This window comes from Neomonachus schauinslandi, chromosome 3 (genome assembly GCF_002201575.2).
Source record: "Neomonachus schauinslandi chromosome 3, ASM220157v2, whole genome shotgun sequence".
NCBI classification, from domain to species: Eukaryota; Metazoa; Chordata; class Mammalia; order Carnivora; family Phocidae; genus Neomonachus; species Neomonachus schauinslandi.
Genome location: NC_058405.1, coordinates 51,127,527 through 51,199,259, shown reverse-complemented (window position 1 = coordinate 51,199,259; position 71,733 = coordinate 51,127,527). Strand labels below are relative to the sequence as shown.

The window sequence follows — 71,733 nt, the reverse complement described above, 5'->3', positions numbered from 1 at the left end:
TTATAGTTATGCAAATCCTCAGAGTTGGGAGAGAATAGTGCAAGCCAGAATAGATGGGTAAAGGCTGAGCGTAACTAAGGTAGCACTTAGAAATGACAGAATCAAGGACTCTTACTAGAAGGAATCTTACCAGCTAACTTACCAGTCAGACACAGAGGCTCAGATAAGTTGACTCGCTCAGACTAGTAAATAAATTGAGAGTAGAGCCCAGATTGGACTTGACATGTGACCCTGCTTTTGGAGATGGTGCTGTGTGATATGATGGTTCCCAAACCTGACGGAGCGCTAGGATATCTTGTGAGCTTTTTAAAAAAGATAGGCTTTCAAGAGAGTCTGCTTCATGAGGGATGAAGAGAGGCCCAGGAAGGTGTTTTCGCAGTGCGTCCCCGCTTGCAGACCAGCTCCCTGGTGAGCATGAGGAGCACTGAGCTGGGAGCTGTCACCCAGTTCTTTCTCTCTCCTGCTGTGGGAAAGCTAACCTGGACATTCTTGGTCTTCTCATATGTCTCTTTCTGTCTTTTTATTTATTTTAGAGAGAGAGCACAAGCGGGGGGGGGGCGGTGTGGTGGGGGAGAGGAAGATGGACAAGCAGACTCTGCGCTCAGCATGGAACCCCATGTGGGGCTCGATCCCAGGATTCTGAGATCATGACCAGAGTGGAAATCAAGAGCCAGATGCTCAACCAACTAAGGCACCCAGGCGCCCCTCATCTGTCTCTTGAAGGGGTAGCACTGGTTGAGATTCTGGGCACCCCCATTGCTCATAATCACTCTGTTATACCAGTTCAGCTCAGGCTGGGGCTGAAGTTGGGCTAGGGTCTGGCCGGGAGGTGAGGGGAAGGCTAACAGGAATCGTGGCAGGAAGGCAGGGCCATGAGATGAACCTGGCTGGGGAGTCCGTTCCTGAGGGAAGGAGAGAGAGGCCTGGTCACATGGCTAGAAAAGGGTTCCAGAATGGAGGGCTCCATGGGGGGACATCACTTTATAGAGGAGCACTTGCCTAAACTGTATTCTGTGGATCATGAGCCCTTTGAGATGCCCTAAAAGAGATCTCTGGGTACATAAGTTTGGGAGATGCTACATACCGCATCATGGAGAATTCATAATGCACACTGAGAGCTCTGAGGAATCTGATTAACTTCACTTAGACTGGAATGTTCCAAATTTATTTGATCACAGGGCACTTCAAAAAAAAACCCTATTAACTAATGTTCCACGGAACACATTTTGGGAAACACTGTTATAGCAAATGCAGTCATTAGGAGTTCTGTGCTCAGTTTGAGAGAACTTTTAGAGGAACTTGGGGAAGTGATCATTAGAAAGAGCACTTAACAAGAGCAGGAAATGAACTGGAATTTCTCAGCCTAGAGGAGAGAAGCCTTACGCAATGCATTTTTAGTTATATGAATTGGTATAATGAGGGCTATGATTGATTGTTCTTCATATTCGCTGAGCATCAAGCCAGAAGGAATGGGCTTAAGAGTTAGGCCTAGAGATTTAAGAGGAAGAAAGCGGAAATCTTTCTGAGAAGGGATAGAAACTAGAATAGTTTATCTAGGGAAATAACGCAATTTCCAGAGTCTCATTCATTTCAAGGAATAAAATCAGAAAGTGAGCCTAGATAACAAGTCAAGTCCATTGCATTTTCTTCTCTGTCTTTGGATATTCAGGGATCTATGCACTTACACAGGAGCCACAGAGCAGCCTCACAGTCTGAACAAAGATCCAGCAGCATGCAGAACCATAGATTTGGAAAGAACCCAACCTCTGGTCCAACTTCCTACTAAAGCAGGAGTGTTTTCGGCAAGCCCCTGCCCCCTGGCCATCAGGAACACACTAGGAACACCTCCAGTGCCAGAGAAATTACTTTTCCGGGCGGCTCATTTCATTTATGGATGGAGCCTTACCACGAGCCAAAATATGTTTCATCTCATCTTACACATTTCAGACCTGGTTATTTGTGTTGGAGCTCCACAGAGTATCCTTGTTACTTTTCCCCTATGAGATGGCCATTCAGATGTCCAAAGACAAATACCCTATCTGCACTAATGCTTCCCCGAGACAAATAGTCCAACCCCTTCAGCTATTTCTCCTATCGTACATCTCTAGAAACTTCACCACTCATCCAGTGAATAAGGGTTGATCATTATGAACTGTAGCTGGGTTATGTCCTCTTTAGATGTGGACAGAGTCTTGCTGCAGAGAGGCTGTGCGTGCAGGGCATGCCGCTAAGATGGAGTGTTCGGACCAGTCCAGCATGTCTGGAGGGCCGGGCGGGCAGATCCATTTGGTCTCTTTACATGTGGGATCAAGGGGCCACAGAGAGAAACCCACGCTAATGTAAAAAAAGGGTGGTGAGCACCAGTTTGGCAAGGTAATGGACTCTCAGGACTGGGCATCGCGGCAGAGCTGTATGGGGTAAAGAGGGTCGGACCTCTAGTTTCTCCAAGTCACTGAGGGCGAGCGCTGAAGCTGCTTTGTGAACCTATTAATGGGGTGAAATGTGGAAATGCAGGAGATGTCCCCGCAGCATCCTGTGTCACATCTTCCCAGCAGTTAGGCCATTGCTAGTGGGAGCAGGAGAGGAGGTTTGGAGGGGCATTGTATCGAGGGGAGTATATGTGAGGTGTTCCTGTGGGGGTGGGTGGGAGTGACTCACAGAAACACTCTTCCTAACCCTGCCTGGGACCATCCTGTCCTGGACCTCAGCAGCCTGAAAATACAAGCCGGATCTTATTCATTTGTTCACTTCTTTCCTGTTTCCATAAAAAACTGCTCTTCTCCATTTGTGTTGTTTAGCAATCGTGTCACACAGTTAATGAAAATACTTTTTTTTTCTTCACACCAACCACTATCAAGTTCTTCCTCATATTGCAGTGAATTCTTCGAGTCTAAATGCAGGATTTTACATTTGTCCCTGCTACATTTAATTTTATTTATATGACTTTATTGATGTTTTTAAAATGGTTTCTTCTGAAGTGCTGAATACTCCTGCTATCTTGGAGTCATCTTCACTTTGGATAAACAAGCCTTCCATTTCTTCCTCAAAGCCTTGGCCTGTGCCCACCAGAAAAGGATCAGGGGGAGAGAGTTCGGTGGCATGCTACTAAAGGCTTCTCTGGAGTGAGACACCAGCCCTTTAATCAACTCTTTGGATTAAAATGTCCAGAATGAAAATAAAATGCATTCACCGAGTAGGGCGATTGTCCCATCTATATTTCTCCATCTTGTTCCCAGAGAAGGAATGACTACTGAAATCAAGATACATTATGCAGTAGTTTGATTTCTTCCCCTGTTTGTCTGATATTCATGGGAAATTGATGGGAGACTGAAAGTATATTTTAGCAGACAAACATTGCTGTCTCTGGGCGATAGAGGTCTTTCCCACCTACTCATGGGCATGTTCACTGTGCAACAAGCAACGACTGCCTTTCACAGCATGGAGTTCACACTCTTGAAACAGCTTACACGTCCCTAACCAGTTTGCTTCCCTTTCCAGCCTGGTCTTTCTTTGTTTTCCCCTCCTGTTCTAGTTCTCTTAATAGGCCACACTCCCTAAACTTCCGGCTATTGAACCCTCCTCCCACTTCCTGGACACTGGACACTTTTCTCCTTCAACTTCATTTGACTAGCTCCCGCACATCCTTCAGCTTAGACCTATCTTCCTCCAGGACGCTAACCTCCATGTCTCCAGGCTGGGTTAGGTAATCTCTCCGTGCACTCCCTCCCATCCCAGGCTTATCCCTGCAGTAGCACCTGCCATTCAGGTGTCCTTGCCTGTGGACTTCTTCCACTTGGCTGTTAACTCCTTCAGAGCAGGGACTGTGTCTGGTGCATAGCAGGCTCTCAATGCATCAATTAGAAACTACAGGCTGCGAGTTCATAGGCATAGGGCACGAAGACATGTTAGAGTATTCTGAAAGAGCTCGAGGTCCTTTGTTGATATTTGGAATCTGGCCTTGAGCCAGTCATTGTCTTTTGGGGTTTCAGTTTCTTTATCTGCGAAATGAAGATGATCTCTAAGATTCTAGGCTAATGCAAAGAGCATTCAACTGGAAACATGTAGTCCTGACCTTGATCTGCAGAGAGATTGGGAAAGACATTTAACCCATTCACTTCTCTGAGTCTCAGTTTCCTTATCGGATAAAGAGGCTGAACTCTGTGCAGTCATGAGGGTGGGTTTGGAGACGGACAGGTGGCTGCTGAGCAAGTCACATTGTGCCTCCATTTCCTCATTCACAAATCCTCATTACTTGGCAGCATCCTAGGTGAGGACTAATAGAGGTAACCCCAGTAACTAAGGAAGAGGATAACAATATATTGAATACCAGCTCTGTGTTAAGTGCATTTGTCATAGCACTTGATCCTGCCAACAACCTATATGGTAGGATTTACAAATCTCCATTTTAAAGAAGGAGGAAATGGTTCAAGGTCACACTGTTTGTAACTGGCAGGACTGGCTTCTGAAGGCAACCCATGCCTGTTCCATTTCACCCTGTGGCTCGGTTCCTCCTTTGTTCAGTGCTCAGCACTGGGCTCTCTCCACCTTTCCAGGTCCAAGCCTGGCAGTAGGACCTGCTCCAGCCCCAGGAAGGAGTCCATGCTAACAGGAGCCTCTCTGTCCTGCAGATGGGAGCGAGGTCTGGCCGGAGCCTGCTGGCGCGGATGGCAGGGCTGGCTTGAAGCCCCGCTCACGATCCCTCTCCGGAGCGGAGGCGGGGGAGGCAGGGAGCGGGCACAGAGGCGTCCAGGCAGCGTGCATGGTTTATAAAAAGCCATCAGGAGCACTGTCCTGGGACTGCAGTCATTTATCCGCACTTTTTCCTTGTAAAATGTTACTGACTGTTTTACACCAAGGGCAGTTTATCCTGAATGGGATGTACAGGCATTCAATTCACCTCTACTTTTTGCCAACTCTGCTTTTTTACCCCCCTTGCTTCTGAAGTTATATATGGTTCCGAGAGAGGAAGCCATTTTCTATCTGAAGGGAAAAAAAGAGCTGACGGCTTTAAAGAGAAACCTTCCATCATAGGAGAGAACATTTGGTTGGAGAGATAATGCCTTTGTTTTTAAAAATGGAATCCTGCTTCGGCAGTATTACATTCTTCTGAAATTGACCCCATTTCCGGTCAGATGCTAAGAGCATTACAGAGGCGATCTGTATCGGTGTTCCCCGTGAGGGGAAAATGGAAGCGAGATATGATCAGGCCCATTTTTCAAATGGGAAAATGGAAGCTGCAAGAGGTTAAATTACTTGTTTAAGAGCGCGGTGGAAGGCTGCTGGGGCAAATTGGGGTTAATAATGGAGAACAAAAGAAGGAGAGCACCTCTGAACCAGATGCACCACTCCCCTTCCACCGCTTTGTCTACTTCTCCCCAGTTTGTGAGACGGGTGTTGCTTTGTGCTCCATTTGCAGATGAGGAGAACGAGCTTCTGTGACATCAGCGACTGGCTGAAAGTCACACACTTCGTTATGGCAAAGCGGGTCTCCAGCCTGAGCCTTTTGAGTCCAGGCCCTCCAGCTTGACGCCGTTAGTACCCTCCACTTGCCCGCCCCGCTTTTGCGGAGAATCTAAATATAATGGATTGCTGCTGCAGAGTGCCGGGATATTTTAATTTATAGAAAAGAATAATGGGGTTCAGGTGAATGCCCTCTTCTGTATATTCTCTTCGGAACGAGGCTTAGCTTTATTGTCCTTTCACTTCCTGTTAGTTCTAGCTAAAGTGATTCCATAATGACATATAAACCCAAACATGAGTAATTGATGGCAGCCTCAGGAGCTTGAGCAGAATAAAACCAGACCAACTAGAATCTCCAGGGTGAAGAATTAACATTTATTGGTTTAGTGAAATGAATTTATGTCCCAATAAAGCCGGTTACGGACTAGACAGTGATTTAATGAGGTGCCTTCTGTAGAAAGAGCAAATATGAACTTCTGGGTTTGGGTTAGGGTGTGACTGAAATGCCATGTACTAAACCGGTTTTTCAGATGTGTTCAGAAAAATCTATGAAATTTCCTTAATCCATGAAATTTGTGTTTAACCCATTCTGCTTCTATAGAGTTGAAAGTGGAAGGGAAATTCAATCAGCCTCTCCAAAACCATGAATAGTATGTTTGTTCATGGCTACCGCCAGATCAGGACTCTGAGCACTCCTGGAAGCTTGAAGAATGAAGATTAGGACAAATGATGTCAGAAAAGAAAAATGCTGAATCTGGATATGCACGACACCCTTTAAGGCTAGAGGTTGTTGCTCTGGGTATGTAGGAGGATGGGAGGAGAAGGGATGGAGAGAATAAAGGTCCATGGTGCCTTCTCGGGGGTGGGGCCGTGGGCAGAGAAGGACATCTTTGGTAACTGTCCCTTGGCCATTGGACAGTCCATATCTGCCATTATAAGCCGAGACCATCCCTGCTTCCCACTGCTCTCTGCTTCTTCATTGATATTTGATAATAAAATTTGCAGGCCCAAACCCTGAGTCATCTTGACTCTTTTTCTCTTATATCCCATATCTTATCCCATAGGAATTTCCCTATCAGGAAATACTATAGGCTCTACTTTCAAAATAGCTCTAGAATCTGGCCACTTTTCCCCATCTCCACTGCTACCTTCCTAGTTCAGCCACCTCCCCTCTCTGCCTGGGTAACTTCAGTGGCATTCTAATTAATTGGTCTTCCTGCTTCTATTCCTGATTTCTCCCTCCCAACCTCCACACACGCATTTACAATCTGGGCTTAATAGAGAGGGGGATGCTTTTAGAATAAAAGATGGTGCCTCCTCTCTGCTCCAACCTGCCGGTGGCTCTCCATCTCACACAGAATGAAGTAAAAGTCATTATAATGACTCACAAAGCCTTCCACAGCCAGGCGCCCCCACTTTCTGACCCCTGTCCCCTACTACCGCATTCCTGGAGCTTTCTGCTGCAGCCTTGTTAGCCTCCTTGCTTTTTCTCTTCTTCTGCCTCAGTGCTTCTGCTTGCATGGCTCTTCTCCCAGATGTCCACATGGCTGGCTCCTTGACTGATTTTACTGTTTTGCTCACTCTCACCTGCACAACTAAAGTCCACTCTGCCTCGTTTAACGCTGTCACCCCTCCAAGTCCCTCAGGTGCTCCTGATCCTCCATATCCATCTCTGCTTTTCCCAGAGCACCTGTAACTTTTTGATATGTTGTCTAATTCACTTATTTATTATGTCTTTGTTTATTTCTGACTCCCTCGTTTGAATGTAAGCTCTGCAAGGGTTGTAATCTTCCTGTACTACTAACTGCTACAGCCCAAAAGTCTAGGACAGTGCCTGGCACATTGGAAGTGCTCCATGAATGCTTGTTCAATGAATGAATGAATGAGTGAATGAATGAATAGGAAGTCTGCTGAAAGCCAACTTAAAATAGATTGACTACTGAGGTGAGAAGCACGACCGACTCAATTTTGTTTTCACAGTTGGATATTTTTGCAGCCTGATTTTCTTATGTTTGTTTTTAACTCTGGAAAATAAGATATACTGAATTGGATTCAAGCCATATTTTCTATGTCTGTGAAGTTTTGAGATCTTGGGCAAAAGAATTTCAGTTAGATGAAGAGGATTTTTATTTGAATAATTCCTGTTAAATTCTTTCTTATTGGAACATATTAGAAATTTTGAAATTTGAAATTAAGTGGAATAGCATTAGGAAAAGTGTACCCTCTTGTAATGTCACCATTGACACTGACAAAATATTTGAGCGCCCACTGGGTGCAGAGCAGTGGAAAAAAAACCCATTAAATGTGTGGCACACACATCTGTGCCGCTGTGAGGCCAGATGTTCTAGTTGTGGGAGTTTTATGTTTCCAGTACTTCTAAACAGGAATGTCAGATTTCATGCGTTTAAATTAACTTTATGAGGAGTGGCTGTTAAGTGTAAAATGTGGTCAATAGTGAAGAAAGCAGAAAGCCGATTCGTTCAAGCGGAAATACCCTGTAGCATTTGGCATGATTTTTTTCCTTATTGTTACTTTATCAGGCAAAACGTAGACTATAGTTGTCATCCTAATTCACATTTGTGTAGCACTGTGCAGCTTACAAAGCATTTGCTTATAATAGATCATCTCAAGTGTATAGTCTCTGGGAAAAGATTTGCCAAAGCCATTGTCTCTGCCATTGTAGTCGGTATGTAGAGTTTGGTTCTGTAGCCCAGGAGGCAATCCGTTCAATGTTGTGTGGGTGAGGAGGAACCCAGGACCTGGGGGGCGGGAGGCTGGTGGGGGGGTGGGGAGGATGAGTGGTAGGGGGTTGGGGGGTGGGCCGCCAGGCAGCCACACCCATGGTGCTGCAGCCAGAGCCCAGACTTTGCCGCCATGCTGCCTGCTTTCAAATCCAGGTTTGCCTCTTCCTTGCTGTGACTCTTAGTGTCTCATTTTCCTCATCTGTAAAATGGAGTCAGTGATGGTAGCTCCTTATAGGACGCCTATGAGAATGGAATGAATTTCTAAGTGGAGAGTGCTTAGAGCAATTCCTGGCACCTGGGAAACCTCCCTCACGTGTCCGCTGTTTGTACTGGGGCACAGTGAAAGGACCTGCTTGTCTCTCATCTCTCCTTCAGTTTTTTGGTCAGACTGTTGGAAAATTTCTCCTTTGGATACATAAGTTTAACATCGTCAAGGAAGAGAACCTTAGGAGAATCAGATGAAAGCTGTGGATTTTCTCCAGAACAACAGGCATATTCACATGTGTGTACAGTTTCGCTTATAATTTCAGGAAGTTTATAAATTCCTGAAGTCCAGATCAAGAATCTCCCGGTGAGAGTATTGTGTTTCCAGAGGCTGAGCTTTGCTTCTTCCTGGTTGAACCATCGCGTATGCCAACGACACCTGTGACCACCTGTCACATCTAGAACCTGGATCACTGGGAGGGCAGACTCAGGGGATTCTGCTGTGTCCCCTGAGGGGTTTGTGAGGAGTGACTTGAAGTAGACAGAGGGGACACAGACAGTGGAACAGATGTCTATAGAGACCAGCTTTCTTCACATAATCACTCCCCTGGGACACTCCCTCTCACCGCCTTCCAGCTGCCTGGCTCTGCTCCGAAGCCAGGGTGAGCCTGACACTCTCCCCTTCGGCCTCCTCCCACGCTCAGTCACTTCTCCCTGGGGGCATCCAGTGGCTGAGAAGCGCAGAGGGAGAGAGTCATCCCAGTGAAAGTGAAGAGGGTCTGAGCAGATCCTAGCAGGGAGAGTGATCTGACAAAGGGAGTTACACCACGGAGGCAGAGCTGTGTAATTGGATGTCAATATATGTATTTCAAAACACAGTCTCCAGGTATCCCAACTTCCCAGGGAGATGAAAAAGAATCTTTCAGTATGAAAGCTTGTTACATCTCAAAGCACACTGGTGCTTCCCAAGGACAGAGCAAGAAAGTAGAGTCACAAGAGCTGCTGTGACGTGGCATGTCATTGACACCTTCTCCCATCACAGTTGGAGGGGCCTTCAGATTTATGTTGTGTGTCCCTTCTTCTGCAGCTTCCAAGGACAGGTAAGGGTTTGATGGTCAGCATTTGGCTTGTGGAGGTAGCAGCCCCGTACTTTGGGCCCAGATCCACTCCTCGGAGGAAAATGCTGATTCTCCATGTTTTCTCTGCTGCTGGCAGAGGATAATAAAAGCCTTTTTTTTTTTTTTTTTTTCCTCTTGGGGACTTGGTGAAGATTAATTAGATGCTGCCTATGAAGTGTTTTAAGCTCTGGCAGAAGAAGGTGCTAAGCATTATTTCTAAAGCTAGCTTCTTTAACCCATTCTGTGTAATAGGGATCTTCATCCATGAATCGGAATCTGGGTGGATGCCACCCATTGTCCAGAGTAAAATGGCTAGTAGGGGGTGGTGGTCACGGGGGTCTGATGGTGGAAACAGAGGTCAATTTCATTCACTTCCTTCAAACAGAAGACCTCATCGTGACCTGAGGGCTCTAGTTGAACACACCTGAAAGAGACAGTAGGTACAGCCAGGGCCAGAGCAGGCAGGACCCTTCTGAGACTTCTTGTCTTAGGGATTGGTGAGAAAGTGGGGGGACATCATGACCGAGAATGGGGCAGCCAGAAGCCCCAAAATGGGAGTTTCTGTCTGGCTTCCTGAAAGTCAGAGAGCAGACTGGAACACCCGGGCTGGGAAAAGTCAACTCTTCTTCACTGTCCAAGCTTAGAAGTTGGCTTAGGGTAGAGCAGTTATACCCACGCTATCCCAGTGTGTGGTGAGGCCCAGTGTGAGAAGGATCCTCTCAGGTGGTCTTCCACACTTGCAGAGGAAAGCACAATCAGACACGTGTTCTGAACAGAGGACAAGGTCTTGAATCAAGAAAATTTCTTTCATTTATTCATTTAATACATATTTATTCGGCATCTATGATGGGTCATAGTTCTATATAGCAAAAGTACAGCTGACCAGGATGGTCAAAGTCTTTATTCTCAAGGAGGTTGCATTCTAGCAGAAGAGAAAGCCAATAAATAAGTCAACAAACTCCCTAACTTGTCTATATCTTAACGTAAGCTCTACAAGGGCAGGTTGTTGGTTTTTAAAATCTGTTTCGTTCATTGCTGTGTTGCCAGCACTTAGAGTAGGCCCTGATAGCTAGATATTGGGTGCTCAATAAGTATTTGCTGAATAAATGAATGAGAAAGATCGTTTCAGACATTGGGAAGTACAATGAAGGAAATGAATCCGAGTGTAGGTGGGAGATGAAGATGGAGAAGTAATCAAGAGTTGGACTATGTAAGGTTTTGTAGGCTTTGGTAAAAGTTTGGGTAAGAACAGAGGTTTAAAGCATAGGAAATATGCAATTTACTTTTCATTAAAAAAAACAAAACAAAAACAACACTTAAGTGCCATATAACAATGGGGGGAGGAAAGGTGGCCGGGTCGTGATTATGAGTGTAAGAGATGGGGCAAGGTCTAGGGAGAATCGCCAGCAAGGAGGAGGGGTCTTTGTATGGCAGTCTTGCTAAGTCCTGTTGAATTTGTATTGCATGGCCATTTTTGCCTTCTGGGTTTTCCCCTCCCCCCACCACCTTCAGGAAACTTTCAGTGCTTTCACTTCCTATTGGTTTTGATAAATTTTGCTGAGACACTGTATCCTTCTTCATCTGTTCCTGGGCAATATTTTATGTTGCTCTTAGTGCCAGATAATTCAGAAGAGCTTAGGTCTTCTTCCAGGTAAGACACTAATTCTTCTTCCAGGTAAGACACCAGGCTAGACCCCTCCACCCTGCTCCCATGTCATCCACCAGTTACTGAGATAATCCAGGGGACTACTGGCAAGAACAGATAATGGTTCTTTTACTTGGTTAACTGTAAGCCCCCAGGGACCCTTCCGGGCCCTACCAGGTGGCTTCACATATCCTGGTAGGAGGGAGATATTCTCCAGGAAATGATTGCCAACCAGGTAGTCACCTCAACACTGCTGTTACACATTTGTGAGAGCTATGGAGGGCTGTAGACACTTCTCCCAGCATATGCACATCCACCAAAATTGTGTGCTATTTTATTTTTATTTATTTATTTATTTATTTATTTATTTATTTATTTATTTATTTAAATAGTTCCATCTCTAGAACCTCAAGGGGTGCATGGAGACCAGCATTTCCAAATACTGGAATACTGGAAATCAATCTCTGAAGGAAGCTAGACCCTATAGGCCACCACTGTCTTGGAGGCAGTCACTGGTCATTGCCACCGATATAACCAATCCAAGCCCCACAAAGCAGGCTGACACAGACCGCAAAAAACCATGATTGAAAATGGAGTCACTTACTTCTTCCCTGAGCTTCAGAGTCTTCAACCACAAAATGGGGATAATAATACCTTAACTCATAAGCTTATTATGGGCATCAAAGTAATTTTAAATTGTTGCATATCACACAAGAATCAAAAATCCAACTGCCCCTCGGGGTGGGGATGGGGGCCAGGCAAGTAACATGTACCTGTTAATGGGGGCCAGGTGTAAGATAATAGGGAACAGTGAGGCCTGTGGCACATTTGAGACATGCATTTTGTAAAATTCACGTTTTATGAAACAATGCGGAGCCGATCGTGGATATTACAGAACATCTGTGGGCTGAATTTGGCTTTGGGCCGCAAGGTTTAGATTCCTGAAAAATGTTAAGTAGGGCACTCTATTAGCTGTCATGTGGGGAGTCGATGGGACAATCAAGGCCTGTTTTTTATATGCCTAGAGAAGAAGGCTGACAATTTAGTGTGGTTTGGAGGGGCTTCTCCTTTGAAGAGCTCCCTCTTTGGCCTTCTGGGACCTGAAATCCTAACCATTAGTGTATGGGGAGGGGGGTGAAGGGGTGAAGGGGGAAACAGTGATGATTAATTAGGGGATTAATGGTTCTCATTAAGATATAAATATGTTATCTATAATGGAAAACCTATTGATTCTCTTTTGGCCATTTACACTTAAGCATTTTAAGACAGTAATCAAAAATCTCTGTGAACTGTAATTATACCCTTTAGCTTTAATATTGCAATTTGACTACATACTATGTATCAGGTACCTTAAGAGGGGTTGGGATTACATCCATGAATACAATCTGACCCTGTCTTCAGAGCATTTGACTGTAAGGGCCAAGGTGCTGCCTTTTTGGCATCACTGGATACCTGGTCCCCCACGTTGCCCTGAACATAGAGGCAGCTTAACAAATGGATGGGAGCTAGGCATCACCACAACCCTCTGTGATGTTTGACAGATGCAGGAAGTGAGCTGTAGTGGGGACTGTGGGTGAGTTTATCAGATTACCTCTAGAAGGGAGAGGAGACTGGGGAGAAGGACATAGACCGAGGGGTCAGGGGCTGGGGGTTGATGAGCAAAGAGAGGATCCTGCTGGGATGGTGGGGTCCCTGGGGGAGGAAGATGTCTGTAAGCAGGGGGAGTCTGGTAAGAGCAGGAATTGGGGCAACCAGCTGGAGCAGAGTGGATGGCAGGACGGTTCTGGGGACCCAGGGGGGCTGGTGGTGGCCGGCTGAGAAGGCTGTGCTAAGTGAGCCCCCAGGCCGGGCTGCTAGCAGTCTTCTAGCCTGGGAGGGCTTCCCAGGTGATGCTACCAGGCAAGCAGAGAGTCACAGAGGCTGGACGTGCAGGCGGCACTGGGCTCTGATGCTGTAGTTGTACCTCCTTGGGTACGAGTGACAGACTTTCTCCTGAGCCCAGTGTTCTGAGAATTTCCTGGCACCTGGTGAAAAGGGTTATCTCACAATCCTCCCAGAATTAAGTGATATTTTTAATAACTGCCGGCTTTTATGTTGGTAATTCGCCCCTCATAACAGAGCTGTTAACTGCAGCTCTTATCAATGGCTGTTAGGGCAAGATGGTTTGAAGTGAAAGCAACGATTTCGCGTGTAACTTGGACTCTCTCCCAGGTTTGGCAACTTGAGTTAGTTCAAGGTCAGAACATCCTGTTAGAGCCTGGAGGTGAAGATTTGAGCTTGACTCATAGATTTGTGGGTAACATTAGCGGTTTTTCCTGGTTCCCATCATCCCACTTGCAACATTTCAGCCTTGTCTCCTGCCATTCCCGCATTTGGTACAAGGAGCCAGAGTGTTTGCTGTTAGTGCACATGCCTGATGTTTTCAAACCTGGAACTATCAAATGATTCCACCTCTCTAGCCTCTGAAAGCCTTGATTTGCTCATTAAAAATGGGGGCAGTCATTTCTAACTCATAAGTTGCTGTGAGGAAGTGTGATGTGGTTGAAAGAGCATGGCGGGCGCCTGGGTGGCTCAGATGGTTAAGCGTCTGCCTTCGGCTCAGGTCATGATCCCAGGGTCCTGGGATCGAGTCCCACATCGGGCTCCCTGCTCAGTGGGGAGCCTGCTTCTCCCTCTCCTACTCCCCCTGCTTGTGTTCCCTCTGTGTCTCTCTCTGTCAAATAAATAAAATCTTAAAAAAAAAAAAAAAAAAAGAAAGAGCATGGCTTTTGGAGTCAGATGGACAGAAGTTTTAATTTCTTCTCTCCCATTTACCACCTTACTATGTGGTCTTCATTATTACTAAGTTTTTAGGAGTCTCAGTTTCCTAAGTTGGTAAAATGTATATAATCACAGTAAAATTCATTTGGCACACAGAAGGCAATCTTAATTGATAGCGCCCTCCCTTTCTTCCTCATCCTTATGGCTCATCCTTAAAGTCTTAATTCCCTTGTGGATGTGTCCTAGAGGCTTCTTAGGGAGTCTTACTCTCTCACTTCCTTGGGCTCTCAGGATGCTCCTGCACCATTTCTACCTTTCTCAGCCTACTATTACCCTTTGCTGCAAAATGACCATTCCTCTCTCCTTCATTCTGCTCCCTCAAGAGGTTGGCCTCAATTAGGTGTTGGGAGGAAAGCAATCTAATTAAATTGATTCATATCAATGTGCTAATGAATGGTCCACCTTTAAGCTTTACAGGAATATTTGCATTTTGTAATGGAATTCCTAATCAATGGCAGAATCACCCTGGTAGAATTTCTGGCTAGAGGACAAAGGAAGGTGAAGAATTTCAGGCACTGGAGAGAAGACAATGGTGTTAAGGTTTGGAGAGTAGAACAGTGTTCGAGTTGGTCAATGATGTGGCCTCATTGCCTGCAGTGCCTTAACCTAAAGCTACTGTTGGCAGCACGTGAGCCAAGAACACAGCTATTTGGGAGCTAAATCTAGAGAGAGAGATGCTATCTATCTGCACCCAAGTGCAGTTCCTCCAAAGATCTGAAGGATTAAGATCTGGCCTGCTGTTAAAGTTATTGTTTAGAATTTGGATGGCCCATTTTATTTTCAGAGTTCTTTTTATTCATTAATTAGTTATTCATTTATTTAATGCAGTTTTTAATTGTGTGCTTATTCCATCTTGCAAGGTGGAATTATTCAGAGGAACATTTAAAAGAAATTAACAGTATGACAGGGCTTATAATTGTGCTTTAATCTTAAATTAATATCCCTCCTGTTTTCATGTTACCAGGACAATTATCCCGAACGGTACCAGAAGCAGGAAATTATGTATTGCCCTATATATGGCATTCCCTCCCAGAGAGCACACCATTTATCATGGCTTTTTAATCTCCTCCGTGTGCAATAGAAGATAAAACATCTCAACAATATTTCAGTGTTTGGAGAAGATTAAAGCCCTGCGAACATTCCTGTTTGTTTCACCCAGTTCCTCTGCTGCATCTAACTGGGTCAGAGTTGAGGTGGGTTTGGATATCCCTCTAGGAATGTGGCTGTTTGTTTGGAGTTTCTGGGGACTCCCAGAACAAGTCTTATAAGTAACCCTAGCTGGAAAACCTGGAAACGTGTTGGTTTCTCTTAATATTTCTTTCTCCCAGCACTTCCTTTTTTTCAGCACTAGCTAGAATGTGCCTGGTGACATTCACTGAGTTGAGAGAGGACAAAGCCAGCAGTTAGATGCTTGGACTGACTGTAGCTTCCTTTTCCTTTATGGAAGAGCCTCTGACTATAGGTTGTAGCCCCAAAATGAAAGTGCTGCCCCCACATTGTCTGCTCTCTGGGGAGGCCTGAGAAAGATGCTTTGAGATTCTGGAAAACAGCCGATTGGAAACTGCCTCAGTCAAGGTTCTCCAGAGAAAAAGGAACAACAGGGTAAACCAATATAAATAGGAACTTTAAAAACCAATATTTATATAAATTGGCTCATGTGATTGTGGGGGCTGTCTAAGCCAAAATCTGTAGAGCAGGCTGGAAATTCAAGAGCCGATGTTGCAGTCTTGAGTCTGAAGTTTGGTAGAATTTCTGTGTTGCATTCTATAGGCAGAATTCCTTCTTTTTGGGGGAAAGTGCTCTTAAGCCCTTCTTCAACTGATTGGATGAGGCCCATTCGCATTATGGAGCATAATCTGCTTTCCCGAAAGTCAACCCTTTGCGAATGTTAATCACGTCTAAAAAATACCTTCCCAGTAACACCCAGGTTAGTGTTTGACCAAGCAGCAGGTCAACATAGCCCAGCCAAGTTGACACATAAATTTGATCCTCACAGAGACTGGTGTCCTGCTGATTGCAGAGTCCATGGTGCCTTCTTCGTGTGACAAGCAATGAACAGCAAAGCTGCCTCTCACCCTGACCATGCCTGCAGAGCTTGCCCAGTTGGGAGTTTCCTCCATCAACCAGATTCCCTCCTTTGGAGAAAAGCTAAGTGTGGCCCTTGGAGGATGGCCACGGTTTTGTTCTGTGCTCCTCAACCTCTCCTTGGCATCACTTCCCTCTTCCTGTCCCAGGGCTCCTGACCTCCCACTCAGGAGCGCAGGGCCCTCTTCCTCCATAGCATTTTTAAAAAGCAAACTATCTCATATCTATATGATACACATACAGAAAAATGCACAAGTCCTAAGACTCCACCTTAGATGAATTTTCACCAATTCTGCCTCCTCATGTAAGCAGCCCCGGACCAAGAAACAGTATTCCCACCCCTCAGAAGCCTTTCTTGTGCTACAATCCTGCCACTACTCCCTGGCCCCAGGGGTTACCTCCATCCTGACCTCTAGCCCTACACGTTAGCTTTGCTTTTATTTTGAGTTTTATGTAACGGAACGATACGGTATGTCTTCCTTCACCATAGTGGAGTTTTGTGTAGAGAAATACCATGATGGCAAGCACTCTGAGTGGCTCAGTCCCCTCCTTCCATCTATCCTTGCAACCGGCAAACATGGCGCATTGCGCCGGAGACTGTGGACATGCACGGTTGCCCAATTGACATCACAGAACAGCAACCTGGAGGCTCTTTGGAGAAACCGGGAAGGGGCCCTGCCTCAGCAACCTCAGAACTCGTTCTAGCCCCTCGTCTGTCCCCTCAGAAGGCCCTATCTAAGTGAGGGTAGCACTCCTGACTTGTCCTGAGGAGACATGGCATGGGGGTGCTCTCTAGAATTCTCCCTTCATGGCAGAGCCCCAGGCTGGGACATTCTCTCACTCCTAGCCCACCTGTTCTAACCTCTTAGCACCCTCCTGGTTCTCTGTGGTTTTTTGATAGACTAGTTGCTGATAAGCACCCTGGCTGATAACAGTTTACTGCATTACCTCTCTGATAAGGTGTTCGTATCTTCATAGTGCCATAAACCACAGAGCAGCTCTGCTCCAGCCCGGTGGCCCATAGGGTTCGTTTGCTTCTGTCCCCCTCAGTGGCTGCTTTCCTCCTCCAGACCCCTAAATAGGATGTTACCCAAGGTCAAGTCCTCACGCCCCCCTCTTTATTGCGTTGCTCTTGATCACAGACATTAGCTCCTTCCGTGCCTCCTCCGAGCACCCCTGACACTTCCCCAGGCCCCAGCCTGTGTTTCCACTGCCAACCAGACCACTTTCTGATGGGGAGCTTGCCCATGCCTCCTACTCTTGCTCCTAAGATGGCTTCTTTCCCTCCACCCCATCCCCTGCCACTTTCCACAACCCATAATCCTCTCCATTTGCCTGCAAGAAGCCCACGTGCCTGTACCTTTTTTCCAGCCCTCTCGCTGTCCTCCTTCTCTCCCTCTACCATCCATCTGGATTGTTGAAAATGCCACCCCTCCCACCTCATCACTGTCCATCCCCATATTCGCCACATCACGATCAGATGCATTTTTTAGTTAGCCCTCGATTGCTGTTCAGTGCCTTTGGGACAAAGCCTCACACTGGTTGGCCGGGCATCTATGCCCTCTGCGACTCGTCCCTGGGAATGCATCTTGGTAGAGATCCCATGGTTTCTGCAGCATCCTCAGCCACAGCACGCCCTTTCCTACTCCTGCTATTTTGCTGCCACTGCCTCTGTAGGACAGAACGCTCTAGCACTGGCCAGCTGTGAGGGGTCACAGAGATGAAGCCCCTCATCTCCCAGCACGTCCTGGTGTCTCCTGCACCTCACTCGACCAGTGACCTGGAGAGCCTCTCCAGATGTCCCTGCAGGGAGTGGTCTTTCCTTCCTGAACTTGGCTGCACTTAGGATCCATGTGGCTCTTACTTATGTCAGAATTAATTTTATATCTGAATGTTTAACCTCCCTGTGGTTGACAGAATAATGTTCCCTACTGCCCACCAAAGATGTCCACGTCCTAATCCCGGCAACTTGTGAATAAGTATGTTACATGCAAAGGGGGAGTAGGTTGCAGATGGAATTAAGGTTGCAGATCAGCTGACCTTGAGATAAGGAGATGATCCCGATTATCCACATGGACCCAGTGGAATCACAAGGGTCCTTAAAAGTAGAAGAGGGAGGCAAAGAAAAGCGTCTGAGTCAGAGGGATGTGAAGTGGGAAAGATGGAGGAAGTGGCCATGAGCCAAGGAATGCAGCGGCCTCTAGAAGCCAGAGAAGATAGGGACATGGAGTCCCTCTCAAGGACCCCAGCAGGGAACACAGTCCTGACAATGCCTTTGATTTTAGCCCAGTGCCATGTGCTCTAGAACTCTAGGACAGTCTGTGTTGTTTTAAACCACCCATTTTGTGACAGTTTTTTTACAGCTGCAATAGAAACCTTATATGCTCCCCAACTAGATTTTAAGTATGTAGAGGGCAGTGTATCCTTATACTTCTTTGTGTATCCCACAGGGTATGTGGCTTAGTGCCTTATATGCATTAGGTGCTCAGTAAATGTTTGCTCTATGGCCACAGGTTGTTTCCAGGAAAGTGGAGAGGGCAGAGCCTGCCTTGTGCCTTCCCACAGCCCCGCAGAGCCCCAGTGTGGCCTCTTGGGCTCTCATTCTGGCCCCTGGTCATCAGGTCTTTCTGTATCCCATTCCCGATCTCATGCAATCTTAGTTAATGGAAAATATTTTAAGATTGGATCCTTTCTGGAAATGTTTTCATTTACAAGGGTGGCCCTAGAGCTATGAACACATCACACCCAAAGGTTTTAAGCCACATAGTGGAACAACTAGATGATGATGTGATGATGCCGGTGGCCTTGAACCAGCTTCCTATTGGATCGTTAACTCCCCTTGCACAGTACTACTTTGGGGGATCAAGGAGCCAGGAGATGTGGACCCTAAACTCAGCTTCTCCACCAACTTCCTGGTGTCTTTAGAGGAATGTCTTAACCTCTCTGAGCCTGAGATAGGGATTAATAAGCTCTCCCCATTTCACAGGCTGTAACTAGAGGCCACCTGTGGAGATGGGGATGAGGCCTGACCCTTCCCAGAAATTCAGCAAGTGAGACAGCAAGTCCGGAGTGTGCCTATGTTTGTTTTAATATAAAAATAACATTAAAAGCGATACACCTAGAAGTTACACCACAGCCATCCTGCAGCTTTCCACACTTCTGGCACACTGAGGGTAAGAATATCCCAGTCTAGGATGCTTACCCTGTGTCCATCTTCAATGTTATTTTAACATTTGCACTTTTCCTTCTCACCAGATGGGACTTCTCTCTTTATCCTGATTCTGCTCAGAGCAGAGAACCAGAGCTGACTGCCCACCTCCCCTCCTGGACAATCACACTTCTCCCTTTTCCTCCCCTGGGGTGTTAGTTCTTGACTGTCTTTGCCTCACCTCCTGGTGCGATCTGTTCTGTTACCACATCTGCTGTGGCATTTTCCCTTTATTTTTTTAGTTTCATTTAAATTCAGTAAATTAACATCTAGTGTATTATTAGTTTTAGAGGTAGAGTTCAGTGATTCATCTGTTGCATACAACACCCAGTGCTTGTTACATCATGTGCCCTCCTTAATGCCCATCACCCAGTTATCCCAGCTCCCAACCAACCCCCCTCCAACAACCCTCAGTTTGTTGGCATTTCCCGTTCTGCTCAGACACTCCTGTGTCCTGCCTGGTGGGAGAGTGGAAGGATCTTGGGGGATCAGGGTTACAGTCAGGGTTCTGGTCTCAACTCTGTCACCAGCCCGCTGAGAACTCTAAGCAGCTCACCTCGCCTGTAGGGGCTATCCATTCCACAATGAAAAAGAGGGGCTTAAAGTAGATGGACCTAGAAAATGGGGTGACCAAGAACCCCCGCTCAGAATTCTTTAAAGACTGCCATCACCCTCAGGAGGAAGCCCAACCTCCTCACTATGGCTCACAATGCCTTTTGTGATCTGTTCCCTCTTTATCTTGAGGGCTTCATTCTTTTTTTTTTTTTTTTTAATTTTTAATTTATTTATTTGAGTGAGAGAGAATGAGAGATAGCACGTGAGATAAGAGGGTCAGAGGGAGAAGCAGACTCCCTGCCGAGCAGGGAGCCCGATGTGGGACTCGATCCCAGGACTCCAGGATCATGACCTGAGCCGAAGGCAGTCGCTTAACCAACTGAGCCACCCAGGCGCCCTTGAGGGCTTCATTCTTAGTTGCCTAAGACTCCGAAGTTCTGACAGTAATGAATGACTTGAAGTCCTCAGACATGCCATATTCTCTCTTAGTGCCAGGACTTTGCAATTGCTGCTCCTCTGTCTTTACCACATTTTCTGTGCCCCGTCCTACCACTCCCTCCCTTTGATTCTTACTTACTTTTGAGAGGCTCAGCTAAGACTTTCACTTACTGAAGTAGTCTTTCCAGCCCTGCCCTCTCAGATCTGATTAGGTGCTACTTTCTTGCAAGCTGCTAACACGCTGCCTCTATCTCTCCTTTGGCATGATTCTGATAGCCAACTCTTTTGTCTGAGTCCTGTCTACTCCTGACAGTCTTCTGGAAGTCTTCTTAAATCTTCTTGAAGGCAAGACATGATTTGTTCACAAGGGAATCCCCAGTGTCTAGAGCTGTATTGGCCAATTTGGTAGCCGTTAGCCACAGATGGCTACTGAGTACTTGAAATGTGGCTACTCTGAATTGAGATGAGCTAGAAGTATAAAATACACACTGGATTTAAAGACTCAGCCGCCCCCCCTCCAAAAAAGAAGAATGTGGAATAATTTTACATTCTCATTCATAATTGTTTATATGGATTACTTGTTAGACTGATAAGACTTAGGATATACTGGGTTAAATAAAATGTATTATTGATATTAATTTCTTATTGATATTAATTTCATCTGTTTTTTAATTTTTTTTTAGAGATTTATTTATTTGAGAGAGAGAGAGTGCGTGTAAGTGGGGTGAGGGGCAGAAGGAGAGGGAGAGAAATCCTCAAGCAGACTCCCTGCTGAACGTGGAGCCCGATGTGGGGCTGGATCTCAGGATCCTGATACGACCTGAGTCAAAATCAAGAGTCAGATGCTTAACTGACTGAGCCATCCAGGCACTCCCTTTTTATTCTAATGTGGCTACTAGAATATTGAAAATCACATATGAGGCTTACCTTTGTGGCTAGCATCATATCTGTATTGGGCTGTGCTGGTCTGCAATGTATTGCCTGGTGCATCTGTCGGGTGAATGAGTTGGTAGATCTATAGAAGAGCATAGATTCCCCCCTCAGCCTCAGCTCATGTTGCTCTAAGTGCTGGCTTTGCTCCAAGTGTGACCCCCTCCTCCTCTCATGCTCAGTGCTCTGAGCTGGGCAGCCTGGCTCTAAGTGGTCTGTGGGCCTGGGTCCCCAACGGATGGAGCAAACTGGGGTGGAACACCCTGCCTTAGCCTGTGGACCCATTCCTACAGGCACATTGTGCACCTTCTGCATATCTCCAGGCATAAAATACTAACTTGACATCCCAAATTGGGAACAGCACAGATGCTCATTTTGAACAATTGCAACACCCTTCAATTGTATCAGGGGTGTGCATTCTCAATAGCAGAGGGTGAGGACACTTCTCTTACTGGAAATTTCTTGTTTTATAGTATCTCAATACCGTAATGAAGTAGGATGTATTTATTGGTTATTTTGGGAACTTTCCAAGGCTCTGCAACCTTGAAGAACAAAGAACCTTTTATTAAAGTATAACTGTAATTTCCTTTTTGCCTATACTCTGGTTTTTTCCTCATCCTGTACTTTGTGAGCTGATTGTAAAACTAGGTTGGAAAGGTGAGTTTAGTGGACCATGCTTATCACCGTCAGGAGTCTTTGAACTTTGATTTTTTGAGGATTTAGCGATTGCTTGGAACAGGTGTAATGAGAACACAGTCTTTTGAGGTGCTAAGGCTCAAACTGGGCACAGAAATTCTTGAGTCTGGCTGACATTTTGAAAGCCATATTCTTAGAACATAACACGTTTAGGTTTCTACATTCATAGCCAGCATTTACAAAGTGTTTTTATAGTTTTCAAACTATGCTTGCACCTACAGTATCTCATTTGGTCCTTGTATTTATTTGGTACCCTTGTAAACAAATCTCTTTGATAGAGTTGTCTATACTTACTGTCTCCAATTTCTTTCTTCTCACGCTCTATAAACCTCCTCACAGGCTTTCAGGCTCAACTCTCTGTTGAAACCGCTTTCACAAAAGGTCACCCTGACCCACATGTTGCTAAATCCCATTGTCAATTTTCACGCTTCTCATTTTACTTGGCCGTTTTGAGTCATTTGACATAGGTGATCACTCTTTCCTTGAAATTCTTTCTTCATTTGATTTTAAGATGTCACACTTGCCTGGCTTCCTTCTGACCTCACAGGCAGCTCCTTCTCCATCTCCCTGGCTGTTACCTTCACAGCTTCCTGACTTTTAACTTTAGAACCTTCTAGAGCTCAGATCTGTAGTGATCTATAATCACTCCACTGATGATTCACTGAGTCTCATGGTTTTAAGTATCACTGCTATTGATAACAATTTCTAAATATTTATCATGGATCTGAGCCTCTCCTCTTAATTCCCAGACTCATATATCCAGTTATCTATACAACATCACAACTTGGAGGTCTAAAAAAATCTCCAACTTTGCATTCCCAAACGTCCCTGAACTTCCACCCTAAATGTGCTCCTTCTAGTTAATGCCCACTTCATCCTTCCATTTACTAGGACCAGAGACCTCAGAGTCAGCCTTGACTCCTGTCTTTCTTTTTTAGGCCACAGCGGGTATTTTCATCTCTAACACCATGTCTCACTGCCTCCACTGCTATGACTCTGGTCCGAACCACGTCATCTCCTGTGTGGATTCTCTCAGAAGCCTCCACAACTTTCTCAGCACAGTCTGTTCTCAACACTGTAGTCAGTGATCCTGTTAAAATAAACATCCGACCATGGTGCTCCTATACTCAAATGGCTCCCGCTTATCCAGAGTAGAAGCCAACGTCCTTCTAAGGGTCTTGAGGCCCAGTGCAGTGTGGCATTCCCTCTGACACGACCAACTCACTTCCACTTCATTCCCTGCCAGCCATATAGCCTCCTTGCTGTGGCATTCAGTGACATGCCTGCCCTGGGGTTTTGCATTTGCTTTTCCCTGGAATTCTTTCCCTTCAGATAGCCTCATGTCTTTCTCCCTTACACCTTTACACAAATGTCTTCTTCCCACAAAGGCCTTCCCTGACCAATCTACTTAAACATGCAACCCCTGCCCTGAACTTTTCCTATTTCTCTTTCCTATGTATTTTTCTCTGTAGTACTTAACACCATCAGACATCATACATATTTTACTTATTTATATTGTTTATTGTCTGTCTGATATTAAACTGTTCGATCCATGAAAGTGAGGACTTTATTTTTGTTACTATAACACTGGGCGCCTAGAACAGTGCCTGACACATAGGACATGATCGCTAAAGATTTGTAAATAAATGAATAGTCCTATTAAATAAACATTATTATTATTATTCTTTCCTCCATTCATACAATTGGGAACTCAGTAACACCAAACATTCACATGCACACATAGATACCTACTCATACAAAACAAAACTCAACTAAGAACAGGTAGGGCATAATCAATGTGCTTGATCCAGGGAATGGTGGAGGACTCTGGTTCAAGATTATGCAGAGACTACTTGTATTTGGTAATAGTTGGTCTAATCACAAGAGGGTTGTAATGAAGCAATACACTAAAAAGATTCAGGTCAATGTTTTAGAAATGTTACTTATTTAAAAAATAATCTTGAAAACTTTCCATTAAATATTAATTTTCCCGGGCGCCTGGGTGGCTCAGTTGGTTAAGCGACTGCCTTCGGCTCAGGTCATGATCCTGGAGTCCCGGGATCGAGTCCCGCATCGGGCTCCCTGCTCGGCAGGGAGTCTGCTTCTCCCTCTGCCCCTCCCCCCTCTCATGTGCTCTCTCTCATTCTCTCTCTCAAATAAATAAATAAAAAATCTTTAAAAAAAAAATTAATTTTCCCAATGACATCAAAGTCACCATCATCCTTAGTAGCAAGCTTTCATATAAGGAATGTTGAAACTGTAAAATGTCATTATGTAGCAATTGGAGTGAAAAATTCTTTCTTTTTTTTTTTTTAAGATTTTATTCATTTATCTGAGAGAGACAGAGAGAGCACAAGCAGGGGTTGGGGCAGAGGGAAAGGGACAAGGAGACTCTCCACTGAGTGGGGAGCCCGACATGGGACTCAATCCCACGACCCTGAGATCATGACCTGAGCCGAAGTCAGACACTTAACCAACTGAGCCACCCAGTTTTTACTTCTTAAAAGTACGATGAAATCAGAGAAGGCTCTGTACCGCTCATCACAGTATTGCTAGGTCTCTCAGGTTCGAGCAGGGAGTTGCCAGTTGCTGCTTGATAGGCACAGGTTGGCAGCTCCGAGAGTATCTTTTCCATCTTGCTGCTGCCAAGTCCATTTTTAGATGATAGAGATTAGAAAATAATGTTTCAGGTATTGATTGTCTTGGGACTTAACCCTCCTGTAGAAAGACTTAACCTCCCCCAGAACTGATTAGATGCCCCTTTTCATAGTCACGGCCAGCTTCATGGACACGCATCCTGTGCAATCCCACAGGGCCCCACACTTAGGAAGGGTTCACGCTTGCTTTGATGCTTTGCTATGACTTAAAATTCTTTATCATTTTTGAACAAGAGGCCCACATTTTCATTTTTCCCTGTGCCCCACATGGGCCAACTTACTGATAAGTCATGGCTGGGCTGGGTAGGGTGTGTCAAGTGAGGCCCAGGATGGACAAGCCAACAGCCAACTTCAATTATGTTTAAATGATCATGGATGAGGTTGAGTTATTTGATAGTTCTTTGATCATATTTGCATAAATTTCCTGCACATGTTTGGCTATTGCTTCATTTTATGATTCATTAAATTTTGTTCTATTTAAATAGCAGTTTCAAAATTTGTCTCATTGTGTTCTGATTGTTTTCCAAAACTCATAAATCTAAGTTTAGTAATATGGCATGTAATCCGTGGTAATACATTTTAACATTATGCTGTTCTGATCAAACGGGGGAAATGGAATATCCAAATTGCCACATTCTTGGGTTTTGTTTTGTTTTGTTTTTTTGAGCAAATTTTCTTGGCCTCTGAAAAGCTGGTTTTTCAGATGTGAAATCTTTGGAATAGTAATTGTATATCTAAAAGGACTATAAAAGCTAGCTAGGTCATGCACATAGAGGAAAGAGACCAGGTGAATGATATGGACCATGGCCGGCTAGGGAGTAGGTGTGTGGTTTAAAGGGGCACTGCCTCCCAGCTCCAGCTCCCTGAGATGGGGGATGTAGGCCTGCCACTACTGTATCTTTCTTTTGCCCCCAAAGGAACTCTAAACATAGAAGTTTATGTGAAATATCTTGGTCTTTAATCTCTTGAGCTCAAATAAAACCCATGTGACTGCTGTCGTAGAGGTAATCCTTAACATGATTCCTTTACTTTGTCTCAAATAGCTCTGAAATATCTTTCCTTTCTTTCATATGATAAACTTTTTAAGATAAAGAAAAAATTATCTATAATTTCATTTTGAGACTCCTCAGAGAGAATCTTTGTAACATATAACACTCATGAAAAAATGTTAAATTTGAAATCCAATGACAGTAACCCACCTCCTGTCAGTGGGAAGAGCCAGTTGGTACAACTTCTGACGTGTCAGTAACCTCCAGAAGCTTCTCCATCAGAGTTAACAGTGCTGGATGCTCTGCAACACTGTGCAATAGAAGTATAATGTAGGCCACCCATGTAATTAAAATTTTTCTAGAAGCCACATTAAAAAATTAGAAAGACAGGTGAAATTAATTTTTATAAAATGTTTTATTTAACTCAATATATCTAAAATATTACCACTTCAACATGTGATCCATATAAAAATTACTAATGAGATATTTTACATTCTTTTCTTCCATACTAAGTCTTTGAAATCCGGTATGTATTTTATACTTATGACACATCTCGGTTCAGACTAGCCACATTTTAATGGCTTGACAGACACCTGCGGCCAGTGGCTACCATGTTGGACAGCTCAGGTTTGACATGTCCTGCTGTGCTTAAGTGTCCAAAGTCACTCAGCTAGGAAGTTGGCAGATCCAATAGTTTTGCTCAGTATTTTGGACTCTTTGTCCTTCTCACTACATTGACTTGTCTCTAAGTGCAGAATTCCTAGCTTGGACTTGGCATTTATAGTGTTTGAAAAGATTCAGGCCAGGGAAGTAACGGAAACAAACACACAAACAAAAATTAAAAGATATGACTAAATCTGAAAATGCTGTAGTGGTTGCCATGGTCACATACAGAATTTTCAGGTGACAGCTTTTCTCGAATGCAGAAAGAGTTTGACTCTTTCTCACAGTGACATATGTATGAAGCTAGACAGGTACAACTAACTATAGACCTAGTGGAGAAGCCTGATGTCCTGCCTCACATCCATAACTTGGATGTGAGGCAAGCTTCTGCAATGGGACAGATAAGCAAGAGAAGGAAGCATCTTCACCTCTGGTTGGGAAAACCAACTCACCTGGCCTTTGAGGGATGGTTGGTTGGTGAATTACAATATCCAATAGCAAACTCAGGTGTTGCTGTGGAGGTGTAGTGAGGAGATGCCTTAATGCAGTGGTCAGAAGATGGCAAGAGGAATTTAGGGAGCAGTCCATGGTCCTAGGTCCACTGGGCAGAGACTCTCCTGTGGAGTCCAGAGATAAGCCTGTGAAGGTGGGTATATCCTGACTCCACACTAGCATCCCTGAGGGAAATACTCTGAGCACGCCTATGGCCCATTAGTCTAAACTTTCTTTGTAAAAAGCATAAAGTCTCTCTTATTACTGAAAAGTTGGTACATTATATGTTACCTCCCGATGTGTTTTTGTTGGTGGTGCTTTTCAGCATTGCACAGAACCTTGCACTGGTTGTATTAGTTACGTTATTTTTTTTTACTAGCTTGGTTCTGCATTTTGTCAACATTGATGATTTTCCTGTGGATTGAATACATAAAGTTTTAGTTGAAAATTCCATAATTTGTGGTTTGAATCTTCTAAACCATTGTGGGATGGCTAAAGCTAGTTAGTTCCTGATATACAATATGCTTATGGAATTGGAATGTTGATTTTGGGTTTTGAGTCAGGCTGAGGAACAATATGAGGAACTATGATCTGAGGATGAATTGCTAGGGCTGGTTACATGAGATTGCAGAGGCATGGGCATAATGTGAACCTCAGAGAACTGAGTTTGCCTGAGTTCTTCCACTCATGCAGTTTCTCTTGCTGAGAACCCATTCTCTTTTCCTTAAGAGTCATTGACAAAATTATTTTCTCCAATAGTAATTTAAGAATTTCCTTCACAACTTTTTTTTGGGGGGAGCAGGCAGAAGGAGAGGGAGAGACAGAATCCTAAGCAGGCTTCACACACAGCACAGAGCCCAAGGTGGGGCTGGATCTCATGATCCTGAGATCATGACCTGAGATGAAATCAAGAGTGGGACCCTCAACTGACTGAGCCACACTCCTTCATAATTCTTTTTAAATCAACCTATTCAGGGGCGCCTGGGTGGCTCAGTTGTTAAGCGTCTGCCTTCGGCTCAGGTCATGATCCCAGAGTCCTGGGATCGAGCCCCGCATCGGGCTCCCTGCTCTGCGGGAAGCCTGCTTCTCCCTCTCCCACTCCCCTTGCTTGTGTTCCCTCTCTCTGTCAAATAAATAAAATCTTAAAAAAAAACATATCCACAATTATTAAAAAAAATAAATCAACCTATTCATTCATGCATTCATTCATATATTTATTAAATATATTTTTCCAGTGAGCAAATATTTATTTACCACCAAGTGCCAAGCACTGGGCTAGGTTTTTGGGTTCAAAACCTACAAGGCTTTCATCTCCATCCTTAAGAAGCTCACCACCTGGCAAGATTTTCCCTATCACCACTTGGATTCGGTCACCATAGTCTATCTAGTCATTCCTCAGTATTGATGTAATTGGTTTTGTGCTCAATTTGTTGTAATTATTTCTAGAATAGTCTTTGATGTGGCCTGCCTCCACAGAGGGCTTAGACATTGTCATTTGCAAAAATTATGCTTTTCTCTTACTTGATAACTCTTCCCAGGGCCTGATACTTGGCCCAGAGTGGGCCTACTACACATTGTGCATGAGGGCCTAATACACATTGCTAACCTTCTTTCTGGGGTGCATGGGTGGTATCCTTTGATTATTGTTTTTACACGTGATTACTGACATTGCTAATAGAGATTTGAGGGTTTTGGGGGACATAGTCAACAGACATGAAAATGGTCACCCCAACACAATCTCTGTAATCAGTCTGTGGACTAAGCATGAGTTCTATTGTCTTTTTATAGACAGAGACTCTAAAGACAGTCTCTTCTGAAAGTACCACAGTTATGCTTGGCATTGGTTTTTAATGACAAGGGAATTAAATTAAGGCTATATTTATATGGACATCTTTCCTGTGTGTTGCAACTGTTCAAGAAGGACATCTTTAGGGATTTCCCCTAATGAAGTGCATGAACAGTAACTTTCCTTCAAGCTGTCAGTGCGGAACGCGGTGTTACTCAAGTGAATTTCAGTGACCTCTTACTCTAGAGAGAACCCAGTGTCAGAACACATTTTTATAAATAATACACTGTTTGCTTTGCAGTGCTGATAATTTTCTCCAGTCTTTGAGGCTGTCAAATAACCAGGAAGCTTGTTTTTTTCTTAGGACAAAGATATTTGCAGAGGAACTGATCAGACTATTATTATTAATAATCTCATTATTGAGCCATCACCAAGTCTTTTGTGCATTTGAGGCTACCAAATAGATTAAAGTTTTATTCTGAGAACTGGAGGCACACAGGAACAAAGCAGCTTAAGAGCACTGTGGGGGGGGTGGGGGGGTTCTTTTCTGGCTGGGGCACATTTGTGTTTGGGAAAAGTGCTGCCTCATTCCTGTACGAATGTAACCCCTCTGGAAAGGGGTCTCCTAAAGGATTGGTCATAGAAGCCCCTAAAGGTAGTCATGACTACAGACTATTATTGTTAATGAGGGTTTTTTTTTTTCTTTTTTTTCCTGGCAAGGGCACCAACATGCTCGTTGATAAAAGGAAAAAGGAAAGCTCATTATAGCCACAGACAGAAGCTACTGGCAAATGAGAAGAGATTTTGCCCTTTGCTGTGGTGGGGATCTGGAGGAAGAGGGGAAATGTGACGGCAGGGAGAGGGAAACTCTCCTCCTTATAACCATAGTCATAGCCTTCGGTCTCAAGATAATGCATTTGGCATGCCAGTGTTCATTCTCACACATGGCCTATGATTCTCCTGTTTTGGACTGGGCAGCTAATGGCTAGAACATTCATGCAAAGAGGCCGAGGCTGAATTGCTTCCCATAGGGACCAGTGACCTTGGCAGCTCATATCCTGCCCCAGGAGGCTCTGTCCAGGTGGAGTGAGCCGCCTTCAATAGTAGGGTTCCAGATAAAATATAGGACATCCGATTCAATTTGAAAGTTAAGTAAACAACATCCAGTTATTTTAGTATAAGTATGTCCCAAATATGACATGCGATATACTTGTATTAAAAATTATTCATTATTTATCCGAAATTCAAATTGGACTGGGTGTACTGTATCTTTATTTGTTAAATCTGATAACTCTATATAGGGCAGAATATGAGAGGCCAGGGTTACAAAATACTCTTCCTACCCACTAACAGCTGGCCATGGATTCCCTGCCCAGGACCTCAGTCTCCACCCCAGATTGCCTTTGGAGCAGATAATGTAGGGAGAAGCGTTTCCAGAAAGCTTTGGAAGATGTTCCTATGCTTCCTGGTTCTACTCGAACTGCCTCTGATCACCACATCACATGAATATGGGTGTAAGAGTGGCTTGTGAAGTCATCCTGTGTGACTCAAGTGTCGCTCAAGTGATGGGTTTCAATGGGGAGGCTGCAATGGCAGCCTGGTTGGCTGGATCCTAAAGTTGGGGAGACTGATTTAGGTGGGACATCTGCTCAGCCCCCTGAGGCAAGGGGCAATGTGGGGCCCTGGACGAGGGATGTGGCCCCAGTGGCCTTGGGTGCACCACAAAGAGAGAGACTTCATTTCCCCTTTTCTCCTATCCTCCCTCCCTCCCTCTTCATTCATTCATTCATTCATTCATTCGGTTGTTTGTTCATTCATTCATATTTTTTTTTTTTAGTTTTAAGTGTTTTTATTTTTTTATTTTTTAAAATTTTTTATTCTTACATTATCCCCATACATTGCATCATTAGTTTTAGATGTAGTGTTCCATGATTCATTGTTTGTGCATAACACCCAGTGCTCCATGCAGAATGTGCCCTCCTCAATACCCACCACCAGGCTAACCCATCCTCCCACCCCCCTCCCCTCTAGAAGGGTTTAAGGCTCTGTTTTTCACATTAAAATCTGAGACTTTATGTGGTGAAAGAACCCTTCAGGGCAGGTTTTCCAAAGCATTCCTGTGGCAGGGTGGGGAAGGAAGTGGGGCAGGGGCCTTCCTTCCCTGCTGTGAACCCAATAATCTTACATACCGAGCCAGGTTTTAGGAAATTAAAGATAAAACCAAAAAACATAAAATCTGACATTTGTATAGTGTTTCAAAACTTAGAAGCAACTTCATATAATATTTCATTTAATTCTAACAAGTTAGGGATTGTTACAACACTAGAGGGGCTAAGTGATTTGCCTAAGGCCACAAACTAATGAGTGAGAACGCTGGTTTTTATTTTATTTTATTTTTTTTTAAAGATTTCATTTATTTGACAGAGACACAGTGAGAGAGGGAACACAAGCAGGGGGAGTGGGAGAGGGAGAAGCAGGCTTCCCGCCGATCAGGGAGCCTGATGCAGGGCTCGATCCCAAGATCCTGGGATCACGACCCGAGCTGAAGGCAGACGCTTAACGAACTGAGCCACCCAGGCGCCCCAGAAAGCTGGTTTTTAATATTCAGGCCCACACTTTTTTACTTTACAAGGAAGAAGGCAGATTTTCCAAATGGGGCCTCAAGATGCATCCCTCTTTCTCAGTTTCATGATGAACATGCCTTGACCAGCTCACAAGAAGGTCTGGACCAATGGAGGTCAGTCAGATAGAACTTTCTGGAGAAACTGCTCACCACGCACCCCCTTGACCGGTCTGGGCAGCCTCCTGTTTGGATTCTTTCTCATTCATCGAGCTCACCATGGTAAGTGCTCGGTAGTGTGGAGCCCTCACTGAGCATCCAGGGTGAAAACACTGCTGGTCTCTCCCTCAGTGGGAGGTTGTTGGGAAAAAATTGTCCAGAAGCAGACTCTGTAAGGGGGCAGTCAGAGACAACTTGGGGAGTAGCAGCTAGAGAGGGAGTCCCCCTGGGGAGATCCACAGCCTCTAAACCAAGTTCCCTAACTTTCTCTGGAAAGCGTCATTCAGTAAGATGGGTGGTGGGGGTGGGGGCCGGGGGAACAACTGGAAACGGCTTCTGGGCGAGGGACTGAGGCTTGCTTTTCCCTCCTGGGACCTCCAAGCTCTGTTTCACCACAAAGATTGCTTTGAACCCATCTCTTTCAAGGAAGTAACAAGTTGGGAACCAGATACTGGGCGTCACAAAATGCCTTTGAGTTAATATTTGGCAGGAGATATCGCGATCAAAGAAGAGCTAGCAGGGTAGGCCTCGGTGACAAGGTTCCTGGGTGTCCTGGCCCTTCTGGGGTGGTCACATGCTCCCTGGTGGCTTCCACTTCCCACAGACTGGATGTGGGGAAATCCCCACTGGGCGCTATAAGAAGCCCCTGGGCTCTGGGCGGAAGCCAGTGGCTTGGGCTAAGAGCACAAGATGACATCAGGCCTCCTCTGCCTCCTCGCCCTTCCGTGCCTCCTTGGCCAGGCCACAGGGGATTTGGAGCCCCTGATCCTCAGCACCCCCTCCAGCTCTTTCCCTGACCCTGTTTTGAGCTCCAGCTTCATCCCTGGCTCCAGCTCCAACAACAGCTTTGGTCCCAGCGCTGGCTCCGTGACTCAGGTGAGAAGGCCCCACAGTCTGAGAGCTCTGTTCATTCCCTTCTTCTCGCTTTTTGGGGAGCGCTCTAGAAGAGTTACAGCTCCCTTTGTTAACTGTAGGCACCCCAGAAATGAATTAAAACCTGGATAAAATAATTAAATTGTTCGCAAGGGAGACGACATCTTGGTTCTTCCACTGGAGGCTTTAGGGAAAAAATCGAAACTTGAAAGAGGTTCTCAAACTTGGCTGTACTTTGGATTTGGGGTAGGAGGCGGACTCTAAAAATCGAGATGTCCAGGTTCTATCCCAGATGAGAACTCTTAGGCCGCATTACTAGGCCACGTCCTGAGCCTTGTTCCTTGGGAGCTGAGTCCTCTTTGTATCTCCTTTGAGGAGCTGAGAAGAGCAGGGAGGATATGAGACATTACGGGTCAGGAAGCATATCCTCACTCCAGCTCTGCCCACGTGGGCTCTGGGCCTCTCTGTAGGAGCCCTGCTCTGTAAAACCCAGGCTTTCCTTGCTATAGTGTGCCTTGGGGTGGAGGAGTCTTAACTCTCCCAGAGGCTGTCCCTGTGTGCTTCTGTGATCTTTATTCACAGGTCAGGTTGCTGCTTACATGCTCCCATCTGAATGGAAGGGCCATTGGGAAAAGGGGAGGAAAAGGCTTTTCTGTAGTTTCCATTTTGCCAATGTAGGCAATGGAAACTTGTTGATTAACGAATGGTTTGGATAGGGCTCAGATAGAAACTGCCACAACAATGTTCATGGAGTGCCTAATAAATGACAGGGCTCGCTTAAGTACATAATATGTGTTATCTTATTTAACGCTCAGAGGTTGGTAAAATTAATGGTCCCATTTAGAGATGTGGAAACAGAGGCTTAGAGAGATGACGTCATTGGCTTAAAGTCACTAAGCCAGCAGATTATGTAACTCAGACTTAGTCTGCCCATCCTCTTCTCCATCTCTCCCTAGGCAGCTTTCTATGTTTTGGGGGAGTATAGATGAAAACTTATTTTTAAGAGGAGAATGGTTTTGGGAATCATAAATATGCTGATAGTCTTTGTAGTCATAAATCAGATGCATTATTTTATTCCATGATACTAAGTAACTTCTGGGGACAATTAGAACTGGTTAACATTGAAGAAAGAGGTTAACAAGAAATAATTTATTTTGAAGCTTCATCACCAATCAGAAACCAGCATTTGGGTAAGATGATCAGTTAAAATAACAGAAAATAAAGTATAGGTCAAGAAACAGAGAAATCCAATATGCCTGTTGTCTGATAAAAAAGATAACTGTTTTAAAGTAGATAAGGAATGGTAGTTAAATTGCACTTAGAGGTTTTAATTTCCTTCCTGGTTTACTTATCTCCCTCTGGTGAGTCAGTATCACTACCCAAACTTCTTTTTTATAGCAGGCTAGGTGTCACTTCTACTGTAAACCCAATTTCCTAGGGCTGGCTGTCAGCTTGATGAGCTCTTTGGAAAGTGGTGGAAAACCCCTTTATAACTGTCATTGAGCAAGTTCCAAACGTATCATTTTCTGTACTTTGAAAATGTTGAGTACCATTATTTTATGCCTTGAATCTTTACAGGCACTTAGACCTGGCTGCTAATTAGAGCCAATTGCAACCTTAAATCACAAATGTGAGTCACACCTTCAGCTCTAGCGCTCTGAGCACTCCACATGCCTTGGATGGCTCCCTCCAAAGAAGGAGCCGCTCTCAGGGTCCTCAATTCACAGACAAGAGAAGGTGCCATGCTTTGTTCCACACGGTGACTGGCAGAGTCGGAACATGGAGTCGTGTGCTTTTGTCATCAGGCTAAGGGGCTTGGGTTTGTTGAAAAAAAAGGACACGAAACCTCTCTCATGACAATGGGCCTGATTCACTGGGCAGGAATTGGGTCTTATTTGTCTCCCTAACACCACAGCCTGGCAAGCTGTAGACACCAGTAAATGTTAATTGAACACATGCTGTGTGAGACCCCATCAGTGTGAGGTGTCTTATAAGGTACTGAGGATCCTATTTGTCCCTCAGAAGGGAGATTGCAGACCCTCTCAAAGGCCAAGGGGACAAGCACATGTCTGTGTCTCCCATTCCTCTTGTTACACTCACATAGAGTTTAAACATTCACTGCAAAGAGAGAGACCCATCACCATTAGCTTCATTGTCTTTGAATATGAGGAGCAGAAATATCTCTAATGGGAGACACTGATCAAACTTATGGACCATTTTGATGTCAGCTGCGCACGCTGGGCTGATGATAAGCAGGTTGGAAGCTGGGGAGTCCACGGTGCTGGGACAGAGATGTTCAGTAGAAGACAGTGGAATGGCTGTCAGCAGGTTCATAATTATTTGCCTGCCTTTCAGGTGAACTTCAGGACTACAAGTTGTTAGCTGGTGGTTTCTAGTTGATTGTCTAGTAGATCATCATTTAGTTGATGATCTCCACTCTTTTCTGATTTGACAGAGCTTTTCAGTGAACTCTCAGTATGGTTCAACCCTGTCTTATGCAGCTAATTAACCTCCCCTTGTCAAAATGCAATGCAAGATATTTTTTGAGGATAGACAGTTGTTATAATAAGCTGTTTTTTTTTTTAAAGTCCACGATACATTGGTCCTCCTGTACAAGCCTTGGCGTGCTTGAATGGGAGGGAGTCTTTCTAGCTTCGGTGGGAGTGATAAACCTGGTTCCAAGGGAAGCTGGTCTCTCTGAGAGACTTCTGGTGTAGCTTGTCCAGGCCTTCTTCATCCCTGGCAAAGACCCTTACCTTAACCTCTTCCCAGCCCCTGTGTTCAGCATAAACCTGCTCGTCTCTCCTCCTTACTCCCCAGGTGTGGGATGTGATTGGCAAAGAAAATTGAGACCAATGTCAAGAATTTATCTGGCATCTATATATATAAACATTGTGTGTGTGTATGTGTTTGCTCATCTTAAAGAAGATTAGGTTAAATTGACAAGCAATTTAGTTGCAAAAAAGCCTGAATTATTTGGTCCAGAGGTCACTGCCAGAATACATCTTGATTATAGAAGCATCTAGGTCCAGCTTGTTTGGAAATCATGGAGGTTGATAGATACTAAATGCACAGAGCACACAATCTCAGCTGCGGCCAATTGACCTCCTAAACTTTGAGAGGTGTGGCCTGTATCTCTGCAAATTCTGCAAGCCATTGCTCTGCCCTTGGTAGTTTCAGAGACATTTCAGTCTGATGTTCCACAGGTGAGCTTTGGGCTGACCATCAGATGAGATCATTGTAAAGCTCAGCCAGTTGGCTGCCAAGAGTTCCTCTGGAAGGCAACAGTAGTAATAAAAAAATGTTAATTATGCTGGGATCCCCTTGGGGAAGTTCAAAGGGGACAAAGGAAAAACAGGATCTTTCAAACCTGTCATTTTAAAATATGCAGCGGCACCAAAGTGTGAGCCTGAATATCTTAAAGAAACATCAAATATTTTAAAATGACTTTTCTGCAAGTGGTAAGCTAGAAAACTTAAAAAAATTGTTTTTTTGCACAAAACCTTCAAACTCCTACATTATTCCGTCTTTTAAAAATGGCTGGTTTGTTTCCATTTTGAAGAATGTTAATTATACAATTTCCTGGGTGAAGAGAGGATGTGAATTTGCACTGTGTTTTTTCCCTGTAACCCATACCCATGATGGTTTTCCCGTTCCATTCGTTGGAAGGCATTGGGTTGGGGTTGGGGTAAAGAAAATGAGTGCATGGAAGAAAAGGGAAAGTGACATCTACTGATCACCGACCACATGCCAGGGACTTGGTTTACATTACGTAGTTACTCTTGGGGATGACCCTCTGAAGTGGGTTATCTCTATTAGACAGGTGAGGAAAGCAAGACTTACAGAGGGTTCATGTCCAATAAGTGGTAGAATTGGAATTCAAACTTAGGATGCCCATCACTTCTTTCTTTCCCTTTCCTTACATGGGAACAGTAATAATTTCCTTGAAGCCTCCTCAAGAAAGGAGAATCTTCCTTTAGGTAAAGGTGTCTGACAGTGGTTTGGCCTGGCTGGTGGAGATGTGGCTGAACTAAGTGTAATCACTGCCTGGGAAACATGGCAGTTTTAGCTTGTGTCTCTGATCCGCTTCATTCATTCATTCATTCAAGATTTATTTATTTTAGAGAGTGAGTGTGAGTGGGGAGAGGGGCAAAGGGAGAGGGAGAGAGAGAATCTCAAGCAGACTCCCCACTGAGCATGAGCCCAGCGGGGCTCGATCTCACGACCCTGAGATCAGGACCCTGCGATCAGGACCTGAGCCGAAATCAAGAGGCAGGCGCTTAACCGACTGCATCACCCAGGCTGATTCTATTCATTTATGTATTGGACTCCACTTGCTTGCCTCTGAGCACTCTTGACAGGCCAATTTCTGTCACTCCAGTTACCGAAAAGCTAATTTCCCAGCTTATTACTGATGTTGAACTTTTTATTTCAGTCGCTTTCCAATTTCACTGGATTCGAGGATGACCACGGCACCTGCCAGTGCTCTGTCATCCTCCCGGACACCACCTTTCCTGTGCAGAGAGTGGAACACTTGGAAGTCACGGCTCACATTCTCTCCCAGAAGTTCGAGAAAGAGCTTTCTAAAGTAAGCATTGCTTTTCTTCCTCTTCCAACCAAATCTTGATAGGAGCAAACCAACCCTTTTTATTCAGGATTTGATAAGCAACCTTCGTTGTGTCAAAGCCACCATGCTTGCATCCTGTGGAGATATTAGCATTTGTTTTTACAGTACACCTGTGGAGCTCTTTATAGCAGGAAAAATGAGGGCATGGGAAGAAAATGGGATGGAGATGGTGCATGCCACGGATAAACTCACTTCAATACTGTGCACGTGTGATTGGAAGGAAGCCCTGAGCTTCCCCCTGCCAAACCCAACCCTGCAATTTTTATTTGGTTTTGGTTCTGTTGTTTCTTCTCCTTTTGGTCTTCTTCCTCCTCTTTCTTCCAGCTTTGCCTTGTCTTTCCTCTCCTCTCTCCTCTGTTCTCTCTTCCTTCTCCTTCACTTTTCCTTCCTATTCCTGTTCACCCCCCCTTCCCTTGTCCATCCCTTCTAATCTTTCTCCCTTTCCTTCCTATTTTTTTTTTTTTTTATTAATCTTTCCTTACTTTTGGAAAGCCCATCTCCTTCTTTGCCTCTTCCTTCTCCTCTTCCCCTCTTGGAAGCTTGTCCTCTTCCTGTCTTTCTCCCTCTTTTCCTTTCTCTTCCTCTGATTTTCTTTTTCCAGTTTACTTTCTTCTCTCCCTCCCCCACCTCCCTCCCTCTGTTTCTCCCTCTAACTCTCTCTGTCTCTGTGTGTCTCTCTCTCATTCTCTCTCTTGTGTGTTATCCTCTGTTGTCTCAGCAGGAACATCACATTAGACATGTCTAGCATTAGACCGAAACGGAAGGCTTCGCTGGGAATTTGAATCAATTCTAATAAGTCATGCTGCCTTGGTAAAGACCCCGCTTCCAACCCCCTGATTCAGGCTTTTCTCCAGCCAGAGGAAGTCATCCCACAGGGTTTGCCTTTCTCTGAGCCCACTGGAGCAATGTGACCTGGCATTCCAGTTTTGACCCCTTCTCCGTTTTTAGCCAAGTTAAAAATCAATTAGAAAGGCTCCTATTTTCTGCACAGGTGAAGTCCAAGCTAGGCTATAATCACATTATGCATTATTTACTACAGCTCCATTAATCTACAAGGAGCTCTGGCTTTCCTACAAGATTCCAAATAAGTTTTCCTGAGAAATTTAAACTTAGCTACCTCAACATCCAGCACAGTTATCCTTTAAGACAAAAATTATGATGAGGCTGAAACCCTGCTTTCAACCTGAATTGGTAGATAAATATTCTATGTTTAAATGAATGTCCAGGAAAATGTGTTTGACTACACTAGGAACCTAGCTTCTTAAGAAATAAAATGTCCTTGAATTAATCAGCAGAAAAGGCACAGCGCTAAATTATAAATTCCAACCATTAATATTCATAGCCTTATTCCAGCATAATCAAGTACAGATAAGAAGTTATGCACGAAAACATAACAAGTGGAGGAAAATCCTAAGTAAAGATCTTTTCAGTTAGAGTCATTTGCTTTGAAATAGTGGAAGCAACTGATTTGCATGCTTTCTTTGCTGGCAGGAGTGTGAAGGGCAGTTTGAAACCCCATGCTGTTTTGGGGAAGTGTGCAGCTTGCCAGGGTGGAGAGTGCGGGACATTTCATTCCAATTCTGTAAAGAGGGCAGGTGGCATCTGCCTTGCTAATAATTGGCAGGGAGAAAGTGTGGAGTAGGTGGGAGAACTTTTAGTTCTGAAAGCATGAGTAGCTGTTCCTCAAGAAATCTGCGATTGAGGCCAAAGAAAGGAATTGACCTGCCCGTTGAGATTTGCATCATAAATTCTGCGTGACAGATGATAATAACAACAGCAAGAACAGCTTCCTTTTGTGCTTTTCTAAATGCCTCTGGGTCTGTTCTACTCTCAAGCAACTCTTTAAGGCAGATAGGCCAGTGTTCTTCCCATGTTAGGGATGGAAAAATGGAGGTTCATAAAGGTCAAGAGACATCAATGGACAGGTCATTCCTCTCTTGGCTGGGTGAGCCAGAGCAGGAATTTGGGTCTTCAGAATCATCCCAGTTCCTTTTCTCTCGGCCATGCTGTTATCAGCCTCCAAGAAGAGATGCGGGAAGTCAGGCATGCCTTCAGTCCAGAGTTATCTCTTCAGCTGAGGGCTTTTGAATTTTCAGGTGAATGATTATAGCTGTCCCTAAGTTGTCTTGGAAATCACCGTTTATCTGGAGGCCTGGGGGGGATGCCTGATTGGACAGGCTGCCAGAAGAGGGTTTGGACTGCTTTGCATTGATTCATTATCTGTCAGTACACAGGAAAGACAGGGAGCTGCCTCTGCATAAGATGCTGAAAGCATTTTATACTTTTCTGTTGTTTATGATATGTCCTCTTGTGACCACACTCAAGAGAGGACGACACAAAAGGCAGCTCAGGATTTTCTTTCTGCGGTCTTTGGGGCAAGTTATTTAATAGGACACATTTGCTAATAGATCCTCATGCACGAGAAGGTTGAGGCAGTCGGGGAGACATTCAGGCAACTTCTAAACAAACAACATTGATTAAACAATGTTTTGTGCAGTGAAATATAATAAATTAAAAGGTCAGATTGAAAAAAAACCCTGAAATCACTGTTTCTCTAATAATTGCAGGCAGTTTATAGACATCCAGTAAGTGAGGCACTTTTTTTTTTTTTAAGATTTTATTATTTTTAAGTAATCTCTATACCCGACGTGGGGCTCGAACTTACAACCCCGAGATCAAAAGTCGCATGCTCTACTCACTAAGCCAGCCAGGAGCCCCTAAGTGAGGCACTTAATATGCATTATCTCTAGTCTTTCCAATAATCTTGTAAGCTTGATATCATTACCCCCAGTTTACATGAGGGGACTAAGGCTTAGAGAAATTAAGTGATTTGCCTCCTAAGTACTGAAGGCGGATTTGAGTTTAGGTGGATCCAGCTCCAAAGTATTTCATATGTCTTCACTGTCAATTCAAGCTCAACTAATCTTGTTAAAGATATATTAAAATAACAGTTATGTTGCAGAGTACATTTATTTATTTCAAATAATCTGGCCATAATAATGATCACAGGTTTTGAGGCAGAAGCATGAGCCAGATTCTTTAGTCTAATAGCCGGCTGCACTGCACCCCTATCTATTACGAGACTACATTTACTGTGCAGAACAACGACAAGTACCCCACAGTGAACCCCTAAACAAACTTTGATTCTTAGAACCCACCAATGAAGTAGTATGTGCATCACAAACAAACAAAAAAAAAAGGAAATTCTGAATGTTAGGTTGGTGGTTGGAAGGCAAGCATAGACGAGTCTTTTAAAGCTCAAACTTGTGTGATGAGGAGCTTGTGGTAAAGATGTTGACACAGGGAGGTGTCCCCTTAGGGCTACACCCATATTCTTGCTGCACATCTCTGGGCAAGTCAGGCTGTTTCTGCTGATGTTGCACTTCTGGGAGAGCTAGATGTTCTCAGAACTGCCCATTCTCAACACTAGAGAACCGAACAATCTACTTAAGTTGGTAAAGTCCTCAAATTCCCTCCTGCCTTTTTTTTTTTTCTAGAGAGAGAGTGTGTGCGCATGCATGAGCGGGGAAGTGGGGAGGAAGAGGCAGAAGGAGAGGAGGAGAGAGAATCTCAAGCAGGCTCTCAGGCTCCATGCTCAGCGCAGAGCCCAGCACAGGGGCTCAGTCTCACGACCCTGAGATCATGACCTGAGCCGAAATTAAAAAGGGGACGCTGAACTGACCAAGCCACCCAGGAGTCCCTCCCTCCTGCCTTCTTAGAACTCCATGGACGATTCTGGTTTTCCTGAACATCACTGAGCTTTCCTTTAAATGTCTGCTGCCCCAAACAGATCTTTTTTTTTTTTAAGATTTTTATTTTTTATTTTTGACAGAGAGAGAGAGAGCACAAGCCTGGGAAGCGGCAGGTAGAGGGAGAGGGAGAAGCAGGCTCCCTGCTCAGCAGGGAGCCCGACGCGGGGCTGGATCCCAGGACCCTGGGACCATGACCTGAGCCGAAGGCAGACAGACGCTTAACCATCTGAGCCACCCAGGTGCCCCAACCCCAAACAGATCTTTAGAGACCTCATTTTGTGGCAGACTCTAGGCTATGCCTTGGTTTTCAGTGAGAATCTGGGAGAGCCACATTTTATTTCGCAGAGATGACAGTTGGATCACTCATTTCTGTAGAATAACAGCTGCGATGTGCCACCAGCATGTTCCAGGGAAGCAGAGGGTGTTTCATGTGTTCCAAGAGCTGGCAAGGCCAAATGCCAACAAGAATACTCATTTCTCAAACTTTCATTTCTGCAGTGGATTGGCACTTTATTATTATTACTATTATTATTATTCTTCTTATTATTTTTACCACAGGCAAGGTTTTACACTTGATTTTTGTAGAAATTAAAACCTGGCTACCTTATATTTGTGTTTATACTTTTGAGAGGAGGACTCATTAGGCCATTTATATATATTTTTCTAACCTCCTTATCCACCAAAATGTCACCAGCTTTATCAGCCTCCGAGTGATGGCACGGCTGATGGCAGTGAGCATCAGTTGCCTGAGGAGATACACTCCCAGTGCCAAGGGCTGCATTTTCAACTTTCATTAAAATCCTCTTTGCCTGAAGCCCTAGCCCTTGAGGTCTGTGGCCTATGAGTCTGCTCTAATTTGAACAGTGGGGTTAAGTGGAAGGGCTAAAGCGACAGAAGTTAGGGCTGCCTTTGGTATTAGGAGGATTATAGGCTAACATCTGGCTCTGAATTCATCCAGGCCCCATGGATCAGCTATTTGACATTAGCATGGTTTGGGGAAAAGTATCACTTATGTTCGAATTTTTTAATAAGAATGTAAAACTAGCAACTTTTAATGAGCAGGTCCTTAAAAAAGCCATGGCATTTCTTTTCGAGATCAGATACAAAAAAGAACCACCAAATGTGTTTATTGAAATATCCATTTGGAAATTCCAATTATACACTAAACCACCAAGGGAATTTTTGCAAGTATTTTAACTTAATGATCAGACATTCAAATATATGCAACAAACGCGTAAAGGTCTGATTGCAATAATCAGTTCTTGGAATAAATGTGGGTGCTCTTAATGAAATGTGCACTTGACAGTTGCATATACACTCACATATTGTGTAATAAAGTTGGGTCTTTATGCCACTTTGTGAAAGCTGGAGGGGCCCAAAACGCAATGCATGTGGCAATCAGAGAAGGAATTCTCCTTAGTGCATTTCTCCCACTTCTAGAAAATAGTTAGATTTAAAGCAGTGTTTCTAAATGGAGGGAGGGTGGTGGTGGTGGTGATTTTGCCCTCAGGGAACATTAACAATGTCTGGGGCATATTTGGTTGTCACAGCTGAACGGTCTATGGGTGCTTTTGGTATCTAGAGGCCAGGGATGCTGGTAAACATCCTATAATACACAAAAAAGCGCCCCCCCCCCCCCCCCAGAGAATGCTCTAGCTTAAAATATCAATAATGCTGAGGCTGGGAAACCCTGATTTAGACATGGTGTGTGCATTGAGGGCCTGGGTCAAACCAATTTAGTTTGGAGACCTAATATCTTCAAACAATAAAATGGAAATTAAAATATACTTGTGCATGATGACTCTGAAGCAAAATATTTTTAGTCTAGGCAAGTGCAAAATCCACCCCATGTTTTAGTTTCTTTTTTTAGTTTGCACTTAGATAGATTAAAAAAAACTACTCAAATATATTTTTGATCCATTTCTTTACCAAAAAATAAAAAAAAAAAAGATTGACAGCAATCAAACAGTCCCCAAGGGCTTGGTCGTGGAGGAAGACTGCATGGTATTACTTTGGGAATTGACTTAAGCTTTTTGATTCCCTTTCAGGTGAGGGAGTACGTCCAATTAATCAGTGTGTATGAAAAGAAGCTCTTCAACCTAACCGTCCGAGTAGAGATCATGGAAAAGGATACCATTTCTTACACTGAATTGGACTTTGAGCTGATCAAGATAGAAGTGAAGGAGATGGAGAAACTGATCACACAGCTGAAGGGCAGTGTTGTCGGAAGCACAACAATTGTGGACCAGCTGGAAGTGGAGGTAAGGCATGAGCTCGTTTCTGAGAGCTTTACTAAGAAATTCTCCTCGGCGGGCAGGTGCCAGGACCAGGCTACGGGTCTCTCTTCCAGCTTCCAATTCTGCACTCTCGTATGGCCGCATGGTCACATGGCATGTCCCATGTTTTGCTTTCCGTGGACATCTGTCTTTGACCAGTAAGTTCAGCGCAGTGGGGACATGTTCATTGAGGAGCAGGTGTCTCCAGTGGTCCTGCCCCAGAACCAAGTGGCCTTTGAACGTCTCCAGAAAGGAGATGCTATGAATCCGAACAACTCCATGGCCAGGTTAGATCAAGTGCCTTCTCTGTTCTGGATTTATGCTTGTGGGACTAGAAAGCCACAATTTACCTGATTTTGGACTTGCTAAGTCAGTTTCTCCTTTTGAATGATCATGTGATCCTTGATCCCTCTTGGAACACTTCTCCACATACTGGCAACCCTCTTTAAAGGAGTTTCTTGGGAGTATGTCTTAATGAAGCCTTTATCCTCTATGGATAAAGACAATCACATTAATGTTATGGTTGGGTAATTCATATCAGCGTGAATTTACTAGCACGGTCATGACGTGGGCTGTATTTGAGAATTCTAGTTACATATGTCAGACTTTAAGTTTTCTCTGGTCCTCACCGTTCATTAGAAACTTAATTATAATACAACATGAGTAAACACAAGTTTATAAGGGAAGGTTATTGGAAATGAACTTTAATGGACCTTTGTGGATGCTTAGACTGAGCCTGTGCTCTATTATTAAATCTGTTAAAATCTTTGCCATTTTCTTCTTGTCACACACATTTGCCTGAGATGTGACAGGCATTCACACTAAACCATAAAATGTATTCTTCCAAGTGAAACCATTCAGAAGAATCTCGGGCATATTCTCTAGCAGTGTTTCACTAAGTGACAAATTCAGCCCTGGAATGTTTATGAAAGCAATTGCATGATACTACAAAGTCACTCTGAATTTTTATTTCCTTAGATAAGGAATATGACTCTCCTGGTAGAGAAGCTGGAGACGCTAGACAAAAACAATGTCCTTGCCATTCGCCGAGAAATCCTGGCTCTGAAGACCAGGCTAAAGGAATGCGAAGCCTCTAAAGGTGAAAATGTTCCTGTCACCCCACCTCCTCTTGCCCCTGGTAAGCATGCCGTGTTTTCACCACTTGAGCCAGGCCCAGGTAGGAGCTGAGAGCGGGATGGGGAAAGGAAGATGGGATTGTTGCGGCTCTGAGCTTCCTCTTCCGTGCTTTGAAATCTCTCCCTTAGTAGCTCCACTTGCTAGCACGTTCTGGGGCGCATAGAGGAAAAGCACCGACGATGAGTTGACTTAAAACAAGATCCACGCGGGCGCCTGGGTGGCTCAGTCGGTTAAGCGACTGCCTTCAGCTCAGGTCATGATCCTGGAGTCCCTGGATCGAGTCCCGCATCGGGCTCCCTGCTCGGCGGGGGGTCTGCTTCTCCCTCTGACCCTCCCCCCTCTCATGTGCTCTCTCTCATTCTCTCTCTCTGAAATAAATAAATAAAATCTTAAAAAAAAAAAAAAATTAAAAAAAAAAAAAACAAGATCCACGCATTACACGTGTCCCCTTTGCATTTGCTAACAAAAAGAACATCTCTGTGGTGATGGAGTTGTTGTCAGGGGGGCTGGGTGAAAGCTTCTGGAATCTGCATGGCACCTGTGCCGTCCTGTGGATTGCAAGGGCTGATTGGCTCCTGTGGCTGATGAGCTGGGTTATGCTTGAATCTTCCTTCCCTCCTCCTCTCTTTCCCTCCCTGCTTCCATCTCTTTGTTTTTCCTTTGTGCTTTCCTTAAATGCGCCTGCTGTTTAGCATGTCTTGGGATTGAGGGAGGCATTAATGGATGGCCCCACATGCCCAAGACTTGGGCCTGCCATCCCTCCTGGACGGGAGTTCCTGGAGGGCAGGGATGGCCTCTCACTCTCTAAAGGTCATCCTTGGGGCAAGGTATAGCCTAGAGGGGGGTGCACCATAATACCTCCAGGGATGGAGGCAGTGGAGTGTAGGGGTCAGGAGTATGGCTCTGGGACCCCAAAGGCCTGAGCTTCCCAGCTATGTGGCCACAGCCAAAGATCCGTAATCTCGGCAGTGATAAAGTGGGAGGAGAGTACCTACCTTGCAGGGGTGCCGTGAGGGTTAATGAAACCAGCCTTGGGAAGCACAGAGCTCTATGACTGGCACTTATGCACTGGAATTTGTTATTATTATTAATGAAGATAGCTGAAGTGGACACCTTGCTGGGAACAAAAGCAGTGCTCCTCGGGTGCTTCAGCACACCCCTCCAGGTGAACGAAAGCCCGCTGCTCAGCCTCTCAGGTCTCTGGCACAGGGCAGCTCTCTGCGGCTCGTGCGCGTCTCCACCTGTAAAGGGCCTGTGGCTTCTCATCCCATCATACAGCTCTTGATATTCTCATTAACTCCTCTTCCCACAACCTGATTCCTTTTAGGCTGTGTGTTTCTGGATCCTTGTCAATGTAGCTGGTTTCTTTAAGGCTTTAATTAGTTACTGCCATCGTTCTAAGCCTCTTGGTGGTGGTTAGCAGACTCATCCTTCCCTCTTCTTTGTTGGCAATCTGTCATAGTATGACATACAGAGGTAGTTCAGGACAAAGGCCGTGCCTCGTCCTCCATTACAAGCTAAGGTTAAATTTGGTCTGGGATCAGTGGTGTCAGTGTGCGTTGAAAACGTGAGCTCATTCTGCTGGGCCACGCAGGGCTCCGTGAGGATGGGGGTCAAAGCAGTGACAAACCCTGATAACACCTGAGCAAGGCTTGCTTCATTCCTTCCCTCGCTCCCTCCCTCTCTTCCTTCCTTCCTCTCTTCCTTCCTCTCTTCCTCTCTTCCTTCCTTCCTTCTTTCTTTCTTTCTTTCTTTCTTTCTCTCTCTCTCTCTCTCTTTCTCTTTGTTTGTTTGTTTCTTTCTTCACAGCAGATTTTCCTCATGGAATAGATATTTCAAGCACAGTTTTCTCTGCATTCCTTAGAGCAAGGACATTTTAGAACTGGAGGGGACACTCAGAGCCATCTGGCTCAGGTCCATCGTGTCTCAGGAGGAGGGGACTTAGGTGGTGAGGATGCTGCTTTTCCTGAGGCCACACAGGTAGTTAATGGCAGAGCTGAAGCTGACGTGCAGGGCCCCTTACTCTGTGGGTATTGCAGGACCTAGAGTGTCCGATGGCAGTAACTCAAGGATGGCAGTGGGAGACAAAGTACACTGCTTGGTATATCTAAGGAGGAAAACAAATGAGTCTGTTGGATTATTTTTGTTAGAATTCCTTTTCTAGAACTTTCCCCTAGGTCCTCACACTTAGTCTTTTGTAAGCCATCCCAGCCCAGCTGTGTTGTTTAAGCAAATTGGACCCAGATTTCCTCTCACTTTCCCACAACCTTGGCTGTACCTGGATCCCAGCCAAGCCCCTTGGCCCTCCTCCAGCTTTGTTCATATTATATTTATGATGTTTATATTAAACTGACTTTTTGTCATGTTTTTAAATCAATTTCCTTTTACTTGCTCTCTTTCTGTTTGATTGGTTGATAATGCAGAATTGGAAACTCCCCAGACACCACAAAGTTGTGAACCTGTGGAGACTTTAATTAAAGTTGCTCACTATTATGCGACCTTAAAATCTGGCCTGTCTGCTTTCACTGCAGAGAGGCACAGAACAAAAGGCTGTATGCAAGTCTCAGCTCTAAAGCAATTTTGTGTTCGCTGGGCCCCTCCCTTGCAGTTGCAATGTGCTACCCCTGTGGTCAGCTTGATCTTCAAACCAGCACATGTAGCTAGGGTTCAATAAAACATGCTTTATATTTGGTTTATGCTGAAAATGGCATCCTTTTCTGCTTCATTTCGTAGAACTTTCTAATCTAAAATAATTGGCTTTCTGCTCATTAACTTTTTTTTTTTCCTGAAAACAACTGACTCTGTCTGATCTCCCCTGAATCTAAATGATGGAAGATAGGCAAAATGTACGCATCGCTCAGGGGTGGATCGCCGTTGTGCTTGGCAATGATGCTGTGTTCTGTGCTGACGCATAGTAGGTGCTCAGGAAATGGTTGATGGAGGATATGGGATGACCCGCCCAAATCCCAAGCCTTAGGAAAAGCAGAGTGTTGGGTAGTATATATTCAATAATTCAGAGTCAATTTGGTCTTCATCATTTTGTGATTATGACCAGGTTGATTGCCTAATTCTCACAAGTGAATTGTATTCTCCTCTTTGCTCAAAGTTCAGTTGTCCAGGTAGGAGATTGCACTCATAGATCCCAGATTAAGTTTCCTCTGCATATAGACTTTGACTTAAGAAAAATGCTGCTAACCATGAGACTTTCTTTTTTTTGTAGTAAAAATTTTAATCAGATAAACTAAAATATCTTTATGGGTTATAATTCTGGAGTTTGGCACCTAGCTCCTAACTTTTTTTTACCCATCCTTCAAAATTGGGCAATACAAATTTGAATTCCCATTTGTTGATGCAAATTAAAAACTCTCTACCACATCACACACACAAATACAACCATGAAACTTGAAAAAAGCCAAGTCAGGGTATGTTAAAGTCTTACCTTATGGTTTCCCAGGGTATTTTCAGAATACCATGGCAATATCTAATGAATTGCGTGGTGAAGAGATTGCCAACCAAGGATACCCTTGTGTGGAGGGTTCCTTGCATTATGTTCTGTGGAGTGGATACTAGGCTTTTTGAAAAACTCAGATATGTAGCAGAATAGAGGGCTAGGGTTTTATAAATAAGGTAAGCTGGGTTTGGGAGATTTGATCAGTCTTTCCTTCCCTTATTCCATGATCCTGATTTGGTACCACTGCATGGCTGGTCCTGTTCTGGGAACCAGGGTTACCAGGATGGCTCCAGGAACCTCCAGAAACCACTCTGTAGGAAGGGAGACAGGCAGGTGAACCTTCAATTCCAACATGATGTGATTATAACGCTGTTGGTTACCATTTATTGAATTACTGTACATGCCTTCTCTCTCTTCTTAACAGTGCTACAGAGTAGGTATTAGGAGTTTTTTGTTTGTTTGTTTGTTTGTTTGTTTTAACATAAGGAAGGTGAAGCTCAGAAGGTTACACAGCCAGTAAGTACTGGAGTCAGGATTTGACTTGGAATCTATCTGCCAATATTTTCACTGTACCGGGCTGCCTTCCATAGATGCTCTGATAGAGAGGTGCACCTGTGATTCCCAGAGGGACAAGAAAGGTCCAACAACTCACCAACCTGATTAACACCAGGCTATCTTGGCTTCCTTGCTTGTGGGGTAGCTGAAAGGGTGCTTTTATTCTTGTTTCTGTGGCATGTTCTTTTCTACCAGAAATTGCAAAATGATTCATTGGTCTCTTACATTCTTGGATGATGGTTGGGCATGGGTGGTTGTCAGGGTAAACTTGTGATGGCTGAGGAAGGGAATGGAGTACCCCTAAGACCTTGAAATGAAGGAAGGGGTGGGGAAAGGGTATGAGATAAGGGGTGGTGGGAAAAAGCTTGGCACAGATGGGGTGAGGGGGGTGGGGGCTCTGGCGGGGCTGGATGAGCAGTGGGCACCCAGCTGGCTGTCAGTTTCAGTGTTGTTTCCAGGATAGTTTGCCACCAGGAGTCAAGGAAGCCCGCCATGGCCTTTTTTCCGGTCTGTCATTGCTGTAGCCACATCTGTGGTGTTGCCAATGATGCTCAGTTCTCTTCTCTTTTTCCACCTCCTTTGACCATAGCCAGGGCCCTAAAAATGGCCCAAAGGACATCGAGGAGAAGAGGGGTATGACAAAAAGGACAGGAGAGTGTTTAGGAACGGTTGGGAAGTGACAGAGACTGTGGTTTCAACAGTTTTGGTATTTATACCAGGTGTAATTTTTAATTTCCTGGTCCGCATGGAAAATGATGAGCCATTATTATTATTATTAATGATAGTAGAAGTAGTCATATTTAAGAGGAGTTTATTTTGGTTCCTTTATATCTAAGGATTTCCACATCCAACACAGAACAGTTTATGATCTTTAACACCTTGATAATGCTTGGATACGTGTATGCATCATAACTCTCCCTTAAGTATTTTGTTGCTGTTGGTTTGGGATATTTTCTTTCCAGAAAAGCAAGATTCAATTAAGCAAACAATTCCTAAGACTTCCTACCTGCAAGAAAAATGTGACTTTCTTTCATTTCCTCAGAGTGAAATGTAGTTAAATAAATAAGTTCTTGGGAAGATGTTTTAACTAGAAAATCCAGTTTGTAGCATTCGAAAACTCAAACAGTTTTTGTTATCATTAAACTGAACACACCACTAACTTTATTTTAATAATTCATGCATTGTTTCATAAACAAAAGCCAACAAGCATTCATCTGAGAGATCACTTTTCGGAGAAGAAATAATAATTTATAATTTTATTTATTATTTCTTTGGTGGAGAGCAGTCTCTTGGCTGAACACATGTTGCTTTTTTATTTATGAAATGGTGCATGCATTATTAAAATAAACCTGCGACTGTGTTCTGCTTAATGATATGCAAAATTATTTGAGGTTGGGTACAGAATGGTTTCATTTCTCTACCTGTTGTATGGTTGGCTGGCTTTCCCACCAACTGTGGATTTATGAGAGCATTTAAGGAGCACGTATGTAATTCTGGGACCAAAAAGCCCCAGCAGGTTGGAAAAATAAAAGCAGGGTTTCTAGTAATGGTTTCACCTCTGAGCAGTCCTTGAATAAGGAGGGGAGAAGGGGGGGACATTTAGCAAGGAGAGGAATGGGTCTTTCCATCTCGGTCAGAGGCACAGACTTACAGGCAAAGCTTTGCTCCCCCTTAACCAGCCTCCCTCCTGCCCCCCCCCCACCACCCTATGATAAATCAGGTAATTCTTTGGAGCTCTGCTTTTGGCTCCAGCTCACATCATGTGCTTTCCATGGCTCCCTGATTCCCTCCAAGCATTCAAAGCCAGATCGAGTGATTCAGGTTCTGTTCCTCCTTCCCTCACCTGCTCTGCTCCAGGCAGTCGGATGAGGGAAAATGACCTCAAATGTACTTGAAGTTGAATTTTCTTTGTCATCCAAGAAACAATGTTACCCGTTTGTAAAGGTTATTTATTAAGATCCCAGAAAATGTGTGTTCAACTCTGGATAGTTATTATAAAAATCCTGGAGGAATTTTATTTTATTTTTGTAGCTCATAAATGGTTTGGGTTGGCAGGCATTTCAGAGTGCAGTGTGAAGGGCCAGTTGTCCAGTCTGGGTTGTTCACTGGTGTTACAGGGAAGGTGGGATTCAGTAGACCAGTGAGTCTGGTCCCACTTGATTGTACACATCGTAATGGCAGTGTCCGATTGGGAAAGGTGAAGTACTTGTCTGGCATTCTATGGCCCAGTAGAAATTGTGGTATGAACAGCGAGACCCACCTTATTACTCTATAGCAAGATGGTCTCCGAGTGTTCTAGGTCATGGGCTATGCTTTGGGCACAGAGCAGGCAATATTGCCCTAAAATAACTTCCATGCCTTCTCAAGGCTAAAATCCCACCATGATAGGACCATCTTTTTGTATCTTTAAAATCCCATATTTAAACTTCCTCTTCTGAGATTGGCTTGGGGCAGCATTGGTACCTGGTGTGGATATGCACTTGGGGTTCCAGGGAGGGAGGGGCAGAAAGGTGAAGGGCGTGGACACTTGCCCAGGACAGTCTTCTCTTTCATCACAATTGTCCTTGATCCTGGGGAATAAAAGGCTTTATGGGAAAAAGATAGGGTCTGGGATGACCTTGCTTTCTTGATTTCTCTGTCAGAAAGATGAAATTTAAAAAAAAATTTGCAAAATGCTTTCTGATAGAAGAAAATCTATCAAATCCACCAAGTCCTCCTCTCCTCTTTCTGGGCCCTCAAACCTTTTTAGTGTGGCTCTTGGCAGCCTAAGCATCCCCATTTCCAGAATGAAAGCCCACTCATGGAAACAGAAGGTTGTTTTCTCTAGAGCCCACAGCGGGTTTGCATTGAGACTGACACCGAGAAGGTTTTGGCTCTTCTCCGTCAGAACCACTGTCGTCACTGAACCTTGACAAGACAAATCTTTATGGATTCCTTTGGTTCTTAGGGTATTAAACCATTTGTGTCTTGTCGTTCATTTTTCTCTAAGAATGCCCTTTTATGTTCTTGTTTGTACAGGGAGCTGTGGCCATGGCGGTGTGGTGAATATCAGCAAGCCGGCTGTAGTTCAGCTCAACTGGAGAGGGTTTGCCTATAAGTATGGTGCCTGGGGTCGGGATTACTCTCCCCAGCATCCAGAAGGGGGGCTATATTGGGTGGCACCTTTGAATACAGATGGGAGAACTCTGGAATATTACAGACTCCACAATACACTGGATGATTTGCTGTTGTACATAAATGCCCAAGATCATCGGATTACCTATGGCCAAGGCGGTGGTACAGCAGTTTATAACAACTACATGTATGTCAACTGGTACAACACCGGGAACATTGCCAAAATTAACCTGAGTAACAACAGGGCTGAAGTGACTCAAACTCTCCCTAATGCTGCCTATAATAACCGCTTTTCATATGCTAATGTTGGTTGGCAAGATATTGACTTGGCTGTGGATGAGAATGGATTGTGGGTGATTTATTCAACTGAAGCCAGCACTGGTAACATGGTGATTAGTAAACTCAACGACACCACACTCGTGGTGTTAAACACTTGGTACACCAAGCAGTATAAACCATCTGTTTCCAATGCCTTCATGGTGTGTGGGGTTCTGTATGCCACTCACATTGTGAACACCAAAGAAGAAGAGATTTTCTACTACTATGACACAAACTCAGGGAAAGAGGGCAGACTAGACATCACAATGCATAAGATGCAGGAAAGAGTGCAGAGCATTAACTATCACCCTTTTGAGCAGAAACTTTTTGTCTATAATGATGGTTACCTTCTGAATTATGATCTGACCTTTAACCAGGAACCCAAGTAAACGTGTGAGGGTGAGAGAGACAGAGAATGTTCTTTGAAAAAAATGGTCTTTTCTACTTCTTTAGCTATCTGCGGGGGGATTTGGAAGTGTGTTTGCTTAGTAGTGATATTTAGGAGCATAGTTCTATCACGCTGGAGACTTGGGATATTTGCCCTGATTTGATGAGTTCTTTTGGAAGATGTCTGCCTCCAGAGATGTATTTCCCTACTGGAAAGAAGGTCCTTCCAGGGTGGATGGGATTGTGGAGGTCTAGGGGCATTATGGGTCCCCAGAAGGTGTCAGTGGTCCAGGCAGCATCTGGAAATTAAGGAACTTGAAGAGAACTCTGCATGGTTTTTGGGGATCCTTTGTACCAACGTGTCTCAGTGACCAGTTCTCCCCCATGTAGCCAGACTAATTCATCCATACTTGAAAGAAACCTGGGCTCAATTAGGCAGATTAATACCCAGAGCTCCTCAAGGGATCAAATCTCCATCGTTGTTTTTCTTACTAGCACCTGGAACAATGTTTTATATGTAGCAGATTAGTAGACTTAGCATGCTTTATTATATCTGTAAAATGCTCAGAGTTTTCTAAAGAAAGGCTCTTTTATGCATTAAATTGTACCACTGTAAATCGGTCCCAAATGGACCTACAGGTGAGGCACTTGATTTTTCTTTGCTCCTCTGTCCACCTATATAAGAGTCAGTAAACCCTCCTGCCTCATGACTTCATTCCAAAGGCAGCTCAGAAGATTAGAACCAGACTTACCAACCGATTCCCACCACCCCCATTCTCTGCTCTCCCTGTTTCCTACCTCCTGCTTTTATGAAAAGTAACTGGTGTTTTTTTTTTTTTTTATGGCATGGATATAAGAAAAACAAAATCACATTTTTTGTTTCTTCATGAAATTTCACTTCCAGGACTCAAAGACCATAGGAAGATCAGATGGCAGATAAAATAATAGCATATGTGGTTATATGATAAAGCCCTTGGAGCGTATGTGACACTTGTATTAATTCATAGCAGTTGTTTCATGCAATTTTTGTCTTTAAGCCTGAAAGCTGTGAGAAAATGAAGTTTTTTGAGGAAGAAATATTTTAAAAACCACTGATAGTATCTAGCAAATCAGTGCAGTTTGAGAACCTTCCAGATGTCTGTGCTTCTGTGCTTTTGGATGGCGTTATCATCTGGTCTTGGTCTCTTTCCCTTTGATGTTCGTGAATCCCAGTCTATAGGATTGGCTCCCTCAATGCTATAATTGTCCCCTTTTAATAAATGATTAAAGTGGGTTTTGATAAAAATGTTGTCCTTTGTGTGTTTTTAAACTCTTTTATTTTTATTATAAAAAAGCCTCTAATAGGGTGGTCCCCACCTTGCTGTGAGGTACAGAGTGTGGCTACCTCCCAAACAGCAATACCCAGGAGATCGTACCACCTTACAGCAAAGAGCATCAGGGGCTTTTAAAGGAATCCAAAGTCAGGGCTGGCTCTTTAGTTTTCATTTCCCTTTAAAATCCATTTTTTCTGGCAGCTTTTTTTTTTTTTTTGGTATGAGACTGCACTCTTTTGGGATATGACCTTCTGTACTTATTAATTTGCATGACTGATCTGGTTATTTACAATGTTAGACTATATTTGTGTGGTTTATGTTCCTTTTCCAATTGAGCTATTAACATAAGAAGCCTCCAGATCTTCCCCAAACAGAAGGTCTTGTACAGAAAGCAAAGGGACTAACCGGCCACACTGGGGAGAGAGATATCTTTACCAAAGAGAATGTGTAGGGGGATAGGTGACCTAGAGCTGGTAGGATAGATAGACTAGGCTAGTGTAGTTAGTCTTACCGAAATGCTCATTTTTAATGCATGCCACACTTTTTGAGGCAGGTGGTAGCTACAATATTTAGTATTTTCAGCAGTATTATTCTGTATTTTTCAGGCTGAGTAGAGACAGGTATGGCCTTCAAAATGCAACAAGATACGAAGATGAAGATGGGTAAGTCAGGTGAGATACAAGTTAAAAACAGTGATGTTATATTAATCTGGCTCTGGGCAGTTTTCCAGATGAATATTTCTATCACATCCACAGTCTGACATCTGAAGATCTGGGAAAGAAGGTAGGAAGCCAAGGTAACCCTAACAAGCAGCTTCTTATCTCAATGGCTACAGAAGCATTTGCCTGAAAGTTCCCTTCAGAACCCACTGGACATGGCCTATCAACCTGCAGTGGCTGCTTGCAGGATATCTCCCTACTGGGAAGGTGGAACAACTAACTGAGAGATTCAGCTACACAGTGGAAATGTTAGCTCAGGATTCATCAGCTAGTGCCCTTTGGGGGAAAAAATTGTGTATATATATCTAAATCCGCTTTTTTTTTTTTTTTACTGTACCATATTTATCAAATCAGCTTTATTGGGATGCCTGGGTGGCTCAGTCGTTAAGCATCTGCCTTCGGCTCAGGTCATGATCCCAGGGTCCTGCGGGGCTCTTTGCTCAGTGTGGGACCTGCTTCTCCCTCTGCCCCTCCCCGCCCTTGTGCTCTCTCTCTCTGTCTCTCTCTCTCTCTCTGACAAATAAATAAAAATCTTAAAAAAAATAAATCAGCTTTATTGAGATGTAATTTACATGAGATAAAATCTGGCAATTTTAAGTGTACACTTACATGACTTTTGGCAAACACATACAGTTGTATAAAGGCTACCACAATTAGGTTGTAGAATATTTCCATCATCCCCCCAAAGTGCTCTCGTGCCTTTCTGTGGTCAAATCCTACCCTCCTCTCCTAGCCCCTGCCAACCACTGATCCGTTTTCTACCTCCACAGAATCATACAATACGTAGCCTTTTGAGTCTGGCTTCTTCAGCTTTCCTCTTGAAAAAGAGAACTTGTGGACTCAAATTACCCTAGCTGGTAACTGAGCATTAACAGGTGCTCTCAGGGTTCCCTCCATTTTTGTTATTTTGGGGGAGGTGGAGAGGGAGAGGTGTGGAGAGCTGAGGTGACCTCCTGCTCTGTAAGGATTCCCTCCTGGCCTGGAATTGCCATGGGAGGGGTCTAGCTCTGGGTGTCAATCAAGCCTACCAACCTGGCAGCACTGGCCAAACCTGAAACTTCCCTTGTCTCCAGCCTTATTCAATGTCTCTTCTCCAGTCTCTAGCCCTGAGCCATAAGCATCTCTACCCAGATGAGTCCTGATACTAAAGATGCACAGTGGGTAAGAGTGTAGGATTTGGGGTCAAGCAAAACTGGATTTGACTCTTGGTTCTGCTGCTGACAAGTGGTATGGCTTTGGGCAGCTTCCTTAATTTTTCTGAGACTCGATGTCATTCTCTGTATAAGAAAACCGCCTACCTCCGGGTCTTGTTGGGTGAATTAAATGATACTAAATATAGAAAGTGTTTAGTACAGTTTTTGGCACATGCTCTGCCCTCAACAAAGAGCTATTATCCTGGTTTCTCATTTTGAGACTTAAGTTTAGAGTGGTCATTGGGTTGACAAGATATAAAGCTAATTGGGATCAAAGTTTACATCTTCTCCTCTATAAGACTTGTTGCGAGTAGCAACTCTTTAAGCAGGTGCCATTTTGTCATGAAAGAGTTCCGAAGGCAAGAGCACTCCCTCTTTGTCCTCAACTCCAAGGCGGGCCCTCAGAGCTGATGTTTATTATGTTCTGACACCAAAACCACCAAAACACAGACTGAGAGGAGCAGCAGAGACTGAGACTCCTTTCCCTTTCTTTTGAGCCACTGAAAACCTAAATGAAGACTGGCTTCCATCAAGGATGGGACCAAAATAGATGCAGGGGATCTTCTACTTGCTTTTCTGTAGTCAACAAGAACATCAATCTTCTCAGAGCAGGGATGGGTATTTATTTTGTACTCTACTTTTAGTACAGAGTATTTCTCTCTCAGAGTTTGTTTACACTGCCAGCCTGAAGAATGTGTTTTCCCTCTCTTCTTGATTCGTGAACCACTGAAAGGGAAATGGCAGGGGATGGACAAACGGTGATCGTGTGGCTGCCTTCAGGATGACGTAGGGAGGTTCTGGGCCTGAGCCCTCAATTATCTCAAACAGATGTCACACCATGAAGGATGATTAGCCTCCCCTGCTCCAGAAAGTTCCGAAACAACAAAAAGGTGAACTGTGACACATCAGAAAATAAAAGGCAGGCCTGTTTCTAAGGCACGACGCTCCCAGCCAGTGGAACAGACCAGCTGGCCTGGCTCATCGATGAGAGATGCTATTTGAGTTGTCAGTTCAGTTGCCAGGCCTCACATCTGTAGCTTGGGATGCGCCCACTTGTCTCTGAGATCTGCATCTGCTCCTGGAGCTCATTCAAAGGGAACAGCTCTTGGAACCAAGGTCCATTGTGGAGAAAAATGGCCTTTCATCTGTCCAGTGGGGAGGCTTCTCCCTGGGTGCCACCTCTGGACATGCTGGAACCTGGAAGGCTGGTTTCCCAGGCCCCCAGCCCCTCTATGGAATCTGAAAGAAAAACTTATGGTGTGTTTGGGGGCTTCCCTGTGGTTTTCCTGGAGCTCAGTGTGTGTGGCCGGTGCAGGAGGATAAGGATGGAATGATGGGCAGGGACCAGGGTTTATATGACATCAAAGGAATTTCATTCCTGAAGCTCCATCCAGCAACTTTAAAATGACTCCAGATTTCTCTTTTTAGGTAGATTCTGCCAGCTCACGTACGTGTTCTTTTTGGTTGTGGCCTATGTTTTTATGCATCATTAGTGATTTACTTTTTCACCTTGGGAGCTATTATCAGTCAGTTCAGTGCAGGGACAGAAACAACGTCTTTTAACTGGGGTGCTACTAACTGCCATATTAGATAAACATCCCAGCCTCGGTGACTTAGCACAACAGGTGTTTTTTCTCCCTACCTTCAGTGACCACTGCTTTCAACCATCTTGTCCTCAGTCATTGTGTCTATAACCCCTTCCTCATCTCTAACACCTTTCTGTGCACCACCGTGATGGCCAAGAGCTTCTCTTCCAAACGGTGATGCAGAGACGCAGGCTCATTCTATTCCATCCTGTGGCTCCACCATCTCCACATGTAGCCCTTCAAGGTCATTGTGCTCGTCTGCGTCAGACAGGTAGAAGGGAGAAGAGCATGGAGGCTTTGAGGTGTTGGCTGTTTAGCTCAGATCTGAAAGTGGTGCCCACCTGTGATGGATTGTGATGGGTCACAATCCATGAACATAGGGTCACACCCAACCCTAAGGGAGGCTAGGAGACATCTAGCTTGGTTGGGTACACAGGAGAAAAGAAAATGGGTTGATGAACAGCCAGCCAGTCTGTTTGCCACTCTAGGTATTGCAAGAAGAAAAGGATTTAATATAGAGAACGAAGTGCTTACAAAATCCCTGGAAAGGCTGGAGGCGTGGGTCCTGGAGGCTGCCATTTAGCCTTTGGCTATGAGGTCACACCTCCGTCAACAACACAGAAATCAAACTGCATCTGCCATTGCCACTGGTGTCATCTTTACGACCCTCCAAACTGGTACCAGCCATGGGAATGTGGAGTCCATCTGCTGCCAACTCTCACCTCTGCTGGAGCCCACTTACCCTCTAGCACACTTGCCAAGTCTTCCACCTTTTGGAGCTCGCGTAAGTGGATTTTGTTCACTGGACCTAAATAAACCCAGAAACGTAGCTCTACAGGAGACTGGGAGATGCAGTTTCAATCTTCCTTTTTCCCTGGGATACAGGGAAGATGATAGGAGCTGGAAATGGATACCCTTGCCAAGAGACCGTCTGTGGAACAGCGACCTCATTCGGTGACTACTGCATCGAGGCTCTCTCTTCGAAGCGGATGGGGAAACAGCCATTCGAGCGAATGGGGCGCGAGCCCAGAGGAGGTACAACCAGCTGCACACGGACCAGTCACTAGGGTTGTTACACATCTGGTAGGGAGTTCCACAGCGGCACAGCTAATGGTGCTTTAAATGGCCATTAGTAGACTCTGGGTGCTGCGCACCGCATTAAGACGACCCCGGAAGCTCTTGGTGCTGCTCGGCTGTCCTTCGGCTGCACACCGGCTGGCCGAGCGCTGTTCTGCAGGGCTGTCTTCATTGTCTGCAGGGAGAGGAAGTTCATTTTTAACGGGAGAGAGGAGATTCTGGAGTGGGGCATCTCAGGGGTGAGCCTTCTCAGAGGTGCTCCTCCCCTGGGTCCTCTCCTGCGTGGAAGCCAGCCTGACACGTCGTGCATTCGCAGCGTTTCGTTCCCATTAACCCCAAATTGACGAAACTTAGAGCCAGTTAATCCTAAGGATTCAATATTCCTCAGTGCCAGGTTATTCCCTTTAAACCCTTTGAAAAGTGAAGCAAGGAGGGGGGGTGGGGGGTGTTTTTTCTTCTGAAAAAAACCCTGCCTGGCCAGGAGGCGGAGTAGGCTTCCCCTCTATCTTTTGTAGGGTTCCAAGGTCCAGGGCAGCTGAGAGCCACTCCCTGGCCTTAGGGATTTGTTCCCAGTTGTAATGCAAATATCTCCGACCAGGAGAATTTATTCAGAAGGGTTCGTTTTTTTTAACATGTTGCCTGAGAATTTTGAACAGCGGAGAGCTTAGAGGCTTTGAGGTGGGACCAAGCACAGAAGAGGGATGTCTCTGACAGTTTAGTTTGCAGGGAGAGACAAAGGCAGGGAAGGCCACTCTGCTTACTTTTGCAGCCTGCACCGCCCTTGAAAACCAGCACCACCACCACCACCACCTCCGAATAGGCTGCAGGCTGCACAGGAAAGAGACATCCGTGATCCAGACCCTGTCTGCAGAGACTTTCATTCCGCCCATACATCTTGGTTTTGCTTGGACCGGTCCCGTGTGTGCTTATTGTCCTGGTGCAATTACTCATAGTGGGCCCCCCTCCGCTCTCAGAAGGTTCCAGTTCGAGCTACCCATGACATAGGCCCTCTCTCTGTAGGCACATCATAGGACGATGCCCAGTGTTTCATTTCTTTTGTTGAATCTCTTCATTTTCTTTCTTGTTTTGGCGAAGCAGCAAGGAGACACAGGATTCTGGATGTGGTCTGAAGGTTGGGTTTTGGAGCTGAGGGCCAAGAAAGAATTCTTGAGATGTCTTCGGTGCAGAAAGGTGGTTTTATTAAAGCCCGGGGACAGGACCCCTAGGCAGGAAGAGCTGCGCCGGGGTTGTGAGGAGCAATTGATTATGTACGTTGGAGTTGGGGGAGGTAAAGACAGGGAAGTTTCCAAAAGGACTTTCCTATGCTGAGGAAGACTCACAGGCTCCTAGAGGCCTGGCTATTGTCAAGCTAAGGCCGTTTTTCCCTCAAGCTAAGGTCGTTTTTCCCTCTAGCAAAGCATGAGCACTGGGACTGTTGGGGGGTGCCTGGGCGGCTCAGTTGTTAAGCGTCTACCTACGGCTCAGGTCATGATCACAGAGCCCTGGGATTGAGCCCCGCATCGGGCTCCCTGCTCGGCCAGGAGCCTGCTTCTCCCTCTCCAGCTCCCCCTGCTTGTGTTCCCTCTCTAGCTGTCTCTCTCTGTGTCAAGTAAATAAATAAAAAATCTTTAAAACAAAACAAAACAAACAAACAAACAAACATTGGGACAGTTGGGAGTTTCCCGGAGAGGAACGTCCTACTCTGCCTGCCTCAAGGACTTGTCAGTGGGCCGCAGGTTATAAGGGCATTTAATTTTCTCTACATCTCCTCCCTGCCTTTGTTCTCCACATCACTTCTACTTTTACACAGCAATTTAGTGACAACCAGAAATGGGAGCTGACTGGGGGAAAACCAAGGCAAGCCTAAAAGAAGTGAAGCTGCAGAAAAATGCAGAGCGAAGTGCAACACGGGGTCCCTGGCTCCTCCTCAGGCCTCGGACGCTCCCTGTCACCAGTACTCCACGGCTGCAGGGGAGAAGCTTTGCGAGGCTGCTGTGTAGGCTGGTCTCCTGATGGCCCGGCGGCACGAATGGACCTCTTTGGGGTATCATATGCTGAAGAGGTGGCTGTGTGGTAGGGGTAGCACGTGAGACACCGAGGGGGTAGGTCACAGTCACCCCGCTTCCATTAAGTAAAGGCTGGTAACTCGGCCTGGCTGCCTCCGCGGGGGAGGATTCTTGGAATCAGGAAAGATGGCCAAGGAGAGGTTTGGGCAGTTTGCTCTGCTGGACTGACCTGTGTTCAGATCCCAGAGTGTTTGGAGATTTGTATACATACACACACACATGCAATATCTCTGTCTCTCTCTCACACACACACACACACTTCCATCCATAGTGTTTACTATGTAGCAGGCACTCAACATACGGATGGGAGGTGACCGTGTGGCACCACGGGACCAGATCTGGTTTGGCTTCCAGTCCCCCCACCCCCCACCCCCCTCAGTGATTTACTAGCTTGGTCAGGTTTCTTAAACTTTCTGAGTCTCAGTCTCCTTAACTGTGAAGTGTAGTACCTATGAGGATTGACTGGTAAAATATCTCCCATTCCATAGCACCAGGTCCGACCCATAGCATCAATCCAGAAATGGTAGTCACCAGTCTCTCCCCATCCTCATCCCAGCTCTAGTTTTAAGAACCTTTAAATTGAGCAGGGAAGGCTTGCGGAAGAGGAGAAGATACTCTCTCCTGGCAACAGTACGTGCCCACGGGCGATCTTTCACTCAGTGTTTTCATATGCTTTCTTGGAAGCTTCTGGCTCTGCCTCAGCTCACCTAACTCCATATACTCCATATACTCACCTAACTGCCTCAACTCACCTAACTCCATATACTGCATTTTTCTGCAGTGCCTGGCTCCTGGCTGTCTAGAGGTGTAGTTGCTGTTACTGTCTGACCAGGGGCCACGCAGCTCGGAGATAGGTTTTTGTTCTTTGAGGTTCCTTCAGGTGGGTGCGGTAGAGATTTAGCGTGGGTGTTCGTCTCAGACACTGCTGAGGGCCCACTCCTCTTTCCCTTTCCTGTTGTCCCCGAGCAATAAGAGTGTAACAGGATCCGTTCCCCAGAAAACAGCGTGCTCTTGGCCTGTTTCTATTGTGCATCATCTGTGTTTGGCCTTGACTCTCCTGTGTTCTGCGCTGTGAGCAGAATTTCAAGTGGTGTGGAGGAGAAGCAAGCCAGGGGCTGGTAGCCCAGTGTGTGCATTGTCAGGGGGAATATCATGCTACATGCACAGAAAATAACTTCCTTTTCTCATTTTATAAATTAGCTTAGCGATCCCTGAGATTATGAGCCTTTATTCCCATAGATAGTGCTTTAAAAGGAAAAAAAGAAACAACAACAGTAACAAAAGAATCAGAATGCAGTTCTCTCGGCAGTTCCAGAAAAGGAAGCATGGGTGGGAATATGGTCTAGAAATCCTTCCAGCACCCAAAAGCTCTCCATCCTCCCTGATCCCCATTTTTTCTCCTAGCCTCACCCCCACTTTGGCTGCTTTATCAACAAAAAGCTTGGATGAAGGCTTATGATCTCAGCTGGGGCTGCCGGGCTGCAGAGAAGTGAAGGGGTCCTCTTTCTAAGAGGAGAAAGGTCACGCAAAATGCTGGATTCCTGTGCCTGGTAGTCAGTTTACCAGCTTTTTCAGAGAGAAGCTTATCCTCTGTCATAGAATTTGTCACAGAAGCAATGACAATTTTGTGATAGAAGCAGCGTCAATCAGAGCAAGAAATGAACCAATACATCATCTGGACCGACTCCTTTGTCGTACAGATAGGAAATTGAGACCCAGAGAAGGTAAGTGACTCACCGGAGGTCCTCACACAGCTGACAAGGGGCTGGGGCTGGGGCCCAGGTGAGCAGGCGTGCTTCTGCAAAGGAGCACACTTGGGGTTCCCAGGGGATCTCTTTCCATCTCATTTTATTCCCAAGTACAAAACCCATTCCTATTTGTTCTTAATCTACTTGTAAACTCTAATGACTAGTTCTAGTGTTAAATACTTAACATAATTTACTTAAGTAGCTAATTGCTAACAATGTAAAGTAATTTTCTTTGACCTTTTATAATCTGTGTTCCTCCCCCAGAAAAGAAGTTCCAGTCCCAGTGTTTTGGTGACATTGGCATCAACAGTGAATGGCTTGGCATGAAACCAGAGTCCAGTTCCTGAAGGCCATGCTTTCCTCCACTGAACACCCTATATTCCCTTATAAAGTAAAGGGTAGAGGGGGAAAAAAAAGGACATTTTTTAAATTAAGAGCGTTACACACACCTATATATTTACGAATCATGGAGGCAAGTTAATGTGGTTAAGTTTGGGAGATTGGGACCATGGGGGCCTAACTTCGCGTCTCACCTCTACCCTGTCCTGGCTGGATAACTTTGGGCGAAGAACCCGTCTCCAAGGCTCTATTTCTTGACCTATAATATGGGTTTGATAACTTTGCCTATTTTGTGGAGTCGTTATGAAGATAAAGCGAATTGATATATGTATAAAGTTTCGGATACCGTGTGTGGCACACAGTAGGTCTTCAACAAATGTGACTTATTATTGTTGTTAATACTTATAGAAATATCTGAAGGTTCATAAAAGTATGAAGAAGGAAAGTTGCCTTGATTTCATTCCTCAGTTTGCTACTTTCCCACTGTGGGATCATCATGGTATCATAAAATATGTATAATTTAGTAGGCTGCTTTTTCCATTTAGCATTCTTTTGTGAACATCTCCTCTTATTCTTCAAACACATGATTTTTAATGTCTACAAAATATTTCATAAATAGACATACCATAATTTATTTGACTATGTCCCTATTGTTGCAATTCGGTTTGTTTTCCCCATTTCTTTTCCCTTTATAAACATTTTGGCATATAAATCTTTGTGCTTTTGATCATTTTCTTCGGATAGATTCCTAGAAGTAAAATTATTGGGTCAAAACATAAACATATGTCAGAATCTCGATTCAAACTGCGAGTTGCTTTGCAGAAAGAAGCAGTGCTTTGCTTTGTAAAGCTCATTCTCCAAAGCTGCACACGTCAACATTTCCCACCGGGCTGTTTTTGTGCTAGGGGAAGTCGAACACTTAGCATCCTCAGTCAATTGAAAGTTAATGTCCTCTTCCTTCTCTTCCTGAGCTGCATATAGGACCATTGGAAATGTCCCTGATTCTGAAGTCCTTTGGAATCTCCTCCTCGCGAAGCCTCAGTTCTCTCTGGTTTGGAGACTTACTCAAACCTGAGCTGACCTCACAAGCTCAGCTGACCTAATTCAGTCTTCTGACCAGGGGAATGGTATCCGTCATCATGGCTGTCTTTAAAAGCTTTCAGAACTGTTGGGTCCATAGGTTCTTTGCTTAGTCTATTGCTGTGTGGATAATACCCCTTACATGTTAGAAAGCTACTGCTTAAATTTACCCTCTATATCCTTGACCAGTCTGGTCCCATTAAGCGGAGGTCTCTCCACAGTCTGTGGATGGTGACCACATCACAGGGGTGCTTTGCAGATACCTCTCTGGGTCCAGCACAGGGAATGCTTGCTACATGGCTTAGGTAGTGCTAAGCGGCTCCTCAAGCTTCTCTTCCTTAAATCCAGTATCTTCACCTTTCCTGGATTCTATCCCTGCGGACGCTCCCCCCAGTTCAGGACTCCCATTCTTCATGCTTCGGGTGCTCCTTACTTACCCACTTGGTCTCTCTGCTGCCAAAGTCTTCCTCCTCCAGTCTGCCCTACACACAGCCACCAGATTAGTCTTGCTTAGACATAGTTTTGAGGCTGCTGCTCTTCACTGAGGACCAGATTAAGCGTGCTCTTGAGGCCATCCGTTGTGTGAACTCTGTTTCCTGGTTACCCCTAACACTTTCCAGCCGAAGTCATTACTCTCTATTCCCTGAAAGGACCCAGTCCTTGTCAGATTCATTATTTTCCTTTTGCTCAATTGCCCTCGTTGTTCCATGTCTCTCTTGAAATTTCATCTGTCAGTGCCCATCCCGAGTACCCGTCTTAACACCCCATCACCAGAATGAAAGCTCACCCACCATGAACACCTATGCACATCACTTCCCTTTTCTCAGTTCCCCCATAATACAATATTTTCTACTCTTCCCCTTGTCCAAATCTTGGTAGATAATAAAGATTACCTACCTTCATTATCGATCCCTTATTATCGAATCCTCCCTTTGTGCCAATCTCTGTAGATAATACTCCTGGGAGGCTGAGCAGTGCTCGCCTCCTCTCTGTACCCCTTACATCACCCCACAGAATGCCTGGTACGTGGTGGACACTTCAGGTCCTGAGACGGAAGTTCTCCGACACAGCCCCCTCTCATGTTGCCACAGGGTGGGAGCAGCGCAGCTGCCTGGATTTATTGCTTTTCCCAGGAGAGGCAATTATAGCGCTTTATCTTCCCCTTTGGCTTTCAGCCAGTGGCTCTGCACCTAGTTTGTAATTTTCTTTTTGTTTGAAGGGATGTTCTGTCTACTCAGTCAAAGCAAAATGATGATGGTAATAAGAGTTGCTACTGTTTATTGAAAGACTACTATGGGCCGGACACCTGGGTTTTTCCTAAGGGATCTCATTCATTAATTTCCATAAAAACCTTATAAATTAGATATTATTATCCTGCTTTATGATGAGAAAACTGAAGCTCAGAGAGGTTAAAAATCCCGCACCCAAATCACTAATGTAGTAGTTTAGAGTTTGAGCTAAGAGTTGAACCCAGATCTATGGGCCCAGGTCCCTTCCGTGATGTCCCACTAGGAAAGGATGACTTGAGCGGGGTGGATGTGAGGCTCTGGCTCAGGTTTCCTGGGATCTGGGAGCCTGGGGCTTTGTAGTGGGGGACGTGCGTGCTTCCACTGCAGCTTGGCTATGCTAGTTATGCTGAGCCCCTGGCACCTCTTTGTCCTGTTGCAGCGCCGGTAAGAGGGCAGGGAAGTGGAGTGAGGCCACTGCTTGAGTCTGAGTGTCTTGGTGCCCCAAAGGTCTTTAACTCTACACACCCTCTGTGTTTCCTCCAGAGATCTCCAGAGCTCCCAGACCTATCGCTGCATCAATGGGCAAAATGTACTCTTGGCATTAAATTATGGGGAATCTGACAGTTTACTATACTCTCCTGGTCATCTGTTTGCTGGGGGGAAAGCAGTTGAAAACGGGTATAGTGTATGCCGAGATTAAGACAGTCTCAAATGTCCTACTTTAGGTATCAAAACTGGGTACGTAGGGATAATTCAAGGCTAATTTTTAAAGAACTCTGGAAAATAGCATCCTAGCATAGTGCTTGGATGCTAGAGTCAAGCATTTGTTTAATAGACACTAATTGAATAAGTGAATGAATGAAATCAGGAGTATAGGAATAAATGAATGGTGTTTTAAGTTTTGTTTTTTCATAGCAAGCAATGGAGAATAATGGGGAAAATGGTATTTTCCAATGATCAGTAGCATGACTTTGAGTAACTGATTCTGAGGCCCTGTTTTGTCATGTGTAAAATGGTGATGTTAATACCTGCTGTCAAGGACTGTGAAAAGTCTGAAATTTTGCCTTACTTCCATCTAACATGTTAGCCTGTTGCCCTTTGTTGGCAGAAGACATGGACTTTATTACTCATGGCACAGCAAAACATGAACATCACCATATTTGTATAACTTCTCCTTGCAAATGGCTCAGATGGACGCCTGCACACACGGCGAGCTGTGTCCTAGGACAGTGACCCCAGGCTTAGGGATCCTGGATTTGTAATGAGCAGTAAGTATGCCTGCCCTTTCCTCTGGAGGGTGATACTATCTCTACCTTTCCAGGCCGTTTGCTATACAGGTGTTCTTGAGAAGATAACCCGGACTAAATGGATCCATAGCTTTGCTGGTAAGACATGTATGTAGAAATGCATGAGATCCATGAAGAATCATCTCCCAACACCACCTCATGGATCTTTTTTTTTTTTTGAAGATTTATTTATTTGACAGAGAGAGACTCAGAGAGAGAGGGAACACAAGCAGGGGGAGTGGGAGAGGGAGAAGCAGGCTTCCTGCCGAGCAGGGAGCCTGATGTGGGGCTCGATCCCAGGATCCTGGGACCATGACCTGAGCTGAAGGCAGATGCTTAATGACTGAGCCACCCAGGCGCCCCTCTCATGGATCTTTTTTATGAGGATGAAATGAACTAACATGTTATATAAGTCAGGAGACTTATATAACAAATGTTATGTATAACATAACAGGTTCTGTTGCAGTAACAAATGACTTCCCAAGTTTCAGTGTCTTAAACTTCCAAAAATGTACTTCTTGCTAATGCCACTTACTCAGAGGGGTTAGTGGGAGCTCTCTTCTAGGTCATCCTCACTCTGGGTCCTAGGCTGAAGGAGGCTTCATCATGTGGCACATTGTCATGGCAGGAGGAAATCGAGTGTGCAAAATAGCATGCTGGCTCTTAAAACTACATCCCGGAAGGAATGTGCGTCTCTTCTGCTCACACGTCTTTGTCCGAAGCAAGACATGTGGCTAGACCTAATTTCAAGGGAGAAGGGAAGTGTGCCCAGAAGAAGACCTAAAATACTTCTTGGTGGCCAGCACGAAATACTTCTAGGGAAATGCAAAGTCCTTGCACAAAGTGTGGCACGTGAAAACCTGTAGCTCCCCTCTTCCTTTCCACTCTTGGAGCCATGAGTTTGGGCAGGGTCAGAAGTGTGGGTCTTTGGTCCAGAGGAAGCTCATAGTGATCCTGGATTCAGATTGTTCTCTGGCCATCTGTGGCGGTGGTCAAGAAAATTTGCAGAATTTCCAGGGTAAACTTTTGTGTCCAAGCTTGTAAATCAAATGAATCAATACTAATTACTAACATGCATTCAAGTTCACAAGTCTGTTGGTCAACATGAAAAAAGAAGGAACATCGAATTTCTCTCGATCTCCAATTATTGCACAGAGATAATAACTAGATTGAGAAAGGAAAAAAATGTTGATTTATTTTTATTCATGAAGCAATGCAATCATGCAAAGATTCAATAGTTGAAATACTTCTTGATCAGAAGTGGTCCCCCCGCCCCCCTGACTGGAAATCATTGAATGCCATAGAATGAAATAAACATTAAGGATCATCACAGCCCCCATGCTTTAGAGTTAAAAAATGCCAGATGGGTATTAATTCATATCTTCAATAAATATTCATTAAGTTCTCCTGCGCCCCCATCTATCAGGTTCTGTGTGAAGGATCTGAGTATAGCGTGGGAAACAAAACACAGTTCCTGACTCCATGGGGCTTAGAGTCTAGAGGGAAAGAAAGATCATAACAGGAACCCTTATTCATGGCTTGCTTCCTACAGGCTGGGCGCCGGGCTGGGCGAGACGTCTACATTTCACGGAAGACTCAACAGCCTGTGGGTGGTTTATTACTCACCATAACTGCTTGGAGGTTGTGGGAAGCTCAACTTTCACCCAGGATGGTCAAGGCTCAGTTGTTCGACATATTCTGTGGGTACCAGAGTTTTTAGGACAGAATTACAGATGTATCCACACCTAGACATTGTCACTAAGCTGTATCCCAAGAACCACCCCTGTTCATAGGCTGTGGATTCCCCATCTCCAGGCTGTGCCTCCTCTTCATTCACATTCCCTATCAATGAATGAGCGACTCAGAGAATGCATGGCACGTCTGTCAGGTGCCAGGCACCCTGCACCTACGGTTATCTTCCTACAATTATCTGCAAGGGTAGGAATGACTCTGATCACTTTGCAGATGAAGAAATGGAGGATCTGAACATGAGCAGACACTTGCCTGTTATTCCAGAACTCAAAACTGGGAGAGGCAGCCAGGATTCAACCCACGGCGTCTGAGCCAGGACCCTTCCCAGGGTCACGATGCTGTGTTTCCTCACTGCCGGCAGGCCTGACCAGTGGATGCTCCCAGACCTATAACCATGGTTCCTGCCAGACATCCCTAAGTCCCCCTGCAATAATGCCAGGTTATGAGATCCAGGCAGCTCTAGCACAAGCAGACTCATTTTGGGAGCACCTGCCTCTCCTCACTGCAATAGTACAACTTGCAGCTTTTACTCGTCTATTCTAATGAACTCAGCAAACATTGATTAAGCAGCTTCAATGTGGCGGGCCCCGAGGCTAACAGGGTGAGCCCGACACAGCCCTGGTCTCCAAGGGCTGAAAATCAAGAGCATGAGAGAAACTTAGAACCACAGCAAGTATAATGGAAGTAGATTTCACCCAGGATTATATCAAATAAAGTGCAACAGGAGAACAAGGAGAGAGGAACTCCCACTAAGCAATCTAGGAAGGCTTTGGGGGGAGGTGTGGTTTGTCAGGGCTTTGAAGGATGGGTAAGACTCAAGTGCTAGAGGCCTGGCAGTGAGGGAGAGGGAGGGAAAGGGTGAGTGTGAAGGAGCCAATCCCGCAGCAAGAAGATGCGTTTTCTCCCAGAAACTGGTAAGTGGGGGGAGAAGTTGCTTTTCCAGAACTCACAAAAGCTGACCCATTTTCACAGAGGCCCCAGGGAGGAGCAGCTTATGGGGGGCAGGTGCTGCTTCGGGGGTGAGCTGAGAAGAAAGAATACTCTGGACACTTTGAAAGTCTTATCTGAAAGGGAGCCATCTGGTGCTTAGTACCAAGCAAACTTTTTATTTTCTCCAGGCATCTGGGCTTTGTGAGGGTGGAGGGACCCACGGCGGCTCCCTGGCTGCTGAAGGGCTGCATCTCACGCCTGAAGCCTGACTGGTCCCAGCCTCCTCACCTCTGCACAGAGCGGTCCCCACAGTGAGCTGATGAGCTGACAGCTGTCTCTTTAGGAGCCCGTCGGGTCTGCCTCCCCGCGCTGTCCCCCTGTGGGAGAAGCATGGTAGGTTTTTAATCCTGGCCACTTACATCTGGGAAAAACAATCCAAATGTTAGCCCACCTGGAGAGAGAACAAATCCATATCTTCTGCTGCCTGTATCTTTTGATTTTCATCTCTGGATCTTTAAATCTCATTATGAAGCCAGAACGAACCCCCTGCAAGCCTGTCTCCTACCCTTCAGGCAGGCTTTCAGACATTTCTTTGTGCCTGGCCTCCTCATGCTCCTTGCTAACGGAGCTCCTTTCAGCTGGGAGTGGCTGGCACAGCCCCTGAAACAGCGAAACAAAGCCTGGCTACGTCCCCATGAGGAAAGAGGCAATCATAACTTGCCTTCCTCCTGCCAGAGGGGCGACCAAGCGAGGACAGTGCAGTGACTGGGTCACAGTCCCAGATCCTCCAGCCACCCTAAAGCGAGAGTTTGGCCACAACGCCCTGCGCTCATATGCTTCCGTAGGAGCGGACTCACATGTTTAAAAAAGAACTTGGTACATTTCTTCCTAAACTGGCTCCTCCTCCTGTGTGCCCTGTTGGGGAAAAGGCAACAACCAATCACCCAAGCTAGGGGCTTTCAACTCTCCCAGGCTTTAGAGAGTTAACGGGTCTCTTAATGCTCATGCCTATGCTACCTCTTCTCCAGTTCTCCACGACTCCTTACGGCACCCTGCTTGCCTGGATTACTGCCACGGCTTGCTCTCCGCAGTCCTGCTTCCACTGTGTTTCCTTCCTAATCCACCCTCCAGGCTGCAGTCAGAATAATCTTTCTAAAATACACTTAGTTAGGTCATGCCTCTGCTCAAAACACTTGGCCTACAGCGTAAGATTGAAACTCCTTAGCCTGGCATAGAAGCTCCATGTTCCATGCTCCAGTTTACCTGTGCAACCTCATTTTCCACCTGTGCTCCTCTCTACTCTCCATAACCGGCCATCTAGAGCCACTTCCGGTTCCCTGCACCTGACGCATCATGCCTCTGCACATGCTCCGTGCACTACTCTGATTCTCTGGCTGTTATCAAAGCCCAGCTCAAGAGAGGTCCCCACTCTGAACACCAGATGTCTTTCGTGTCACAGTGTATCTTCATTGGGTTTCTGTTAAAGCGCATAGTAGGATATCAGACATTATTTATGTACTCATCTCTGGCCCCAAGTCACCTGTGTGTTCCTTCTTAGCTAGTGCTGTGTCTTAGTCCTCCTGGCATTGCCAGGACCCAGTAGAGTGCTTTGCAAAGGGTCAGTCAATAAAGTTCGCTGAATCAGGAGCATCATCCCATTCTGTTCATGACAAAGGCAGAACTAACAGACAGGCAAACTAAGGCCCAAGATGGTTAAGAGTTTTTTTTAGACTCATGCTGTGAATCTAAGTAGCAATGCAATGACAACCCGGGGCTTCTGGTTTCTAGGTCATTACACTTCTCTAGTCGCTCAAACCAACAAACTGAGCAAGCCTTTCGGGGCAAGTTTGCATTCCTCTACCTGTCACAGATAGCATTCATCATACATTCAACATTCACTCACATATTTAACAAGACACAAAGGTCTCCTTTCCCGCGAGAAACTTTCTACTGGAAACAGGTAGAAAGACAGATAACAAAGGACATAAATAAGATATGAGTTGAGTAGGCAGGAGTCAGAGAAGGTAGAAGCATGGAGGCCATCATAGGGGGACAGAATTCTATTCTAAGAGCAGTTATTGGCTTCTAAAAGCAGGGAGTTTGACAGCTGTGGGGACAAGAGTTTGGAACAGAGTGACCCAGGGAGGGCAGTTATTGCTTTGCTCCCCAAGGACATGATAGTGGCTTGGACCAGAGTGGTGGGAGTGCTGGTAGGCAAAAGTGGACTGACTTGAGGTTTGTTTCAGAGCAAGACTGCCTGCACTTGCAATGGGTTGGTCCTGGTTAAAGTCTTTGGTCTGGAAGAATGGTTGTTAGCCATCGTTCTCATTTATCTGCATCAAGTTGATGACCACAGAGGCAGTTAGGATCCTTGAGTCATCAAAAGATTACAGCATTTGGTCGTCACTAGTTATTTCTGAGGAACTGCCCCACAATATTTTATTATGTGAACAATATTATCAAAGCCCTCCTTTGGGGGTCAGACTTTTTCTTGTACCTTTTAAGGCCAAAGACAATGGCGATAGGACGCTGTTTGGGACCATTCTGGGTTTGTGTGTGGCCTCCGACTGCCTTGCAGGGTTTGACGTGAGGGCAGAAGAAGAGCATAAGATTTGAAGCTGTACAGTACCTGTTACAAGCTGTGTGACCTTGGGAAATATTTTTAACCTCTAACCCTTAGTTGTCTTATCTGTAAAATGGGCATCAAGAATACATGACTGGCAGAGTTTGTGTGAAAATTTAATGACCTAAGTAAAGTACTTGGTAGGCACTTAGTGCCTTTGGTCCTCCCCAGAACCAATAAGTGGGGAAAGGAAGAAGCTCAGGGAAAAGAGGGAGCGCTCTTCACATTCCCTCACACTGCCTGGGCCCTGATGTAACTGCACCCCCAGAACAAGAATCTTCATATTCCTAGTAGGTATTCACCTACTTTTAGGGAAGAAAACATAGTGTGGGGCACAAGTATTCTTTTAACCAACTAGTGGCTTGCACTTTTCTCTGTCCCCAGTGAGGGTAACCATAGCTTGAGTAATGACAACATGATGAAGATGTCCATTTTCAGCCAATACTCTGGTATCTGGTGTTTTTGATTCTGGGCCTGAGGGTTAGGTGGAACGTATAAGAGGAGACTCCTGTGAGGAGCCTTCTCTTATTGACTTTCATATGAATGTGTGGTTTTGAGTTGGTGAGCAGAGGGGCAGGTGTGGGCTCTGCTGAGGAATGTCATTCCTGGCAGATCACTCACTTGGAGACTAGGTAGTCTTCAGACAGGCAACCAGAACTTAGAAGGGGGCCTTCGTCAGGCATGGTGGGGAATTTTTTGGCTTTCTCAGGGCTCTGCTTTCTTTGATAAGGACTTCAAGGGGTCTAAAGCAGAGATCACAAGTTGGTGTAACTTTGGCTGATTGGTAGTTGATACCTAGAGTGCTAAGTCCAAGTCTGCACTCAACAAGGAAGGGTGCTGTCATTGATTGGTGATGTTTGTCCTGAATAGCCTAGGGAGGATATGCAGCATGTAGGATGTGAACTGGCCATTCCTGGTGTGGAGATTCATGGGATCCCTCTAGGATGGCAGATGCTAAATGTGACCTCCACCACAGGGAGGCAGAAGGGCAGCTAGGCAGGCAGGCGTTCCCGTTGAGGCTACATACTAAAGA

At 45.0% G+C, this 71,733-nt stretch overlaps 1 protein-coding gene across 1 annotated transcript; it reads left to right on the top strand.

The window, feature by feature from the left end:
* The first annotated feature begins 31,959 nt into the window (after positions 1 to 31,959).
* OLFM4 (olfactomedin 4) lies at positions 31,960 to 51,761 on the top strand. The gene is made up of 5 exons (XM_021697876.1): positions 31,960 to 32,145; positions 36,578 to 36,730; positions 42,570 to 42,782; positions 43,776 to 43,935; positions 50,959 to 51,761. The coding sequence occupies exons 1-5, from the start codon at positions 31,960 to 31,962 to the stop codon at positions 51,759 to 51,761; spliced, it is 1,515 nt and encodes a 504-aa protein (XP_021553551.1).
* The last annotated feature ends 19,972 nt before the right edge of the window (positions 51,762 to 71,733 follow it).

Excerpts from the sequence above, each read along its gene's own strand:
- OLFM4 (XM_021697876.1), top strand. The coding sequence starts at position 31,960 with ATGACATCAGGCCTCCTCTGCCTCCTCGCCCTTCCGTGCCTCCTTGGC. Across the intron at positions 36,731-42,569 it reads TCGAGAAAGAGCTTTCTAAA|GTGAGGGAGTACGTCCAATT; the intron begins GTAAGCATTGCT and ends ATTCCCTTTCAG. Across the intron at positions 43,936-50,958 it reads CCCACCTCCTCTTGCCCCTG|GGAGCTGTGGCCATGGCGGT; the intron begins GTAAGCATGCCG and ends TTGTTTGTACAG.